General features: G+C 36.8%; 4 protein-coding genes, 1 long non-coding RNA gene and 1 other non-coding gene across 7 annotated transcripts; all 6 read right to left on the reverse strand.

The window, feature by feature from the left end:
- Window positions 1-16,015: 16,015 nt before the first annotated feature.
- LOC117622117 lies at window positions 16,016-17,677 on the reverse strand. The gene is made up of 3 exons (XM_034352667.1): window positions 17,364-17,677; window positions 17,017-17,245; window positions 16,016-16,784 (listed from the first exon to the last, which is right to left on the reverse strand). The coding sequence occupies exons 1-3, from the start codon at window positions 17,586-17,588 to the stop codon at window positions 16,366-16,368; spliced, it is 873 nt and encodes a 290-aa protein (XP_034208558.1). The 5' UTR covers window positions 17,589-17,677; the 3' UTR covers window positions 16,016-16,365.
- A 4,572-nt stretch (window positions 17,678-22,249) lies between these two features.
- Window positions 22,250-24,518, reverse strand: LOC117620598. Its single transcript, XR_004584813.1, has 3 exons — window positions 24,063-24,518; window positions 23,722-23,873; window positions 22,250-22,663 (listed from the first exon to the last, which is right to left on the reverse strand). It is a non-coding gene; the product is annotated as an uncharacterized LOC117620598 (long non-coding RNA).
- Window positions 24,519-26,670: 2,152 nt separating this feature from the next.
- Window positions 26,671-26,741, reverse strand: TRNAG-GCC. Its single transcript has one exon. It is a non-coding gene; the product is annotated as a tRNA-Gly (tRNA).
- Window positions 26,742-27,940: 1,199 nt separating this feature from the next.
- Window positions 27,941-30,145, reverse strand: LOC117622831 (probable L-type lectin-domain containing receptor kinase VII.2). The gene has a single exon (XM_034353610.1). It carries the CDS (start codon window positions 30,137-30,139, stop codon window positions 28,052-28,054), a length of 2,088 nt encoding a protein of 695 aa, XP_034209501.1. The 5' UTR covers window positions 30,140-30,145; the 3' UTR covers window positions 27,941-28,051.
- Window positions 30,146-31,499: 1,354 nt separating this feature from the next.
- LOC117620921 (probable serine/threonine-protein kinase At1g54610) lies at window positions 31,500-37,558 on the reverse strand. Its single transcript, XM_034351176.1, has 8 exons — window positions 36,439-37,558; window positions 35,934-36,218; window positions 35,366-35,683; window positions 34,479-34,706; window positions 34,084-34,184; window positions 33,901-34,009; window positions 32,104-32,577; window positions 31,500-32,001 (listed from the first exon to the last, which is right to left on the reverse strand). The coding sequence occupies exons 1-8, from the start codon at window positions 36,856-36,858 to the stop codon at window positions 31,813-31,815; spliced, it is 2,124 nt and encodes a 707-aa protein (XP_034207067.1). The 5' UTR covers window positions 36,859-37,558; the 3' UTR covers window positions 31,500-31,812.
- Window positions 37,559-53,561: 16,003 nt separating this feature from the next.
- Window positions 53,562-60,552, reverse strand: LOC117623165. Of its 2 annotated transcripts, XM_034354041.1 has the most exons (9): window positions 60,398-60,552; window positions 60,039-60,248; window positions 59,682-59,773; window positions 59,353-59,460; window positions 58,518-58,624; window positions 58,233-58,288; window positions 56,900-57,077; window positions 55,169-55,459; window positions 53,562-54,774 (listed from the first exon to the last, which is right to left on the reverse strand). In XM_034354041.1, exons 2-9 carry the CDS (start codon window positions 60,219-60,221, stop codon window positions 53,918-53,920), a joined length of 1,872 nt encoding a protein of 623 aa, XP_034209932.1. In that variant the 5' UTR covers window positions 60,222-60,248; window positions 60,398-60,552; the 3' UTR covers window positions 53,562-53,917. The 2 variants fall into 2 exon arrangements, with proteins under 2 accessions (XP_034209932.1, XP_034209933.1); XM_034354042.1 differs by lacking the exon at window positions 55,169-55,459 and having other exon boundaries at window positions 60,039-60,552.
- Between the last annotated feature and the right edge of the window lie 11,537 nt (window positions 60,553-72,089).

Below are 72,089 nucleotides of genomic sequence, written 5' to 3' on the forward strand. Positions count from 1 at the left end.
ATGGAACATGGAGGTCCAAAACATTGTAAATGAGGTCCGTAATATTGTAAACCCTTGTATTTACAAGAATAAGGACCACGTTTACTTCTCCAAAGTCTACCTTTACCTTATCATTGTAACAGGGATCCTTGCAATTGTAAATCAGGATATTACAACGCTATGGATAAGGAAGAACCTCAAATTTGTAATCATGGTGCAAAAAATCATAAATGAGAACCCAAATCTTGTAATGTACAAGATTAAGGATCTGCGTTATGAGTTTATGGAGAGCTTACGTCCAAAGCACTGTAATACGAGTCCTTAATGTTATAAACCATTGCATTTACAAGAATAAGTACCAATTTTATATCTCCAAGGTCCACAATTACCTTAACCATGTAATAGAGATCATTTCTATTGTAATTTATGATATTACAAGTTTATGGATACACTTTACAAGTTTATGGAATATGAAGGTCCAAAACATTGTAAAAGAGGTTCTTAATACTGTAAACCCTTGTGATTACAAGAATAAGGAACAAATTTATTCCACCAAGGTCCACTCTTACCCTATTCTTATACAAGTATAAGGACCCAATTTACTTTCCTAATGTCCCAAGTTACCTTAATATTGTACTAGATGTCTTTATCTTTGTAAATTACGATATTACAATATTAATGATGGGTTTTATACTCTTATGGAACACACCTGTTTAACATATAGCAATACAAGACCTTAATATTGTAAATGTTTGTATTTATAAGTATAAGGACCCAATTTACCTTCTGAATGTTCCACTTTACTATTTGTCAATTGCAATTTTGAACTTACTATTTGTCCATTGCATTATTTAGTTTCAATTTCCCACTAACTGTTTGTCAATTGCATACGAGTCCTTACTATTGAAACCCTTTGGTTTACAAGGATAAGGACCTAATTTACTTCTCTAATATCCCACCTTCCCTTTATAAATTTATTTTCTTAATTTTAATATATTTTAAATACATGTTTACAACATATTTAGAAAGGCCAAAAATCACATTTTTTTTTAACCCAAAAAAAACTTATTCACTTTGGGATTACAAAAGCATTATGAATGGGAAGTGAAATCATGTGGAAAACGAAGTCAAAAGTGAAGAAAATAGGCACGCATGATAACTGCACATTTGCAATTTCCAACTTATTGTTTGTCAATTGCATTATTCAGTTTCAATTTCCCACTAACTTTTTGTCAATTACAAGATTACGAATGAGTTTTACAATTTTATGGAACACAGCTATCCAAAACAGAGTAATATGAGACCTTAATATGGTAAACATCCGTGTTTACAAGTATAAAGACCCAATTTACCTTCTGAATGTTCCACTTTACCTTAATATTGTACTACATGTCCTTATTTTTATAAATTATGATATTACACGATTAAGGATTGATTTTATATATAATGGAACATAAATGTCCAACAGTGTAATACGAGTCCTTCCTATTGTAAACCCTTTTGTTTGCAAGGATAAGGACCTAATTTACTTATCTAATGTCCCACCTTCGCTTTATAAATTTATTTTTTTAATTTAATTATAATTTAAATAGATGTTTACAACATATTTACACAGGACAAAAATTGCATTTTTTTAACCCAAAAAAAAAAAAACTTATTCACTTTGGGGTTGGGAAGTGAAATCCTATGGAAAACCAAGCAAAACGACTGTTATGTTTGTCAATTACAAGACTATAATGCAATTACAAGTAACGGTTTGTCAATTGCATTGACAAATCACATATGTTCTCAAAATGTAAGAGGTTACCAATAATATGGCAATATGGATACAATAATTACAAACTAGGACTAACCAATTGGTAATTGGATTCAAAATAACATATTGAAATACCTCTGACATTTCCATTACCAAAATGCAAGGCTACAAATATCATGGAATTTGCATTACAATTAAGAAATTCTACCTAATATTTTTCGAATGAGTCACAAACTTTTCAACATCAACAATATGCCCAACATTAAAGAAGAGAAAGATATTGACATTGATCATATTGTGTTTCTTGTCTGTGAAATAACTCAAATTACAATGGTTTTCTTTTCAGCAAATCAAAAACCCATTTACTTCTGCTTAGTTGCTTCCTGGGCTGCATTAATTTTTGCTTAGTTTTTCTGGTTTTCTTTTCATAACATAATTACTTGATTTCATAGAGGGAAAATTACCCATAGAAATAGCTGGTTTTCTTTGGGCAGATCAATATAGCAAAATGTTATATTACTGGTCTTTGGGAACTCAAGTGTGGACAAGGATAAACTACTATAAAGCTATTAATTTTACCTTTGCAATGGCCACTTCATTACGTTTTAGCAACAGCAACTCGTTTCCACTGTTTTTTTTGTGAACCACGCAAAATGCAGCCACCGAGATTTGAGATCTTCTCAATTTCATCTCCAGAATCAAGTGATTCACATGTAGGGGAAGAGAGGGAGAGATGAAAGAGAGAGTGCTGTTGGTGGGATTGCCTCAGCAGCAGTTCACGATCTTCTTTGCCCTTCTCCCTTTCTGTCATTCTGTTTTTTTTTTCTTGTTTTTTTTTTCTTTTTTTGTTTAATTTTTATTTTATTCACTTTTACCAACATCAACCCTTTTATCAGGTTACCAGTATTCAATAGTGTGAATTTAACCCTCATCTCCACTTACTCATCCAATAGTTGATATTTTGGGCGCATAGATACACCACGCCCATTGTAGAATATTCCGTGTAGATGAAAGTGAATTTAATATAAGTGATGATGACTAGATAAAAAGCCTTCCTCGAAAATCACTAATTTTAATACTCCCCCTTAAAGGGATTTTCTAGAATCCAAGCTGAGCACTAAAGCCTTTGAAAGGACGTTTGGAGAGTGACTTTGTAAAAATATCAGCAATAGTTCTGTCAGCCACGGTTTCCCAAATGAAATGATGCTAGATTTTAATATTCTTCTTCCTTGCATTGATTATAATTTTTAATTGGGAGATTTTGAAAAAGGTTAAAGAAGAGATAAATTTTTTAAAAGAAATTAAAATAGACAAAATTGTCTTTATTTATTTTTAGATTTTTGAAGGAATTTTTTACATTTGTATTTTTTTGGTTTGAAAGTTGAGAGGTTTTTCTGTCTTTCAAGAGTCAGTTTTTTTGTGACTAAAACCTAAATTTTTTTTTTTTTTTTTAAATTGATGATATGCCGTGTTTGAATGAGAAAACAAAAAAAATAATAAACTAAACAGCCCCAAAAAAAGGCCAAAAAAGATAAACAAACAAATCTTATATTTAGAAGAAATTAGCCAATCAAATGCCACCAACAAAATAATTAGCCAAACAAGTGACTTTACTAATCCCATCATTTTGTAGTTCTTCAATTTAAAATCCCATCACTTGGAAATCCCCTCACTTCAAAATCTTATCGCTTTAAAGTCCCCTTACTTCAAAGTCCTTCATCCAAACACATCATTTTACTGCTGATTGATAGCCTTATTGACGAAGACCAAGCAATGATTAAAATTGAAGATCTTGTTTATTTTTTCATTCGACGTTTAGTGGAACTAGCTATATAAAAAATTAGTACAAAGGCAGTGGCGAAACTACATACATGGCTACCATGGGCTACCCATGTAGGTTCTTGAAGAAAAAAAAAAAAACCTATATTGCCCATCAATTTGTTGTTCCCACTTCTAGTTAATGCTCTCGTTTTGTGGATTTTTTGGCAGTTTGCCCACTATTTCTAAGAAGAGATCTTTTTAGAAAATAAAATAAAAAAACTACAACACATTAATAGGGAATATTAAACTTTATTATTTATATTCTTCACTTTGTATTTGTGAAGATTATTTTGCAGATGCCAAGAAATTTTAACGCATTTAAATGTGCAAAGGTCCAATTTAATTCTTATTGTACTAGTTGTTATATATCTTACTATAATAGCCGCAAAATTTGAATTTCCGTTGACTTCTGTGGAAAATTATGACGGAGGTGATTAACACCACCTATCCAGATTGGAAACCTGACACCTCACAAGCCTAACCGAACAAGAATCACGGCCATTGGACCAAAGTGCAAGGCGTGGCGACGCCGTGAGGTTCGTTCGTCGCTAGGAAAAACCCTCAACTTTGATCGACTTCTGCTAGCATAATTCTTGACAGGGGATTCTAAGTTTTTTTCGTCGCCAAAATTTTCTATTCATACCCACCGTCAGTGGCAATGCAGTGGTGATAATGTTTTTAGATCAAGTTGTAGTTCTCAAGGTGCTAAGCACGGTGGTGTGCTCGGATTTGCGATATTCCATTGTTTGACCGACGACGAAAACCCAGCTAATTTTGGATTGTAATGGAGATGATCGGACCATTGGATCGCCTCCAAGTTTTAATATATGGTAGCTAGTATTGCACACTCTGTATGTTTAAACTGATCGAACATTAGACTTTAGATTTTACATTATTGTATTTCAAAGTATGAGGTGAACAATCGTTGTTTGATTGTGCGTGATCATGCAATCTAGGATGATCAGACAATTGGATCGGTCCCAAATTTAGATGGTTGTGATGTTGGGACTATTTAGAATTCATTGGTGATTTCGGATTTTTTGAAAGCTGAGGTTGTGGGTTCGAGGCTAGTTTATGGAGTGTCGGTTGGATGTGTCATAGGACCCAAAGAGTGATTTTTTGGACAATTTGTGTCGTTTATGTTGTTTTGACGTCGACAATGTGTATGTCACAATTTTGGAGGGTTCTGGAAGGAAATTGATCGCTTTTGAACACGGGTTGGTTCGAAGGGCATTTTTATTATTTGTGCGATTAATTTTTAATTTGCGCAAGGTTGAGGATGAGATTGACAATGTGTTGGTCATGACATTTTTGGGAGTTGTCGGTGACTTTAGTGAGTCACGGCGAGGCACGACTCGAGAGACATGTATCATGGTTTATGTGCCAGTGCACGATGAGTTGAGTTGAGCTAGGAGCTCAATCATTGTTGGATTTGTTTCGTAGTTAAGTTGCAAACTTTACTTAGGTTTTGTTGAAGTCTAAGTTTCTCATGAGGTTTGTTTGAGCCAAAGTTGCTCGGTATGGTTTGCAACCGTTGATTCGTTGAGCTTAGCAATATTGTGCAGCTTCGAGAAGAAGTGAGTAAGACCTTCGGATTGTGAATTAAATACAAGTTGTGATATTTACTACTACCTGGATTTGTGGATGTGGTTTTGTGTGTTTGTTATTCATAGTTTATCTGTTTGTGTTTGTTATTCATATATATATATATATAGTTGTGATGTTGTGTGGAAATGTTGGGTGTAGTGTGTTGTGTGGAATTGAAAGGATCCGCCCCGAATTTTCCAAAACCCGAGGAGAATTCTATGGAAATTCCCGACATCACTCCGATGTCGGGCCCACTTCTAAAGCTATACCCTTTTTTTTTTCCAAAATGGAATAAGGGTATGAGACTTTCTACCGAAATTTCGGCAGAGTCTCCCCTGTAAATAGAATATTTCCCAAAATTACAACCTGCACAAAGACACATTTAATATTCCCAACTGGCAGTATGCACATGATACTTTCATGCAATTCACATAAACGGCCTACCAATAATTCTCAACAAACTACCAAATCAATTCATACCTTAAACAAGGCAAACAACATATTCAAATATGAATTACGACTACTAAATTTCAACATACATCATCTAACTTTTTCAATTTCAACATATGAGGTTTTAACCTCCTAACACAATTACATCTATGTCCGCGGCTGCACCTAATAACCTTAGGCTGCCTACGTACCCTCCCTGAGGGATCAAGCCACATGTAGTTCTTCCCTAAAACCCAATTCCACACATAGGCAATACCTTATTTCATTTCACTGAATTTCACATAATCTTCCCATACGCCGGTACTACCAATGCCATGTATGGGGCCTGTCAACACATCGAATAACCTACGCCATGTGCGACCATACCATACTATCACAATATCTCCCTATACGCCGGTACAACCAACGTCACGTATGGGGCCTGTCTCAACGCCGGATAACCTATGCCACACGAGACCTGCACATCATATCACAATATCTCCCCATACGCCGGTACAACCACCGCCACGTATAGGGTCTGTCGACACGCCGGATAACCTACGCCACGTGCGACCTCAACATCATATCATATTATCTCCCCATACGCCGGTACAACCAACGCCACGTATGGAGCCTGTCCGCACGCCCGATAACCTACGCCACGTGGGACCTAACATTCACATGGTGGTACTTGTAGTGTAACCAAAATCCGAGGAGGTATCTAAGGTAGTGAGTATAGCACTTCAAACTGACATTCTAGACTCTTTTTATACCTTTACAAACATATATAAATATATAATTCTAATTCTAATATTGTGTAACCTCAACAACAGTCTAGCACCCGATAATCCTCCTGGAAACGTGAGACTACTCGGGAAGACTCACGGTCAACCAAGGGTCAAACTACCCTAACTCTGGTCAAACGGGCCTACAGGGCCCACGACCTCCAAATTCCGATCCAAAAGTTCCTATGGGTTCTACAAGGTATAGGACACTCGTCCTGCAAGTTTGGTCCACATCGGACAGTCGGATCGCTCACGATGGCACGATGTAACGGTTATTATAAAACATAAACTTTAAATTATTTAATCGGAACATCCGGGCCTCCGATTCACAATCCGTGAATTCCTACACGATCCTAGAAATACCTAGATTAAAATATATTATATTCGAGACCATCCAACGGTCCCAACCTATCAAACCCGGATAACGCGCAATACGCGAAAATTCGTTCGATAGTCAAAGTATTGTGCGTTATCCGGGTTCGATAGTCAAACGAAGTCCGAATTGAGATCCGCGAAATCCTACGCACTCATGACAACTTAAGGATCTCATCGAGACATAGTGCAACTTCACTACCCTCGCCTACGCGCCGCCACAGGCACCGCCACAGGCGCGGGCAGCGCTGGGTACCCAAAGCGATTACGCATCGCCTGAAAATCTCAAAACCGCGGCTTCAAACTCCTACCCTAGGTATAACACCCTATTTGGAGCCACTTTTGTTCTTGGACCTACCCCAACAACTGACCGAAAATGGCCGGAATCGTGATCCCAAAACCGGCCGAATTTCAATTAGAAAATCGAATTGCCTACGCTAAAAATCGATCCAATCCTACCCAACAGGCAGCTAGAGCATGAAGAATGGATGAATTTCCACACCTTGATCGCACGAGAGAGAGAGAGAGAGAGAGAGAGAGAGAGAGAGAGAGAGAAATCTGATTTTTATCAAAATCCCATTTTGAAATAATTACGATTGTGCCACTGGATTTCTTTTGACCATAACTCTCTCGTTACAACTCCGATTCAAGCCCAATACGTCTCTACGAACTCATCTCAGTATGACCTATCCAAAAATACTAGCCACTACCCCAAACACTCTCTGGTTAAGAAAATGACCAAAATGCCCTTATCTCAAGGGTAAATTTGTAATTTCTCTTAAATAATTTAAATAACTTAAATAAGGGGTTTAATTTGGAGTCGGGGTGTTACAGGAACTTTCATTCTTTATTAGTGTAGTGTGGTGTGTAAAACTGCTATCCTATGTAGGTGTAGTGCGTGTGGCTATGTGGTGTTGGCGTAACTTGTGGACTATTGACTTACTTTTCTTACACACCAAGAATTCATATTATCATTGTAATTGATTTACTTTCATTCTTGATTTCCTACTGTTAATAGATTTAGAAATTTCTTATTTACTTGCTCATTCAGGTTTCGTTGTATTCTAAACCCTAGCCTCCACCATAGGGGAGGATGACTCTTCTAATCCTCATGGCGATAGCACCACTGCTTCCTTCTCTCCTTCTCAACCAACCATAGCCGAATTGAGTGCCCAGGTAGCTCAACTAATGAAGATGCAGACTCAGACCTCGAACTCGATCCTAAGTCAGGATCCTACCAAGACGACCCCGAACTCGACTCAAACGATGATCCCGAACTCGAATCAGACGACGACCTTGAACCCGAATCAAATGACGATTCCGACGACGATTACCTATGAAGCTTCCGCTGCACAGATTGCCATAAAGTTGGAAGGCGCCAACTATGCTCTATGGTCCCAAGTTGTTGAGTTGTATATCTCCAGCAAAGACAAATTGGGATATATTAATGGCGATCTTCCACAACCTTATTCGACTGCTCAAACGTTTCCCTGCTGGCGCATCGAGAACTCTATTGTGAAAGGATGGCTCGTCAATTCTCTGGAGCATAGCTTGATTGGAAATTTCATTCATTTTTCGACGGCAAAAGCAGTGTGGGATGCAATTGCCACAACTTACTATGATGGCATTGACACCTCTCAGGTTTATGATCTGAAACAACGAGTCTCCCGTATGTGACACAAGCTGGCAGTCCATTGAAACCTATTATAATACTCTCCAAAGCTTATGGAGAGAGATTGATTTTCGTCGTCCAAATATGATGGAATATGAAAGTGATATCCAGCGCTATAATGATATTCTGCAGGAAGATCGAGTTTACATATTTTGGGATGGCCTTGATGATCGTCCTCATAAGGCTCGAAGTGATGTTCTTCACATGACTCCATTCCCTATTGTTGACTATGTCTGTGGTGAAGATGTTCGACAAGCTGTGATGATGGGTCCCCTTACTCATGCCGGATAGCCGTAGAATTCCTCTACTGCAGCCTAGCTTCAGATCCAATCATATGCTACTGCTGCTGGTGCGTCACCTCCTAAAACCATCCCACATTCCCGTCCTAAGGCTCCGACTGATGGACGTGGTTGCACGCACTGTGGCAACCCCAAACATACCCTCGACACCTGTTTTAAGCTGAATGGTTATCCTGATTGGTGGGAGGACCTCCGCGCTCACAAGCTTAGAGAAACTGCTAGTAGTTCCGACTGTGCTGCTACAGGTAGACCATACTGATAGTCCCGCGCTTTCGGATGTCTCAGGTAACTGCGGTTATGTATTTTATACTTCTGATCTACGAGATACTACTGGTTGGATAATTGATTCTGATGCCACTGATCATATGACCTTCGATCCGAATGATTTTTTGCACACCACTACACCCCGCCACACAAGTATTGCCAATGCGAATGGAGTTACCTATCCTGTGATAGGGGCTGGCACTGTCGTCCTTTCACCTCTCTGTCCCTTTCCAATACTCTACTCGTTCCATCTTTGTCCAATAAATTAATGTATGTGAGCAAGGCAACTGAACAACTAAATTGTTGTGCACTAATTTATCCCAATTTTTGTTTACTACAAGATATTCTCACCAAGGAGATCATTGGGCTTGGTACTAAAATAAGGGGATTGTACTATGTGGATGACTTCAGTATGGGACATGCCAACAGTGTGAAGCATTTGTCTGATGACAAGCATTGACAGATTTGGCTCTGGCACCGACGTTTGGGGCATCCATCTTTTGATTATATGAGACACTTATTGCCCGAGTTATTTTCTTTATTTAAGGACTCAGATTTTAAATGTGACAAGTGTCACAAAGCATCCTATCCTTTAAGTATGAATAAAAGTACTATTCCTTTTGTTTTAATTCATTCTGATGTTTGGGGACCATCACCTATTTCTACTCATTCCTGTATTGGTTGGTTTGTCACATTCGTAGATGATTGTACACGGATGACATGACTTTATTTGATGAAAAATAAGAATGAAGTGTTTTTCCTGTTTTAATCTTTTCACAAACAGATGGAAACACAGTTCAATGCTTGAATATAGATTCTTCCCCCTAACAACGGTGGAGAATTTGTTAATCATGACTTTCAGACTTACTTCCAGACACATGTCATTATTTATGAGACAACTTGACCACAGACACCACAACAAAATGGTGTTGCCGAATGGAAGAATAGTCATCTCCTTGAAATAGCACGTGTTCTTCTCATTGGTGGCCATGTTCCTGACTGGGATGATGCTGTCGTCACTGCTGTCCACCTTATCAACCGCATGCCTTCTTGGGTCTTGAATTTCAAAACTCCATTACAGGTGCTCACACAACACAGGCCTCTGCCCTCTGTTTTGGTGCTTACCCCTCACATTTTTGGTTGTGTGGCCTTCATTCATCTCCACAAAAATCAACGAAGCAAACTTAATCCATGTGCGTTTTGTTGTATTTTTTTTGGGTTATGCCACTCATCAGAAAGGCTACCGATGTTATCACCCTCCTACCATGCGAACCTATATCACTTTGGATGTCACCTTTCTAGAATCAGAGATGTTCTTCTATGACCCAGCATCTAATTCTACTCTTCAGGGGGAGATATGGAGTGAAGAGCCCATTTGGAGCAGCTTGGAAAACAAAGATATTCATCTATGCACGAAGATTTTTCTCGGCCAAGAAACAATAATAGTCGATCGTCCCGAGTCTGTCACGTGCGAATGCCCTTTGCCAAACAACGATCGATCGCCTAACCCTTGCGAAGCTGTTTTTGATTCGAGTCATACTCCGACAGAGAACTCAGAACAACAAGATGAAGACCCCCCTCACTCAACAGTACCAACGGATCAATCTCTTGAGAATATCTTTGAGGCTACTATTCCTACTAGACTTGTGCATTTAGAAGATAAATCTATTGGATATCAATTACCTTTTAGGAAAAATTGTAGGAAGCCACCAAACCGTTATTCACCTGATATTGGCAAGACAACCAAGTATTCAATTGCAAATCATGTATCCACTGAGAAACTGTCTGAACCACTAAAGGCTTTTGTGCATCAGTTGTTTGCTATCCATATTCCAACCAAGGTCTTTGAAGCATTGAAAGATCCTAAGTGGGTCCAAGCTATAAAAGAAAAGATTAAATCCCTTGAGAAATATCAGACTTGGACATTGGAGACTATACCACAAGGAAAAAATACTATTGGATGTAGATGGGTGTTTACTATAAAACACAATGCATATGGATCTATTGAGCGATACAAGGCAAGACTTGTGGCAAAATGGTACACACAAACCTATGGTATAGACTATGAAGAAACCTTTGCATCAGTTGCAAAGTTAAACACCGTCAGAGTCTTATTGTCCCTTGCAGCTAGTTTGGATTGGCCATACACCAATTTGATGTAAAGAATGCTTTTGTACATGGCGAACTCGCAGAGGAGGTGTACATGGACATTCCTCCTGGATATAATACTACTCAGACTGGAACAGTATGCATGTTACGAAAAGCATTGTATGGATTGAAACAATCACCACGTGCATAGTTCGGACGTTTCACCATGGCAATGAAAAACAATGGTTTCATACAGTGCAACTCAGATCATACTCTGTTCTTGAAACATCAGAAAGAGAAGGTAACAACATTAATAATCTATGTTGATGATATGATTATTACTGGGAATGATAAACAGGAAATATCGCAGCTACAAGACTATTTGGCTATTGAGTTTGAGATGAAGGATCTAGGTAGACTCAAGTCTTTCTTGGGAATTAAGGTGGCTCGATCGCAACAAGGCATATTTCTCTCTCAAAGGAAATATGTCTTGGACTTGTTGACAGACACATGAATGCTAGATTGCAAATCTGCGGACACTCCTATTGTTCAGAATCATCATCTTGGAGAATATCGGGATCAAGTTCCAACTAACAAAAATAGATACCATAGGTTAGTGGGAAGATTGATCTATTTGTCACATACTCGACTAGACATTGCTTATGCGGTGAGCGTTATCAGTCAATTTATGCACTCTCCAACTGAAGACCACATGAATGCAGTTCTTCGAATACTTAGATATTTGAAGTCTGCACCTAGAAAAGGACTTATGTTCTCAAAGTATGGTCATCTGAATATTGATGGTTATTCATATGCAGATTGGGCAGGTAATGTAACAGATAGAAAATTCACATCGGGTTACTTCACATTCGTGTGAGGTAATTTGGTAACATGGAGAAGCAAGAAACAGAATGTAGTAGCTTTATCTAGTAAAGAAGCCGAGTTCAGAGGCATGATTAAAGGAATTTGTGAACTTATGTGGTTAAGAAAGTTGCTTACTGAACTTGGGTATAAACCTATATCCACAATGAATTTCTTTTGTGACAACAATGTGCTATAGCCATTGCACATAATCCGGTTCAGCATGATCGTACTAAACATGTTGAGGTGGATCAACACTTTATCAAACAAAAGCTTGAGGCTAAAGTGTTTCGGTTTCCGTTCGTGAAATCCGAGGATCAATTGGCGGATATTTTGACAAAGGCGATTTCCAGTAAAGCATTCCACAATTCACTAGATCAGTTGGGCATTGGCGACATCTATGCACCAATGTGAGGGGGAGTATTGGCGTGACTTGTGGACTATTGACTTACTTTCCTTACACACCAAGAATTTCTATTATAATTGTAATTGATTTACTTTAATTCTTGATTTCCTACTGTAAATAGATTCAAGAATTTATTATTTACTTGCTCATTCAGGTTTCATTGTATTATAAATATGACCTCCTACAAGGAGAAGAAAACACAGAAAATTCCCACAAACAAATATTCTCTCATAGTTTTCATATTTTAGCATGTGGAACTACAGATCTTTCGTGGGGTATAATCGCAGTGTGTAAGTGTTTGGGATGACTTGATTGTCATGAGTACCATGGTAACACAATGATTGTGTGGTGCTAATGAAGATGCATGTTGTTGCGTATTACGTGAGAAATTAGATGTTTATACTGATGTGATTTACTCATACGAGCTGTAAAAGCTTATTGGGTTTGTGTGTGGTGAACTCAGTACACTATTTGACGGTGCTGGGGAACCTGCAGGTAATAGGAACCCTTGAGCAAGTTTGGAGCAAGAGGCTCAGTTGTTGTTGTGTAGATAAAGTGGCTTGAGTGTGGTGTGTTTTGTAAAGACTTCTGTTTTGTGTGACAAGCCCTGGGGAGCAGATTATGTAATATTTTTTAACTTTCAATTTATTAGGTAATTGTGGAATGAAATATTTGACTTAGGAGTGTTGAGTCAATATTGACATTGTGGATTCGGAACAGATTGTCTTGTAGTAAGGAAAAAAACATATATATTCTTCGACTTTTGTTGAAGGTTCCGCGAGCTACGCATGTCAGATTGGTTTGCTTGTGATAACTCGAGGGTTATTTGTGGTTGAGAATTCATGGCGTGACAGTTTGGTATCAGAGAATTTGGTTTTCTCTGATAGAGAGACAAAACCTTTGGTTAGCTCTATGAGAGTGGTAAAGCGGTTGGCTAGAGACGAGTAGTTGGTTAGCTCAGAAGAGCTATTGGTTAGTTTGGTTAGATTTATAGGTTAGCTCTAAATGAGTCGTTGGTTGACTCTGAAAGAGTATTTGGTTGACTACGAGAAAGAGGAATGGTTGATTTAAATTGAGCTTTTGGTTTGCTCAGTTGAGTCATGAGTTGTCTCTGAGAGAGGTCAAGGTTGCAGAGTAATGGATCCTCTAGACAAAAGTTTGAGTAGGTTGGTGAAAACCTTGATTTCATAAGAATGGATCCTCTGATTGTTGTTTTTCTTTTGGAAATGATGTTAAATTAATACTTGTTCTGCCTCAAGTTGGTATGCATGTATTTAATTAACTGTTGTCTTGTCTTCTATGAGGAAATGGACCTCATCAGAGACAGAGACCGAGGCAGGTGTAGTTGTATAGTTTTATCATATAGTTAAAGTATACCAGATGATATCGAATTTTGAAATCAAGGGTTGGTTTGTACTGATGTTGAGAAGAGAAACTTAGGGGGGTGTATCCAATTCTAACTTTTAAAGACTTTTTTTGAGTGAATGACTTTTATAGAGTTGACAAATTCTTAATGACTTTTACATACTTTATAAAATTAAGTGACAAACTTTCATATACTTTTGTTATAGAGTTTTATAGACTTTTAAATACTTATTTTTATATTTTTTTTACAAATAGCATTTATCTTTTATGTTGATTGAACTAGTCGGCATACATTGAACAAAAAATTAAGGAAAAAAACAATTGGATACAATTACATAAAAGCAAAGAATAGTTCTCCTTAACATTAGAAAATGATAAAAATGACAAAGTACATTTGAAAATGTACCATAAGGAAATAATTGGCGCTCAACTAGCCATGATTCAGTTTACAAAAAAGCTTAGCCATGATTTATTTCAATGACGGTGGATAAACCATAATACAAATTCCTTTTGAAAATTCCAATGCTCATTACCGTTGAGTTCCGTTATTATCTTGCATGGCATTTCTCCACATGTCAGAAGCTATACCAACTCTCCATTCATTAGCATTCTCTCGTTGTTGTTCTTGAGTTTCAAAAACTTATTCCACATTATCTCCTTCATTCCCTGGTAATGGGAAGCTCCACATTCGTGCCTTGAGTGGGAACATATGAATTAGGTTGTTTGGGTGATAGATCTTGGAATGTTGCAGCTTCAACTTCATTTGGTATGAATGCATGATTATCATAGTCATAACTCAAGGCACCTTTTAAATTGTGTATATTTTCATAATAGCTTATTGGTAAACTGCATCCAATGCACCTTTTAAATTTTTATTTATCAAATCTAATCACATAGACAAGTAACATATTCTTATCAAAATAAATAAATATTACTCAGTCATCAATAATATTTCATAAACACTCACAAATCAATAGAAATGGTTAGATTACAAAAGAGTCTATATTCCAGCAATTCTCCTAACCTAATATGTGGGATGTAAATATTATATGAAAAAATTATCCACCTAACGAATTATGGGTAAAAGAAACAGTACCTAAAGAATAAATTAATGGGTTTAGGGGCAACAAATTATATAATAAAATATTATAAGCAAACATAGCATATGAGACAATCAATATAATAAAATATTTATATGCAAACACAGCTTTTTTTACTAATAGAATAAATATTCATCAATAATAAACGTGTGGATGAGAAGAGAAGAAAAATATTCAATATTTTTTTACTAACCTGAAGGAAGTGGATGACAATGGAATACCAAAGTGGAGCCCTAACCATGAAGAAAAAAGATCTATCTGCTTGATGCTTGATATAACAAGGGAAGAAAGAATTGGAGACGTTTGGAGACTTTTTGGTTCTATCTTCTCAGCTTCCCAATATTTTTATAAAGTCTGGTGTAAATTAGCAAGACTTTTGGTAGTAAGAATTACCTTTAAAAGTATTGAAAAGTCATTTATTTAACAAAGTTTTTAAAAGTCATTAACATTTTGGATACCTCAAAACTTTTAAATACTCTTTAAAACTCACAATTGAATACAACTAAACTTTTAAAGACTATTTAAAAGTCACAATTGAATACCTTCAGACTTTTAAACTCATTAAAAGTCATTAAAAGTTATAATTGGATACACCCCCCTTAGTTAATTTCTCTTGCAAGCCTTAACTTGTGGGTGGTGGGCTTCAGCCCTTTTGACTCGGAAGTTGTTACTTCTAGAAATGTGAACGTGTTCGTCAGATCAAGCTCAATTTTTCAGTTTAAAAAATAATATTTTTCTCACTTCAATTTCTTGAACATTCATTGAAAAATTCATTAATTTTAAATTTTAATATTCTTGCATTTTAGTCCAAATTGATATTAAACTCACTTAATTCAATTATTTTTACACCAAACCAATTTCATGAAATTCCTAGAAATATTATTCTCTTTATATGATTTTTTGTAGCATTAATCACAACAAAATCTCAATTTTGAGATTATTACCCAAAAAAACAAAAAAGGTTAGATTTTAAGCTAAAAATTTTAGCTAGCCCACCAGTCTTAAATTCTTGATTTCGCCCTTGTACAAGGACAAAGATTGTACAGGGAGCTATCTCATTAGTAGTATAGTGAACATGGTTAAAAACTTCCTCAATGACCTGAGTTAGCCGAAGAGCTGAAATAATCAGGAGAGAATCACTCTCAAAAATAACTTTATTATTTTGTTCAAAGTGACCCCCCATAAAATTATTTCATGACTCCATCCCTCTCTGAAATGCAAGCTTTGTGAATTACATCAACCTCATGTTTTGGTTCTTTTTATTCAATATCACTTATATAAAATAAATAAATACAAAACACCAAAACATGAGGTTTAATGTCGTAAAACAAATAGGAAATAAAACTTTTCATTACAATACAGGCTAACTGAGTTAAACAAAGGGAGGGGATCATTTGAAGTTATTGAACCACCACACCTTTCGAAAAAAACTCAACAGCAATTAACCTCTCTACATATATACTTAGTTAATACCTCGCATCTTTTCACACATGCATATAGATATATAATTTGTTACAATTGGCTAAAGCCTAAGAGAGGCCTAATACCAAAACCGCGTGCAAAACTTTTTCCTTCATCATATCACACAACTTCAACTGCAGTGCAATGCAAGCCAGGCATGGCCTCCAGCAAATCAAAGGTCAGCATGGAAGCCTTTGGCTTGGGCGGCCCGTTTGCAAATCTGACCGGCAAGGACCCTGGCGTGGACCGCTCGAACGTCCCGAACCACTTGGCTTGCATATACTTGTGCTTCCTCCATGGCCCCAAGTGCATTTTCTTCTCCTTCATACATTTTTTGGCTGCGCAGCACAGAATCTTGACCAAGGCTCTTAGTCTTTCGGCTTTCCCAACAAACACTTCGGGCAGCCAGCTGATTAATCTGTTGTAGTTTTCGCTGGCTCTGGCCATCTCAAACTCAGCTCGGAAATTCAGCTCAATCACCACCCTAATCTCCCCTCTCTTTGAACTTGTGTCCAGCACTTCCAAGTAAGTATGCTCTCCTGTTAATTAATCAAAAACCAATTTTATCCCCAAAACAAGCACATAAAAAAAATATGCATTGTGTCCCACACCCACATAAGAAGTTTTTTTATAACTCTGGCAAGGCGGAGTATGTGTCTTTACACCAAAGTTCGAGTCTGGTAAATTAGATTAATTTAAAATAATTTACACTATCGCTTGTGTCAAAATAATAATTTAAAAAGTTGAAATTAAATTGAAAATTGAATATACCTGCTGGGGTACTTGTTGAGCTTCTCCATTTGGACTTGCAAATGACACAATTGTACCCAAAATCTATGAGCCGATTGCATAATTCGTTGCGCAAACAACTCCGGCAACCGCCAAACACAGGCTTCGAGCACACGCAATATTCTGCGGCCGACGAGTTTATGTCCCGTAACGCCTCCTTGGTGGCCTGCCGAATTTTGGTCTCAATGCCACTGCTCTTGCACAATGTTGCCTGCAATTCCAAATACCATATATACATTAAATAAATAAATAAAATGCCAATATTTGCAAAGTAATTATGAAATTAATGGGTTTTGACAATTAGTTTTTAAAAAAAATTAAAAATTCACCTGGAGAAGTTGGTCTTGTTCTTCCCAAAATGCCTTGTTCTCTTCCACACTGAAAGAATTCTCCTCATCCTCATCGGAGCCAGAGGTAATATTCTCTGGCGACACCTCGACTTGCTCGATGAAACCCAAAACCATGTCGGCGAGACTTGCAGCGCTGCCGGGAAATTCCAAAATATCGTCGGAGCTCCGGCGCATCACCGGAAGTCTAGCCATCGCTCCGGCCATATTCTATTTTTAGAATCTCCCTCTCTCTTCTCTCTCTCACTTTGTTGTTTGTGTCGAAAAAACTAGGTAATGCTAATGCACGTGGTCTTGAATGGTTGGGAAATCTGTGGTCCAATTTATAGGTCTATGGTTGGGGCCCACGTGTCCTACGTGGACTAACAAGGCCTCGCGAACATAACATTTTCGTGTCACTGTTACGTCTGTTGGGTCAAGTCTTCGGTGTGTTTCGAGTTTGGACAGCTAGGGTCCACGTCCTCATTGACCAATAACGTTGAAGCAGTTGAGCTCGAGAGTTATCCGAATATTCCATTTATTGCATTTTTCCTCGGTTTTTTTTTTTTTTTAAATAGTAATTATAATAATAGCGTGTTTTTATCGTGATTAAACAAGTAAAACGATGTAAGCTTTATCCTAATCTTTGGAGGTGCTGTGTGGTGGGGACCACTGAGGTTAAAAAAAATCTGCCCGCGGTCAGTGGGCAAAATCAAGCACAAAATACACGTGGCTTTTTCTAAGGATTTGATGGCCATAGGCTTATCCCATTCTAAGTGCGACCCACTGTCTGTCCATAGTTGTGAAATTGTCCCAATATTACATGATTGTGGAACCTTTTATAGGGGGGCATAATGATAATTAGCATAAAAAACACAAAGGTACACTCCCTATTTCTGGAGTTATTTACACTGGAAGTTCTTAAAAATCATGAAAACGTGATTTAGGTTAGTTAATCAAGATAGTACACCTAAATTAGTCTTTGTGTAATTAAAGTAATTTAATTTAGTTTAAATTATCATTTATAACAATAAATAAAAAAGAATCAAAAACAAAATTAACATTCTTTGAGGTTTCAAATTGTACTTACAGAACTTCTACCATTAATTTTCTGTTCAAAACTTACTAACATCATCAACAATATTTCTCCAAATAGCTAGTTTAACGGATAGAAACCAGATTGTACATACACTCCTAAGGTCTAATATTAGAAGTTAATTTTGTTATATGAAAAACAAAATTTGTAGCATAATCAATTTTTAAACTGAAAACTAACCAATTGTATTTTTTGAAAACAGTTTAAAACCTCAGAGATTTTTAGTATGATTAAACCTCATAAGTCTTGTAAAGTCACCCTTTTTTAATAATTAAACTTAAATTTATGGACTAATAAAACGATTAATTTAAAATTTTAAAATACATTTTACACACATTTTTTATGTTTGTTTTGACTTTTGTGTACGCAGTGAGGTCCACCAACGTTGATAATTGCCATGTTGACCAACACTGTCATCTGCGCCATGGCAAAAAGTTTATATATTTAATTCTGTTCTCATCTCCAATGATTTGGTGCAAGGGTAGCATTGTAATTACAGATTCTATTAAACAAAAAGTATTGTGAACAGAAAAGTAGGTACAAATTCAAGTTTGGTGTCAGAAAATCCTTTCCCTTCCTCATGCCGATTTCATTGGGTCAAAATGTGGTTGAATTTTGAGTGGTTTCCCATCTGTAACAAATCATAATACCAAATTATATTGACCAAAACTATACCTGAAATTTAAGAAGTGGGTACAAAAAGAAGCTTCTTGACACAAATCATAATGCCGAGTTTATTGGACAAATATATACCTTAAATTGGAGCTTATTACAACAAGAATTTGTTGTCAACAAGAATGCTACCAACCTTCAAATTACCCACCCAAAAAAAAAAAAAAAAAGTTAAACTACCCAACTAGTTACTCGCTTACCACACAAACAACCCTCAAGCATTCCATTATCGCAGTTATTTACACCAACACTCCTTGAAGTTTTCGGTTTTTTTTTTTTTTTTTTGCACAAAAAATCTTGGGGTTTCAAATATTACACGAACACCCCTTGAGAGGTTTAAATTGTTTTTACAAAACTCCCTTTACATTGAATTTTTTTTTTTTGGTCCAAAGATTGATGATTTTATATATACAAAATTTCTCCAAATGACAAAGTTAACCTTTGAGATTAGATTGCACATATATTCTTTGAAGTTAATTTTGTCATTTGCATAAATTTTTTATATATGAAATCATCAATTTTTGGAAACAATCAATTTCATTATAATTGCAATCCAACTAAACTCAAGTGAGTTTTTTCTTATTTTAAATTTAATAATTGTCGTTCATGATACTTGAACTGAAGACTTCCTCAAATAAAATGCAAACAAGGTGATATTAGACCAAATGATCAACGGTAAAACTAATTAAGCAACATTTGGATATGTAGATTTAGGACGGTTTTGGCTATGGTGGTATTGAGTTTAATTACATTGTTACCCATTAAGGATCACAAGCCTCTAAATTTAAGAAAAACTTAACCGTTTTACTATAATGGTATTTCTTGTTCAAATATTGGAAGGCTCTAAATTAAAACCCCCTACTCTCTTTTTTCTTTTCTTTTTTAGTTGAGAAATTGTAGGATTGCATTCATAATTCAGCCAAAAAAGCCACTAGCCACAAATGATCAATACAAACTAGCCACAAAAGGCCCATTACAATGTCAGAGTGGTTTAACATCAAAATTAAGACAATTTGGTGTGCCCCACAAACGATCACACAGGATTGAAGAAACTCTAGCTTACGCATCCCAACTAAGATTGCAAAACTCATAATAATAAAAAATAGATAAAGCTTGAAAAAACTAATCCATAACAATATAAACAAAATTCTCACAAAGGGGAGATAAAAAGCTCTCACAAAGGAGAGGTGAAAAGCTCTCACAAAAGGAGAGGTGAAAACTACGCATAAAGAAACCGCAAAAATGATGGTGTGGAGGTATGATGTCGAAACATAGGTGGAGATTCGACGCCGAGACGCAGCTGCCTGTGATGGTTGGAGGAAAATCATAACAAAATGAAGACAAATAGGAAAAACCTTTTGTCTCTGAAAATGAGGGGAGAAGAGAGGGAGGAAGAAAAGAGGGGAGAGGAGAGGAAGAATAATGGCTTCCCCCCCTCTCAAAGTGAAAACAGCTCTAAGAGCAACTCCCTACTCTCTTAATAAATTATTTTTCTTGATACAAGCAATATTGGGGGAAGGGGATCCAAATACATGACCTTGAGTGCAAAAGTAACTCTCTTAACCACTTAAACTACCAGCCCTTTCAAATTGTTTTTAATTTAATTGTGAGTATCAAATGTAAATGAATAAATAAAACATTAAAAAAAAGTAGCAGTTTGAATACTTTTCAGCATGAATTGAGATAAAGACACACCATATTTAAATGATTTATGGAAGCATTGCGATGCTACCTTTTCTTTATCAATAGATTGAGAAGATAAATACCTATAGCAAGAACTAGTTGATTCCTCTCAATGCCACTTAAGCTAAAGTTTTAGGCTATCCAAATACAAACTTAAGGTATGATTAAAATATAAAAGGTTGCACCCTATAATTTGTATTAAAATAATGTTATTTCCCAAAGTCCGTCTTCATATTTTAAGGGCCCAAGGCGAGACATCGGAATGGGGTCCTCAACTCTCCACACATCAAAAAAGAAGGATTTTATGAAAACATTTTAAGAGATTTAATGTAATTTCTAAAACCTCAGGAGTTTTGTGAAAACGAGGTTTAGTAGTGAATTTCACTTTCACCTCAATTTCAAGAGACCAAGATTTTTTATTTTTCAGACAATGAGAGGTTTGAAAAAACAATGGGAAAATGTTGTGCCAGATTGGAAAAGGCGTACAAAGGAAACAAAGTTGTATTATTGAATGGTTCATAATATCTGGTAGGTTGTGATCTTGATTAGGATTGATGCCAACAGCCAAGGTCCCTCCTTCATCTGTTTTGGCATATTCTCAAATGGGAATCTTATGTGGCACGAATCAGCCAAGGCCTTTCCTTCATCTGAGTTTTCTCCATCAGGTAAAACCATTACTGTCGTTGTCAGTTGATAGAATGTAAATAATGATCTTCTTCCTTCATTGCAAAAACTGGGTGGTACATAAATTCCCTTTTAATATCCATCTCTTCAAACAAGTTTACAAAATCACAAATATCACACCCAGGTGTGATCTTGTGAACGGTTGATCGGTGTGGAACTTATTGCGAAGCGCACACTAATCAACCATTGTCAATCATTCATGTGCATCTAACCGATGAAAGATGACAACATGCCAGTTAAAAGATGATATGCGTTCAAACGATGGAAACAAATCTCTGTGATGCAAATTAGATCAGTTCTCTTAAAATTTTGAGTATATTATATTTCATGCTGGTAAAAAGTGCGTAGAAACAACTTTCATCAACTTGTTGGCAAAGAGAACTTTGATGTAGATTAATAATATATGAAATGTTAGAAGAAACAAAGATGACAACGGACTGAACAGATACACTTATCCAAAAGATCATATAATTAGTAAAATAAACAGGTACTTATCCAAAGTGTCTTCCTATGACAATTTACAGATTAGTTTTATTCAACTTGTCTAATTATTTAGCAATTAAAAAACAATGAAGTCAAGATTTTTTAGCACTTTTACAGCTTGGAGAACAACTTTACCCTTTTAAAAGAAACAGATACTTTGTCTCCTGTGCCTTCCCATGGGACACACACAAAGCTAAAGCCTACTTGCAGCTCAAAGAGATGATCATATAGATGAAATAAAATATGATATTCTTAACACTCACACCACAAATACAGCCCGGGATTTGCTCAAGAAATAATATATAGCAGAGAAAATCCCAAAAAAGGAAAACCTTAAATTAGATAGATTTAAAGATTTGTTTTACTGGCCATATCATAAGATCCACAAACTCTGACCATCAGTTGAGGATAGACATGAACTATAAAGATCATGCTTTTACTATTCTTCTCCCTAAATATATATACTTTTAACTCTTTATTTACCCTGGTTTGATATTCAAAAAACCTTTCATGTCTTTCTAACAGAAGGTTTTTGGGTGCATAAGTATGCAAACCATGGTAGTGGATTATCCATGCCAGTCGGTAGAGGACGCGAACTGATCATGTTACCGGCGAGTTGATCCCGAATGCTGAATTTTGAATCAAGATACCAGAAAAGACACAGCTGTATATAGTCCATGGAAGCCTGCTGGTACAAAGATAAGAAGTGATTTAAATAAGTTATTGATCAGTGACACAACATAATGAAGAGTAAAAAGTGCAAATGTAAGAATAGATCAAACACCACCACTTGATATTTAAAATAACAATGTTGATTATATTTTACCACTTGAAAGCCAAATGAAAAGATAGCTACAAATTGACAGGCACCACTAGCTTAGTAAACTTATAAAACTTGATGCTAAGCAAGTGGAACAGAGCAGAGAATATTATTGAGGTCCACTCTCATATCTATTCAATAAGGACTGATGATGATGATGAAGAAGAAGTCATGCTGCCCCATTTTATTGATGTTGAAATCATTATAAAGCATACCTTTCACTCTCAGAACACAAAATATCAGACAGGCTTTGTCTTTACATGGCAATTACAGCAAACGGACCACACAGTTTGTAATTGTTTGTGATTATTTCTTTATTTTCATTATGAAAAAAAGCATATGCAACAAAAATTGTAACATATCCAACTGAATCTATTGGAGCAGGTTATGCTAATGTTCTCTAGATGCAGAAAAAAGCTACCTGATAAAGAGAAATCATATATAAACAAGTAGGCCATTAAATTAAACAAACTTTGTTTTTACAAATTATCCATTAAAAAATGCATGCCATCTACTCATTATTTTTTAAGAGACACTTTCAACAAGTTGTTTTATGAAATCATTATAAAAATTGCATGGGAAATAAATTAAGATAATCAGCACTAGACTAATGTTCTTGGCGTGCAAGTTGCGACTGGTTTTATTTCATAACAAAGCTAAGCCTTGGAAACATAGAACAGAACCCAAATTGAAACGTCATGCGAAAGGGGAAGTGATAATAACACAAAAATTTCTTCATTAAAAAAAAAACACACACACACACACACACACACAAAAATTTTGCAACCATGCTTTATACTAATTCCCCTTTGCCAGCCTCCTTCTGTGTCTCTCAATGTTATTGTCAAGCCATATGAAATGGGAAGATAAACTATGGAAAAAATTCTACAACTTGCTTTGTCCTAATTACCACTCGCACTCACCGTCTCTGTCCCTCCGATGTTTTAGCAGTGTTTTTGAAGATGACATGCTTTTTTCGAAAGACATTGAACATATTAGTTGAAGAATGATTCCCTTGTTGTCATCATTCAGTTTTCGATAGTTTTTTTGTCACACAATGCCAATAACTAGCATCCTGACATTAAAAAAGGACTTCAAAAGATTAGGTTATCTATCATCAGGCACCCTTCCTTTGCAAACCGACTTTATAAGGCCATTTTGTACTCAAAACCAAAAGATGATCTCTTATTGAAAATCCCAAGCCAAAGAGAACATTATTTGAATATATAAACGATATCACTACTTGAACAATGAGAAATCATACCCAACAATAAATGGAAAAGTATCTTGCGCTGATAATCTGTTTATGAGAACTTAGCAAGGAGACTGAAACCAAGGACAGCATGCATCATCAATAAACAATGTTACGCATGAAAAGATAAATAATTCAATGGATTGGAAATACTTATCTTCAAAAGGAAGAGTTAGGATAGAATGAAGGTATCCATTGAGAAACTGACTGTGATTGTGAAGACAACACAAAATTTACAAGATGATGGGAGTGTTTATGAGTTGATGATGACAGACTAATCATGTTCTACTTGTAACTATTTGTAAAAAAAAAAAATAATAAGTTAATCAAATAATCCCTTGAAGATAAACCGTTCTTTTCAGATTTTTATTTTTTATTTTTAAGAAACCTCTAAAAAATCCCAAGAAGGCTGAAAAGTAATACTTAATTCCAGTCATGAAATGATGAAGGAAGCTGCAACAATTAAAATACAATTTGGTTACTTGCCAATGAGCCATGGAAGGGTTCTGCACCATTTGCAGTTGTTCTAAGATGTTAGTTGTGCACCATGATTGGATGGTTGTGAAACTACAAAATAAGATCCAATCCACCATCCATTCATGTCCAGCCAATAGCATGAGCCCACAATCAAGTTTCGACATACAGTTTCTGGAAAGTAAACAATTTTCCATTAACTCTTTCGAGAATCAGATTAGCTTGCAAGACTAAGGAACTACACAAAACTACATATAAGAAATAAATGCATTTATTCTCATAAGGTTTGCAATGTAGTCTGCCTGTTGCTTGTTGATTATTCCAACAACAAAGGACTATGCATACACCAGCTTAACATAGTTAACAACGTGAGTTAAGATTCACAAATTGATATCTTCCTATAAACTTAATCAAACATCAAACCATATTCCTTCCTTCACGCTCTTTCGCCAACCACGGTAGGTATTTGACATTATCCAATGTATAAAATGAAAAGACCTGATTTTGATCACAGAGAGTCAATTACTCAATTCCAGAGGACACTTTTCCTATAAGAATTATGTTTTCAAAGAATTCAGGGTTCACTAACTTCAATTGCTGACCGAAAACATGAAACTCCTCAATAATATTAGGTCCCCTCAGGGTAAAAAGTCTCATATGGTTAATAGAAAAAATTATAGTCACTGCAATGTTTGAATCAAATTGGCTGCCTCCTAGTATCCATAAACCCTAAACACAATGTCTTGGATTTCTTAAATGCACTTAAATGGCTGGAAACCTACAAGGTCTGCTCAACAAAAAAAACACATGTACCAATTATATTTTAACTGGCTAGGGTGGGACAAGTTATGGAAAATTAAGCAAATAAGCACAAACCTAGCAGAACATGAATTCAGAAGATTATCAGAAGTCAAAAGGAATAAATTACCAACTACTCTAACAGCTGATAACAATAAGAGACTTACTTTTAATTTATGCCTTGGATTTCTTAAATGCAATTAATAAACCCCGTTCGCCCTCTCTTTCACTGATGAAATATATTTACCACAAAGACTTAAAAGTACCAAACATTCCAAGGTAAAAGTCCTGCATTGCCAGTGAGAGACAATTGAAAAACACTTACAAATGAAGTAATGGATGGCTGATGGATGAATTGATAGGAACTCTGAATCTATACTTAATCAAATTGTTAGAACTTATCCCATTTGGTTGAGCACTTGAGGAAGTGTACAACCATAGCCAAAAAGATAACCTCGAAAAATTTAACAGACACTACGGGGGCAAGACTAAATATGTGTAGAACACTATACTGAAATGTCCATCTTTTCAGATAGTACAGAAGTTAATCAACAATAATTGACAATTAATTAAACACAAAAGTCGACAAGAAACTCTGCAAAAGTGGAGGGAAGATTCCCAACCTTGGTGATATTTGCTCTGTTTTCTTATTCAAAAGTATACACAGAAAAAGATTAAGCAGTCCTTTTGCACAGTTATGTTAAGTTTTTTCCTTTTCCTTAAAACCAAGAGTTCCAGTTATATCACAAAAAATTAAAATTGTTTCATAATTAAATTGACCCTAAACCATGTTCTCCCTCTACATGCTTTCAATTTGTCTTCTTTCTCTTACAGTATAAACGTAAAAGATTTATAAATAATAATAAATAAATAAAATAAAAAGGGAACCTATTTCTTATATAGAAGAACAGAAATTTCCATCCCCTTCTACTGTACTTGTAAAACCCAAGTTCCAAATGAGCCAGCATTTGCAGCAGCCATCAACCCTTTTGCCAACCAATGAAAGCAGTTTCACAGAAATCATTGAACTAAAGAAAGCAAGCAACACATAAACTGCTACATGCAATCAGCCTATTGACAGATAAAACATGACGACCCGCATAAGTTCCAGATTCAGAATGTTGTCTAATTTAAAAGATTTGTACCCTGGAACACAGTTTTGGTTTGGAATCTTACCTCCGAGCTCACCAAAAAGGAAAAACCCATTTCTTCAATGCAGAAATGTGGGGAAAGAAGGATCCCGTGTTTGGTTATGGTTTCTATGTAAAATGGAACAAAACAAAGAAACCTCTGCTGTTTCAGGTTTCGGTCACAATGTCGGGAGAAAAAAAAGGTTGGGAAAAACAAATGCACCAGCCGGGAATCGAACCCGGGTCTGTACCGTGGCAGGGTACTATTCTACCACTAGACCACTGGTGCTTGTTGTTCAACTCCTCTTCCAAACCATATAAGAAGAAATGAGCGTCGAGTTGGTGGGGAATGCTGGCATTTTCCTTTGTTTGGCCAAGGCGATGTTGAGACTCAGGTTTCCATCAATTTCACCTATTGGTGATTGTTACTTGAGGATTTATTTGCGTAAGGATACGCAATGAGTGGAACCTATGAAAAGCTAACTAGTGTCTAGTACCCTTCCTAAGGGTTTTCAACCATAGTTGTTCGTAAACTTATACCCGAGTTTCATTTTGATTCTTCAACTAATTTCCTATTATTTTGATCTTCCAAGTCTCTCATTCTTGCTATCAATAGGGTGTTAGTTGGATTGGTCTCTTCGGTCACATTCTGTCAATTTAAGTAGTAAAAACATCAATTTGAGCACAAGTATCTTCTAAAATGACCCCGTATTAAAAAAAACATATTCTAGAGCTTTTTCAATTGCATTTGTTTGAACTCATTTTTTTGAGTTTCTCTATGATGTAATTGTCTTTGGCTTTCTATTAATGAAATTTTATTCCGACAAAAAAAAAAGAAAAAAAAAGAAAAAAAAAAAAAAAGGACCTATCCAACTCTCTATTACCCATTTCACCCAAATTGGAACCATAATTCACCTATCTATCCCATTTCCCTGAAATTGAAACCATAATTCAAAAAAATTATCTAAGTTAAAAAAAAGGACTTATCGCACTCTCTACTACCCATTTCACCCAATTTGGAACCATAATTCACCTATCTATCCCATTTCCCTGAAATTGAAACCCTAATTCAAAAAAATTCTCTAAGTTAAACATGGCTCTGAAATTGGGCCAAACACTTAAAACTTGGCTCTGATACTATAAAGGAAGTTAAGGTTCCACTCCAAAACCAATTGGCAATGGGAGGAGTAGCCCAACTCTTTATAAACCCAGGCTAGATCCCTTAACATTTCAATGTGGGACAAACACTCTCAACACTTTTAACCGAATGCTTACTGTTGTGCAACTGCTCAAGGTCATGGATTGGAAAGACGCTCTGCATGTATATTCTTCTTTTTCTTTTTATCTCTTTCTTTTCAGAGAACATTTCAAAGAGCTGTGTTTGAGGTGGTTATGAAAACTGCATTTTTACCCTTTGTGTTGTATGTTCATAGAAAATAATATGAACTCAAATCTGCTATAACATGTAACACTACTTGAGCACAAAAATGAACAAATGATTTGTATTAAAAGAATATAAATAGTCCTAATGTTTGTCCGAGCACACAAAAGCAGAACAAACAAATCAAACTATCATTATGATACATGAACTGCAACTAATCATCTACCAACTCTAATTATATCTGATCCAGACAAAGATAATGAAGAAGATAAGGAATTTTTCATGTCTTCAAATGTAGGGTGTCCCTGTCCTCCCATGTTCCAGCGATAAGTAGACCACATTGGAGTTGTTCTAATGTTGTGCAGCAAATGTACATTCATCCCTTCCCCTTCAGATTGATCATCAATGGCATCACTTGCCCCTTCAAGTACTTTCATAACTTGCCTCATTGTTGGCCTTCTATGAGCTTCAGGATATGCACAAAGCAAACCCAAATGAAGCAATCTCTCAACTTCCTCAATGCTATATCCACCTTTAGTCTTCAGCCTCTCATCAAGAGCAAAGGCCAATTTACTCCTCTCCATTAGCCTCCAAACCCAATCAACCAAGCCTGGCTGCCCGGCTTCAATCGGTCTCCGGCCACACACCACCTCCAGTACTAGTATTCCAAAACCAAACACATCAACCTGAGGTGAGGCTCGCCCGGTTCGAACCACTTCTGGTGCCATGTACCCTGCGGTCCCAACGACTTGAGTGGTGGCGGTCATTTCCCCATGTTGGTGCATTCGAGCCAATCCGAAATCCCCCAACCTAGCATTCATATCCTTGTCAAGTAGCACATTGCTTGCCTTGATGTCTCTATGCAAAACCTTAGATTCCCAACCCTCATGTAAATACAATATCCCAGAAGCCACATCCTTCAAGACCTTAATTCTCTCTTCCCAACTCAACATATTGCTCTCAAACAGCCTCTTGTCCAAGCTCCCATTTTCCATGTAATCATAAACCAAGATCAGGCTACCCTTCTCTTTTTTACACCAACCTCTCAATCCTACCAAATTCCTATGCTTCAATCTTCCCAAGCTTGAAACCTCAGCCAAGAACTCTTTCAACCCATGTTCACTCTCATGTGAAATTCTTTTAACTGCAACTTCTACTCCTGCTAAAAGCCCTTTATAGACCTTCCCATTCCCTCCCATCCCAATCACATTTTTCTCTGCAAATCTCTCCGTTGCTTTTCGAATCTCTTCGTAATCAATCCGGTGAGGCCAATAATGCATTTCCCAATCTTCAATTTCCTCCATCTCCTCCCCTTTTTTCCCCTTCCTCCTCTTTCTCCTCACCAAAATCACATACACCAAGACCACACACCAAACCACTAACACACCCCCCGCACTAACCCCCACAATGAACCCTTTTGATCCAAAAGCAGAGTCCCCTGAAGCCACAAACGAAGGCAAATTCTGAGTCACCAAACCGTCACCAATCGAAAAATTTGAATTACTAAAACTCCAAGCCAATATCCTATGGCTCTCAACCAATGCTCCAGTTGCTCCACAAAACCCCACATACATTTCATCCAAAAGAACCCCAGAAAGATCCACAACCTCGCTTATCAACGGCTTCCTAGGCTTTTTCACACCAGCAAGAGCCATGGTGACATTAATTTTTGAATCCAAAAAATCAATCCACACTTGATAATTGACCCCATTGTTAAGCTTCAACTCATTGAAATCCTCATCAAACTCACCACTCCAATACCCTGCAGTGTATGAAGCATTAGATGTAAGTGAGTTCAAGTCCACACCAACATGGTTATCATCAGTATCCTGGAATTCCTGGTTTTTGAACACATCAAATTCAACACCAAAAATATGGTTATTGGGGTCACCATTATTGGTGAAGTTGAAAACACCCAAATGCTGAGCTGAGCTTGCACCGGCTAGACCTGGCAAGGGTAAGAAGACAAAGGCAAAACCATGGCCAGGGAGGAGGTTTTTGAAGGGTGCAAGGGAGAAAATGAAAGAGGTTGAGAAGGGAAGTGGGGTTGAACTTGAAGAGTTGGAGGGTTTTGTGGGGATTTTTTGAGGGTACAAGGCGCGTCCCAAAGAGAAGGTGGTGGTGTCATTTGTGAGGCTGAGAATGGAGGATTGGATTGTGGCGTTTCCATAGAGACTGAGGCTGGTGGAGTTGAAGTTGGTGTTGAAGATGAACTCTGTGGTGCCTGAAACTGAGTTTGAGCTGAGGATTACTATGATTAGTATTCTCCAAGTGTTGAAGAAGACAGAGAGGATTTGAGAAGACATTTGTGAAAGAGGGAGATTTCAGAGAACACTGATTTTTTGTAAGGAAATAAGAACATCGGCTCTAGCCGCCTTTCGTCGAGGGGGTTCAAATCTCATATACTACAGTTTGTATGTTGTGTTGTGGAAACCAACCAAAAAAGAACCTGTATTTCAAAACAAGCTTGTTTCTTGGAAACATGCTTTTGTTTTTGTTTGGAACAACCTTTTTTTTGCTTTTTTTTTTTTTTTTTTGTTTGAAAATCATCATGGTCATGGGGTACTTTTTTTAATTTTACTATGATATTTGAAGGTACCTTAATTGACTTCTTTGGTGAAAAGGTACGTGTAATTGCACTTGTGTCTAGGAAGAGATTTGTGTATTTTTACTAACATATAATTGCTAAATGTATCTTAAAAAGTGGTTTTTGTTTTCGTGTTATTGGCTAGATTTTCTGGAAACAATGGATCAAGTTTGAGATGGTCTTAGTCTCCCAGACAACAGATCATGGTCATAGATTGCAGCCGGCAAATTGTTAATGGGAATATTTGAATTTGAAGGTACCTTTGTTGACTTTCTTGCCCATCGACGGGCTTGCAAACGGAAAATCAAACAAGTTGTGATTTTGACCTTGCAATCAAGAAATGAAGAGTAGTAATGTCCATTCAATCTAGTTGTATTAGAGTTGGGTCAAAATTCAAATCTGCAGATAGGATTTTGATACTTGTTTAGCACTTTATTTGAGGAGAGATAAATTCAAAATATCCAAGTTACGAAGATATGGACAAATATCACATTATGTAGAGACCATCGCACTGCTTTGTTTGTAATTCTTTCATATGCAACAGTTATAAATTTGCTGCTCATCGCACGAGGACAGTCTCTGAACAAAATTTTCTTAGTCAATCTCCCGGCCGGCATGCGGCTATCTGCACTCGAGGATTACCTGCTAGAGAAATGTAATGTTTAAAGATAAAATTGATGAAGATGTCCTCTTTCGGGTGCCCGGTTTACTGTAAACTAATTGTTGGAAATAATATATTCTAAGTATAGATGTCTAGATCCTTCAACACCCTCAAAAAGACTTCAGATCGTATTTGATTCTTTAAAACATGTTATAAACTGTTTCATTCTTTAAAATAATTGTTGGAAAAGTCTTTATTCCGGTTTGAAATGAAGCTATCATTTCAATGTTTTGAAGGTCAACATATTTTGTTTGATTTCTTCTGCAAATGCAAAGAGAGAGCCCTGTTAAAACGAAGGATAACCTTTCACTCTAATGTCAGGAAAAGCAACACATCAAATTAAATAAAGAGAAATTTTGATTTACATTATGAAGAATTTTGTATGTACGAAAAAAAATTGCTACAACAGAATAACAGATTCATTCTGAAATGGCTTCCATTGGACTTATATGTTGGTCAGTATATAGAATATGGTCTAAAGCAAAATCCACTTCTTCAAAATTGGCCATTCAGATCAGATAAGTTATCTACCAAGTAAAATAGTGGAACTAAAGAAAGACTATCTCTTACACATGTGATCACTGTACAGGGAACAATACCATATTGGAGAGGAGCTTGGCTCCTTCTGTGTGTTTGTGTGTGTGTGTGTGTGTTACGAGGTTAACGGGTTCCAGGGATTCAGCTCCATGAAGACCATGAAAAAATATGTTTACTTCCATAGCTTATCCACCTCAATGCCAAGAAGCAAATGTTGGATTTTCTGTCCCTTGCTTCCCAGGTCTATTCTTGTCAAGTCGTGCTCGCCGAGCATGTTCTTGGATCCGACGGTCATGTTCTTTAAGCATCTTATCAACATTGTTCGACGAAACAAGTAAAGGACCAGACACATAAATTTTGTTTCCTTTCGGCCCACGACCATGCTGAAGAATTTTGAAGAATAATTTAGGTTCAGCTAACAAAAACTGAGAATAATTATTTGTGATATGAAATTAGAAAAATTTATTAAGAAAAACAAAACTAACCATATTTGGTTCTTTAATGCAGGCTTTCTCATCTTCCATCTGACGAGACCTAGCAATTCTCTGTGCATAACGCATCCGCTCCTGATTTTTTGTGGATTCCTCCACATCAAATGACCCAGGAACCCCGCCAACTTGTTTTGTTGTTTCTGGCCCTGACGGACCAGGTTTCTCTTGTTGGTCTTCAGACAACGCAGTCCTAGCCAATACTAAACCAGATAATTTTGACAAGTTGGCTCTATTTGAACTCATAAGAGAATCATTACATTCCTTCCCAGACTTGGGCCATCCGGGCCCATGGACTAGTGGTCCCGAAACTGAAGTCCTCTTATTGTGGTGCTCCGATAAATCTTTTCTAGCGTCTTTATCTGTTCGCAAATGTTTAGTTGGATCAACCAGAAAACCAGAAACAGCTTCCTCCCTGTGAGGGTTGAACATTTCACTTCGCATCTTTTGGTTAGAATGGCCTTGTCTTCTCTGTAGTTAGAGAGCAAATGATGTCAGAAAGAACTAAAATGTATGTAAACAGAGAATAGAGACCTCTGTTATCAAAATAAAGACCAGAGAAATTAAAGTTATTTGCAAATATTGGAAGAATAAACCTCCATGGCACTGAACATAGACTAGAGAAACATGAACCGAAAAATTAATTTTTCCTAAAGCATGTCTTAACAAGTTTTATGTAAATGTACATCCAAGCAATTTTGTAAGAACCTTCCGTTAATATGAACACACAATATCGGAATAACAGTTCATAAATTCCTCCTCCTGCAAACAGATATAAGCTACTTGATTTTTAAGTGTATCTAGATGCTCAGTACAAATGGCAATCTAGGCCAGTAGCCCTCCAATGTGATTTACTTAAATACAAGCCTCAGATCCCTAGTTATTTCTGCTAACATCAGATTTGAATTTCAAATGTTGTAAATTTAAAGATCCACAACCCTGAAACAATTGTAAGTTGTAAGTGAAGGATTCACTGCTTGGAAAAATACAAAAGACAAGAAGCCCAAAATAGAGATGATTAAGCCATCAACACATTCACCAAGTCTTTAAGTACAAAATGTAGAAAAATAAGAAGTCCAAGAGTTCAGAAATGAGGGGGCCATGTTCTATTGGCAGTCACCACAAAACTCAGCCTAGCATGGCACAAAAATTAAGAACTCATTTGGTAACAATTCTGTATTTGGTTTTAATTTTTTATCAAAGATGTAGTAAACAGAGAGAATGGTAAGAAGAAGGATAATAGATGTGCGGGATGGAGGACAAAATATATATGAAATGATTCATAAAACGAAAAACAAGAACAATTTTGAATCGGCTTTTCTTAGGTTTTAGTTTTAAGGATTTTCCTTCATTTGTTCATCACATGTCTCCTATCCTATCTGATCTCCCTCTCTCCTCTTCCCATATATTTTCCCTCAACTAAAAGATAAAACTAAAAATCAAACACACAAACACTGTCAAACGGGCCCTAAGTTATCTGACTCATGCGCAAAGTAAAAATACTCAAAACAAAAGTCAAGCCAACCAGCACTGTTGCAAACTGCCATAATTTTTCATCTGAGCAGCTTGAATCAGTAGACAGATAATCTTAGACAGCAGAGTCAAAAGTTCCAATCCGACGCTCAAAATTCCAAAATAAGTTCAAACATCATTTTGCATACAAAATTACGATTTCAATTTTCACCAGAACTTACAAAAAAATCTTTTGGTCTTTGGTAGTTAACTTCAATGTCAAACAAGATCAGACTTTAAACCAAATTGAAACATCAAGATTCAAAATTTATTTGAAGTTACCTGGACTGACGCAATTAACTCAGCATTAGCATTTGTTCCTGAAATTGCTGGAGGTTGTGGTCTCCAGCCCAGGTCTACCTTCTGACCCTTTCCTCCAATTGCTCCTTTCCTAAAAGAAGTGCACAAACAAAGATTAACCTTTGCATCATCTTTGTCCAAAAGAGTATTAAGAATAAGATGTACCTTCTAGCTTCTTCCTCTCGCAATTTGGCATCAATCTCTTTGCTGGGAGGGTACTTGGGTAAACTTGAAGGATCACAGGGAAGAGGCTTTGTGGTGAAGAACTGTAGAAACAAAAATATATTAAAACAATTTCAAGGAAGAGGCTTTTTGTAACTACCAACTAGGAGTAAAATGAAAATTAAAACAAAAACATATATACATATATATAAATTTCCTAAATTTCCAGGGTGAAAACATTGAGTATTACTTAATAAATCCTATATGAATTTAGGAATGCCTGCAAACATTTAGTATACATATATGAATTTAAGAATGCCTGCAAACATTTAGGAATCTCATATATCAGCATTTCGTATTACTTTTGTTGCAGTTTTTACAAAATAAATCCTGCACACCTCACTCTCAAGAGCAATAGCAGCAGTTCCTCGATCAGTAGGATCAACAGAAAGTAAAATTTCCATAAGATGCACCGCAGCAGCAGGAAGGTCCTTAAAAGTCTCTGCCAAGCATCTTCTATAAGGTTGTGGAGGCTTGATCACTGTTGAATTTCGTAAGTGCAATTTACGCCAATACTCCTCAGATGGCGAACCACAGAGCTTGAAAATTTTATGTAATTGTTCAACCTACAACAAGAAAATACAAAATTAATAGACACCATCTGAATATCATACTATTATGATACATTTAATGAAAGACTGATCAAAATATTTCTTTACGTATGTGTTTATGTGTATCTGTCAGAAGACACAAGAAGAAGAAGAGGAAGTTCACTTTAATGTGAAACAGACAGTGAGGAGAAATGTAACTGGAAGAACAAGAATTGTTGCCTATGCCTCACACTAACCCATGGAACATGTCAAACACATGCCACGGACATAAGCTTGCTACCAAATAAACACTAGATATACATCCCTGAGAAACATGAAGACCATAAAATCAACTTAAAGTTTCTGGTGTAGTTAATTCGGGGGTAGGGTGGGGGGATATGAGCATATATGGTCCAATCTGAAACTTCCTGAAATAAGTTGTCATCATATCATAACAATGATTAGTTACGTACGATCAAAGAATTGGGCATAATTAGTCATATACTCAATATCATCTGCAATTTTGAAATAAAAATCAAGAACTCAGAGATCTTTCAGTTCTATTCTCATTTTATAATGATTTAATCTGTAATAATTTTATAAGAATATGAAAGTGTCAAATAATCATTCGATGTGGGCCATAAGGGCATGAAGAATGCATGGATTTCAGGGGGTAAATTTTTTAAATATCTTACCTCTGTTTTTCCAGGCAGGATAGGCTTTCCAGAATACAATTCTCCTAGTATGCAACCCGTACTCCATAAATCCACTGCAACCCCATATTTAGAGGCTCCAAGTAAAAGTTCTGGAGGTCGATACCAAAGAGTCACCACACGGCTTGTCAATGGAACACTGTGATGAGGATCATAAAAGCTTGCCAAGCCAAAGTCCGCAATTTTCAAGATGCCACTGTTGTCAATTAGAAGGTTTGACCCCTTTATGTCACGATGCAAAACACCATGACTATGACAGTGATCAAGTCCACTTAGAAGTTGCTTCATGTAACATTTGACCTAAAATGAAAATTTTAAAATAAAAAAACCCTAGAATTAGATATCAAGTAACAGGCTAAGTAAACCTTAAATTACTTTCTGTGATAATCGATTATACAGGGGCCTCTTTTCCATTCTGTGTTAATAGGCTATTATATTTGAACAGATATATGGTAGAGGGTGCATTAAAATGCTCTATCCACATTTCTCCCTTAAAAGACAGTACCACAAAGATAAGAACTGTAAGAGAACTGTAAAAGCAATAGACTACCTGAGGTTCAGAGAACTTAATGCTTGGGCTTGATCCAAGTCCTGTAAGATCATGTTCCATATATTCAAAAACAAGGTACAAGCTGCTAGATGTCCGTGCTGTGATCAATCCTTGCAACTTTATTATATTAGGATGATCAAGCCTACGCAAGAAAAGGATCTCTCTTGCCATAAACTTGACACTCTCAGGATCAAGATTATCAAATCTGACCTTTTTTAAAGCAACAAATGTATCGTTCAAGACATCACGAGCCTTGTAAACACTACTATAAGTTCCTTGGCCGATCTGAAAGATGGAGATGCCACAACATGCACACAAAAAAAGGCAGGAACTGATAAATACCAACACAAACAAGAGTAATTAATCAAACAATTGAAGTAACTAGCAAAGAATTATCATATCATTTAGAAGACAGACCAATTTTTTTCCAGTTCTTGTAAGTTTATTCCCTACACACTGCAATATTATAAGATACATCTCGTAACAAGTAAAGAATCAGACATACTTTATTTAACTTCTCGAAAGTATCAGCACGCCGTGGTATCCATCCATTGATAGCTTCACCGGCAGCTGCAGAGAGCCAAGCTGGCCATCCTGCGGCAACTTGCTCAGCCACTGTAGCATTCACAATTCTTCTTGAACCCGGATGATCCAGAACAGCAACATCAGCCTTCTCTATCTTCTTACTCTTATTCTGATCATACAATCGCATTGAACCACTGACTTTCTTATCCATCAACATAACTTTCACATCACCACCACCACCCAATTTATCTTTAGTCCAAACCGCCTCCTTTCTTTTTGAAGAATTCAACCGCGAAGCCTTCCTCTCCGAGCGTTGCTTACTCAAACTCGAAGATGATCTTTTTGGTGGGCTTTCCCGGCTATCTTCAACGGCCGAAGGCTTGGAACATATTAAACCCATTTTGCTATATAAACAAAAATACACACCCCCACAAAACCCTCCTTGACAAGCAAAATCTACCACTCGAAAACAATCCAAATCTTCACAAAACCTCCTTCTTTACCCAACTCCATTAGAAAGAATCTAAGGGATAATGAACTATGCTTAACCTTCCCAAAACCTCATCCTTCACATGACAAACATTTGACTCAACTTCACACCTCCAATAAACTTCTATTATTTGAAAAATTCAAATTTACCCAATACAAAATTTGCCAAATTCAACAGGACCCTTAAAGATACGAACTTGCAAAAGAATCTCGATTTATTTTTAGAAAATTTTAAAAAAAAAGTGAGCAAACCCGGAAAATTATAGGCTCTGCTTAGTGCTATGGATTACAACTACACTAAGTGTATGTATGAAAATTTTGGAATAAATGAGACGAATAAATACATAATACCTTGAACAGTGAAAGCCCAGAGAAGCGATTGAGAAATGGATTGACAAAGGCTTGAATTACCTAGAAGGAGACTGGCTTTGTGTGGTTTTGGGTTGATTGTTCAACGCGTATTCAAAAGTTAAATATTTATAATTAAAATTTTAAATAATAGGGGACGGCAATTGCCGGCTATTTTCTCAGTCAACAAAACACACACACACACACGCACAGAGCACAAACACACTCCTCTTCTCTCTCTCTCTCTCTCTCTCTCTCTCTCTCTCTCTCTCTCTCTCTCTCTCCGGAAAAACAGTTGAAGTCGGTTGCGTTCAAGATGCTCAATGGGGGGTGTCTGGCACTTGAATGTTTACATTAACGCGTTTTTATTGAAGTCCGTCCCCGCTTCTTAAAGAATAGCGACCTTCAATAATAAATAAATGAAAGATCATAGTTTCTTTCTTCCTTCTTTTTACCTTGCGATATTTTCATTTTTTTTTTTCAAATTTGGTCTCTATTTTTTTCAAATTTGCTATTACAATCATAAAATTTTAAATTTTAAATTAAAAAAAAAAATGGCCATTTTATTTGATTTAATAAGTGATTTTTTTAAAATTTTAAGAAAACTCCAACCCGTTTGGTAACCGCTAACATGTGAAAAAATCACTTATTGTTAAAAATTAAATGAACCTGTTTTGTGATAATAAATTTATAAAGGGAAAAATCATTTAAAACACACACACACACAAGATCTTTTCATTTCTCTCTCTTATTCTCTCTCTCTCTCTTTCGGAAAAACAGTTGAAGTCGGTTTAATGATGCTATGTGGCAATTATTTTCTGATTATGCATAAAATCAATCCCCCACTTCAAAGAACATTTTTAATAAAAAATTTAAGAAACGCTTTCTTTCTTCCTTCTTTTTACCTTGCGATATTTTCATTTTTTTTTTTCAAATTTGGTCTCTATTTTTTTCAAATTTGCTATTTACAATCATAAGACAATTCAAAATTCTATCAACTTCATTCTATTAATTTGATGTGATTTTGGAAACAACAACTCGTTTGTTTTTCAGAAAAATACTTTCTAGAAATTGCAAAGCCATCTTATAGAGAAATCAAGCTATAAAGAATTTGTTCAGTTTTTTTTTCTTTCTGAAAATCAGTCTAAAACCCACATTGACCATTTTCGGTAATTCTCGAGTGAATTTTATGAAACAAGTTTTTAGTTGTGCATTAGAATAATTCGAGACAAAAAAATACTCATGTTAGGTGCGGTTGGTGACCCCATCTTTGAAAACTTATCTCTCTCATTATAGCTCATGGTTATGTGCAACTTATTCTCTATTATTATAAAGCCAGACCATAATCTATTAATCTATGGTGCCACAGGTATGCTTCACCAAAAAACATTATAACAAAAATGTCCACAAACCAAATATAGTGAGACATCCAATAGTCTACAAAAGGTTATTATTGTATTTTTAAAACAAAGAACAAAAAATTTGCCTCTAACAAAATCACTTTTAAGATTTTTTAAAAAAAAATTAAAGATTAACCTATGAGGGTAGATTGCATACATTTATTGAGGTTGATTTTTTCATTTGCATAAATTTTTTATTTACAAAATCATTAATTTTTGAACGAACAATCAACGAAAAGGATTTTTGTGAAAATAATTTGAAATCTCAAAGGGTGCTCATGTGAGTTTTGAAACCTCAAAAAATTTTGTGAAAACACCAAAAATCTCATAGCGTGTTGATGTAAATAACTCTTATAAACACTAATACTATACATGGAATTTTCTCATTTTCCAATTATCACCAAGATTTCACCATAAAAAGAAAAGCATTAATTATCACCAAGGTTTTGTCTGCTAGCTTGGTTGAATATAATTGGTCATTTAACTTATTGGGACACTTTGAAAAGGAGAACCAAGCAAAAGCATACAAATGAGTCGTATTCTTGACTTAAGTTCACAAATTTCTTGGTTAGAAAATCGAAAGAAAGAAACAAGGAGCAATATCAACTCAACACACACTACTTTCGACTTTGATAGTACGGCCAAAAGAAAATCTTTGCAAGCCTTTGTTGATATCCGAAATTGGATTCAATTTAGAAAGAAGAATTGTGGAGTCTTCAGCAGGATTAGGGGGTTGTGGACCTTTGGAAAGGGAGATCTTCGGTCACAAGGTCATCCTGCAAAAGAAGGATGGAAGAGGCAATCGTCAAGCTTCGGGTACCGGTGTGGTACCTGCCGAAAGCTCTTCGATGCTTAAGTTAGAAAGTGTGGGGTACACAGAAATTTTAACAAAGTAATAGTAAAGGTGAAAAGTAGTTATCTTTTTACCTGGGTACTATTCCTCTTTTATAGAGAAATGAAAGTGGGGGTTTACACAAAATTTCGATGTGGGACTTTGTGCACATCACAGTGGTGGCGACATGTTTCCAAGGCTTAGGTTTTGTAGTTGAGAGCTTCGGCAATCACCTTGGGCAAACAATTGCCACATCTAAGAAAGGTGTCTTTGGTAGCTGAGATCATGATGGTGTCATAAGTGTTCAGGGATTCCTAGAAATGTCTTGCCTTTGGCAGGCTATGGGTATGTCTGCGCGGTGGTCTCCAATGTAGAATGTGCTTGGTTGATTATGGTATAAACAATAGTCCCCCAAGTTGCCAATCAAGAAGTGGCTTCTGGGTTGGGAACTTATAAAATATCGAATAATTAGACCGAGTGTTTCGGCATGGCGGATGCCGTAGGTAGTCCCCCAAGTTTGCAAGCTAGGAGTCGTTTCAACAAGAAAGTAACTCGATTAAGTCATTGAGTGGACGTCGGGCAAGTAGGCAAGCGATCGAACGATCAACACGAAGCCTACCGATTGGTAAGGGTTGCGCGAGTGGCTCAAGGGAATCCCCCGACCCCCCACATGATCAGTAAGCTCCATGCCAATCGTGCAGGGGGTTGTCCAAGTCACACAATAGAATTCCCTCCCCACACGATCGACACAATTGATCAATAGGGGTTGCACGAGTTGCGTCAACAGACTTCCCCCTATAGGATTGGCATGGAGACTACTAATCTGTTGGGGGTTGCTCGAGTCACGCAAGAAACTTCCCCTCACACGATCGGCACTGAGCTTGCCAATCTATAAGAGGTTGCACAAGTCGCGTAAGAGACTACTCCCTACACGACAAACACGGAGCATGCCGATCGGTAGAGGATTGAGCGAGTCGTACAAAGGATTTCTACCCACATGATCGGCATAGAGCCTATCGATCGATAAGAAGTTGCCCGAGTCACGCAAGAGACTTTCCACCACACGATCGGTATGGAGCCTAAAGATCGGTAGGGGATTGAGCTAGTTGTGCAAGAGACTATTGCCCTTTACACGATCGACATGGAGCCTACTAATCTGTTGGGGTTGCTTGAGTTACGTAAGAGACTTCCCCTTACACGATCGGCATAGAGCCTATCGATCGGTAGGGGGTTGCGTCAGTCGCGCAAGAGACTGCCCCCCACACGATGAACACGAAGCTTGCTGATCGGTAGAGGGTTACGCTAGTCACGCAAGGGACTTCTCCCTACACAATCAGCATGGAGCCTATCGATTGATAGGGAGTTGCGCGAGGCGCACAAGAGACTTCCCCTCACACGATCGATAAGGAGCCTGCCGATTAGTAGGGGATTGCGCTAGTCGTGCAAGAGACTACCCCCCAAACAATCGGCACGAAGTCTACATATCAGTAGGGAGTTGCGTGAGTTGTACAAAGGAATTGCCCCTACATGATCAGCATGGAGCCTACCCATCAGTTGGGGGTTCTGCATGTGATGTAGCAATTATTTTTGTGCTTCGTGTCGTAGTCGTATTGGTGTGGCCGAATGTGAATAGACGTCATTGGTGTGGAAACCGAGGCGTTCGTGGGCGCAATTTGTAACACAATAATGAACATGGTGCGTAAGTCGAGGCGTCACTAGTGTGTAAAGGTATAAAAGCTCGTTGATAGGTTGAAGCAAATATACTTGGTGTTTGGAGAGCGATTTTGAGAGAGTGAGTTGGGCGATTTCCGATGAGTGGTCTAGGCTGCAGCGACGATTTTTGACGAAATGGGATCTCTTGATTGGACAACAAAGTCAAAATAAAATGCAAGATGGCGTGACCATTTTCTCGCCAGAGTTGTGTTTCCTCCTTTGAGTTGGAGAAGATTACCTCCTCAAGTCTCAGTTTCTTTTCTCCTTTTCTAAATGGGTTTATTCTTTCCAAAAGCCAAATACTCATTTTTCTCTCTCTGCCGCACCTTATTTTTATTTTCCTCCTTAGTTTGGGTTTTTTTTTGGCATTCCTATTATTCATCTACTTCCTAAATAATTATTGTTTTCTTTATTTTTGGACAATTCCCTTTAACTTGTAAATACTAAACCTTAACCTAAGGTTGGGGGTTCTTTTATTTTCTTTTTCGGAGAGACACAGAGCATAAAGCGGAGAGAGAGTTTTCGTGAAAAGAAGTCGACAACCTAGAGTTGCTATGGTGCAGAGATCAAATCTTCAATTGGTTTTTCTTTTCTATGACATTATTTATCATGGTTTTTTATTAAAGTTGTCACGAACTAATTCTTTTTTGCTAGGCCTATGATGTAGCCTAGCCATGAATACTCAATTTCTCAGTCAATGTTAATTTCAAGTATTTTCTCATGTTGAGTATCTATTACTATGCTTAATGCTTTGAATGTTTGGCCAACATTTAATTGTTTTGATGCTAAATTGACGATAGGGATATCCAATTTGGGGTTACTTCTTGTAATAGATGTCATGGGTTACATGATTAAATAGGGATGTTTGTCATGACTTATGCGGTTATTTTGCAGGTTTTCCAAGGAATTTAATGGGTTCTTATTATCTTAATTCCATTACTAGGGATAGATTGGTTGGTAATAAGAATACTTTTGGTATAACTAGGGATGGAGTATCGAATAAAGTAGGGAAAATCGACTGTCAACATGGAGAATAATTAGGATTAACATGCACTATGCGAAATTTTACTTTACACTACACCACATAGGCATCGACAAATCTAAAAACCCATGCTGTTAGTATTTTAGGCATCGATTTTATAATTAATAAGACTAAAGGGGTATAAAGGTATCAGCACAAATTTTAGGGGTTTTCTACCGATGTCGTTGATTATACTTTAGCATTGATGATATAATTTACTGATGCGTAAAATGTTTTTGAATAATTTTTTTTAAGCTGAACAATTATATCGACGCCAAAACCATGTCAACGCCGCTACAGTGATTTTTTTAACAAAAAATTTTAACTCTCCCTCGCATCCCTCTCTCTTCGCTCTCGCGATACTCACTCTCCTTGTTTCTTTTCCTCCATCAAGTTCTTCTACATCCTCAATCTCTGCCGCCATACTCTTTGTCCTCCATCCATCTCTACCGCCATCTTCTTTTTCTCCGTCTCTACCGCCATCTTCTCCTAAACCCTAAAAATTAGAACCAACAAAACTTAATTTCTGAGCCCCCTTTTGATATCTCCGATTCGATTTGATTCGTATCGAGATCTGAGGACGCGATGGGCCATTTCAACCTCTCACGCTTCATTGTCGCCATTATCCTCTGCGTCATCGTCTCTGTTCCTTTCACTAAAGCATGTCCATCACATCACTATCATAAATGAGCAATACCGGTGGATTGCATATTTGTCAATCTTCATAGGATTGCATATTCGAATGAACTAGTTCAGGTTCTGGTTCTGGTGAAATCTGTAAGCTTGAGGTTTGTTTCCTTCTACTTTATGTCTCTATGTTTGCAGTGTTACTGATGTGAACCTTTTGGTTGGTCAATTTTGTGTTTTGCTTTCTCCAAGATTATGACGATTAGATTGGGGATTTATGTGGATTTGTTTCTGATTGGATTGAAATTTTTTGAAATTTACAGAATTTGATTTACTTGATTTCATGATGGCTTTGCTTTTTGGTTCGTTGAGTTATTACTATGCTGTTTGATCAAAAACTGCAATGCATTTTGTTTTTGTTAAGCATGTATTATGATTGGATTTGGTTTTTAAAAAAAATATTTGAAGTGTATGTATCGAAAATTATAATATTCTAGGTGCATTTTAAGTTGATTTGTTGAGCATCTCTCATCATGGTTGTGCTTTCTAGGTTCCTTATTCATTACAATTGCAACATCTTTATCAGTATAATGCATGAGTTATTCTTCTTTCATAATTTGATTTTGGTTGTGCTTAGAAACTATATTTAAAAGAGATTAGCTCATCATTTGTTTGATGACAGTATTAGTTCTTTTGCTGCAACACAAGTTTAAAAGAGATGGTATTGATGTTCAAATGGGATGTCGGGTTGTTAGTGTCTCTAATAAGGAAATCACAATGAAGGTGAAATCCAAGATAGAGTCTCTGTACAACATGTGTTGGTTGTGTGGTCTACTGGTATTAGGACTCTCTAGTTGAGAGGGACTTAATGAGACAGATTAGGCAGGTTTGTTTCATAACATTTATGCACATACAAAGCCTGAGAAATATAGAATTTACATTTTAGTCAATTGGTCTTTTACATCGAGAGTTTTCCCAATCTGCTTGGACTAATATGGCTGCTATATGGGTCACATGCTTACTCAAGCATAATTTATATTCCGCTCCATGTGTAGGCTGATAAACGTGTTCTATTCACTGATGAATGGTTGTATGTAAAGGGTTGTGAAGATATGTATGCAATTCGTGATTGTGCTTCGTCTTGGAACCAAAGAGCCAAGGTTTGCTGATTTTTCTTTTTCACTTTTGATTCATAATGTTCACCAAATACTGATTTTTATTTATCATTATCATATTATAAGAAGCATTATTCATGCGGGCTGCAAGAAGAATATTTGTATTTATTTTACAAAAAGCACATGTCAATCAGGCCCCCTGCGCCCGTGTGAGGATTTGAACAAATGCTCTTCTGTCAACACCTATTTCTTCCTGATTTGATCATTCTCGGCTTACTTGTTTCTGATTCCAAGGCCTCATGTTGCTCCCTAATTTTCACTCTTACTGAGTTCTCAATAAACCATTCTAGCATCTTACAGGTCACAGGTCCAGAAGTAGCAAGGCTTTCTCCCTATTCTTGGTTTAACTGTTGGCTGTTGTTGATTCATCAACTGTTTTGATCTCTATTTACTCAATTTTCTCCTCTGTTCTTTCCCTATCTTTATCAAAAAGTCTATCATTAGTATTCTTTATGTTGTTAGCCTTTAGGCATGTATCCACATTAGTGGTTTGTTCTCATATTTCAAATGTTACTGTGTCTGTTTCTAAATGTGAAGTATATTTTTTCTGTAATAATCCTAAAAACCTTGTAAGTTGTAACTATCCAACTGCTGATAGTTGATTGTACTTGCAGATTAAAAGTAAGCTTACAAGGAAATAATCATTCAGGGATTTCATGGACATACTGGTTTAAGAGAGTTATGTATTATTAGGTTGCTCTTATTTATGTGCTTACCAGACTAGTGGTCAATGTTTCACAGGTCAAGACTTTTTTTTTTCTCCCTCTTTGTGATGCTTGTTTTTGTTCATGAAAAGAAATAACTCAATTTTTATGGCATGGTTTTGTTACTTTTGAATTTTATTTTATTTTTGGATTAATGAACGCTTTTCATCCATTTCCATATTCTTTTAGAAGTTTTTTGGGTTGAATTTAGATTTGGTATTGTTTTGCTAGTTTGAGTCTAGTGCTGTTTTTTATTCAAAGATTTTGTTTTGTTATTCTTGGGGTTGAAAATTTACCTCATTGACCCTATAATAATTTTGTTTTTGGACTTGTATTCCTTTTTTGTTTGTAATCCGATTATGAAATGTGGATATTATTGCAATGCCTTGTTTTTGGAGTTGTATTCTTTTTTTTGGAGTTGTATTATCGCAATCAGATTATGGAATGTGGATAATATGGAAGTTGAATTTTTTCAATGAACTACTTAATTGATTATAGTCTTCACTTTGGGCTTCAATTTCTTCATATTTTAGAGATCTCTCTTTAGGTTTATTTGGCTTGACTGGAAAGTAATTTATACAGTTTTTCTTAATCTTATATGCTCTTTTCATTTAATTTCAATATTCGAGAAGTGGAAAAAAGAAGGAATTTTACACCCAAACACAATTGGACGAGGTTCGAGATGAATGGTCATGTCATGTGCTAGAGCGGATTTGAGTTTGAACATTATCCTTTTTGTTTCGGTAGTATTTTGCTTATACATGTATGGATGATGGATGGATTTTGGTTTAATGGCAGGAGAACTCATAAGTTTACCTATGTATGTATGTTTTTTGATGTTGCAATGGCAATATATATGAAATGGATGTGATGCCTCTATATTTTGAGACAGAAACCAAGTAAAATGTGATGTGAGACATGAAAATTTCTTACCAGAAGGGTCAATAATATTTGTAGAAAGTCAAACAATTTGTAGGCTTTCCACTTCAACATAAACACAAAAAACGAAGGCATAAACTATAATTTGCTACAACAGTAGCATTTTTTCTGATGTGGTAAGTCATAACACGCATCAGTATAATCAAAATCCTTGATTCTATAACGAGTATTTTGCATCAGTGTTAATATATTCTCTGATGCTGTTAAAGGTTTAGGTATCGGAGGTCAACGCTCTTTTGGCACATAGTAACAACTTACACATCGGAGATTATGTAAATAGCGATGCTGTAAATAATCTTTAGCAACAGATAATATCCAAAGCGTATGACTATATCATACGCATCGGTACCCAATACTTCAGTTCTTAGGTACCTTTAGCAACATATATTATTCATTGCTAAAAGTCAATTTTCACATAGTGATGCTAAGGGAATTGGGTAGAATTGGCTATGGTGAAATCAGAAACTCTAGTGCTCTCACTACTTTATTTTTCTACGCTTGCTTTTATTCATTGTTTTAGTTAATTAATCAATCGAATCTCATCATTCAATTGTTCAAATAAAGTCTTGGGTTAATCACAATCGGTACTTAGTAAATTAAATCACTCTTCGAGGGAAAAACACTTCACTTATCACTATATTACTTGTGCAAATTGTGCACTTGCAATAATATCACATCACCAAGGTTGCGGCACAAGCTTAGTCCTCACTTCCCTAGATAGAGTTGTCCTGGAGTACGTCCTTCGCTTCAACTTCCACACCTCCAACAAATTGGTAGAGTATGAAGCACTCTTAGCTGGCAATCAGCTAGCCAAAGAGATGGAACCTAAACAGATTCAAATATTCAGCGACTCCTAGCTCGTCATTCATCAAGTCAATCAGGACTTCCTTGCCAAGGACACCTCCATGACAACGTACCTTCACTATACCCATCAGCTGCTGAAAACTTTCAGTGCTTATCACATCAGCCAGATCCCACGCTCTGAAAATAGCTATGTTGATGCCTTTGCAAAGTTGGTTCAGTAATATCCACGTGAAACTCCTAAAGACACCCAGCACCCAAGCGCTAGTCATTTGCACTATTGAGCAAAACCCAACGTGGATGGATCCTATATTCCAATTCTTACAAAATCAAACATTGCCTACAGACCCTGCCAAGGCACGACGTGTTCATTACCGTTCTCCTCGATACTTGATCATTAACGGTGCCTTGTACAAACGTGACTTTAGCGTACCCTACCTCTGGTGTCTTACCCCAGATTAAGGCAACTACGTCCTTTGGGAGGTCCATGAAGGCATTTGTGGAAACCACTCTAGTGCTAAATCTCTCTCACCTACAAGATTATCCAGCAATGATATTTCTGTCCCTCTATCCACACCGATGCACAAGCCTTCACCTAGAAATGTGACAAATGTCAAACGTTTGACACCATCCCACAACTCCCTGTCAAACCATTGACATTGATGGTCAACCATGGCCATTTGCCCAATGGGGACTCGACCTCATCGGACCTATACAAGAAGAAGAGGGCCAAGTTTATATGTCATTATTGTTGTGGACTATTTTACCATGTGAGCCAAAGCTAAAGCTCTTGCTACCATCACAACAGCTTGCATTGAGACATTCGTTTGGGAAAACATCATCTGTTGCTTCGGCATACCCTAAGCAATTGTCACAGACAACGGTAGGCAATTTGATAATGCCAAATTTAAGCAATTTTTCTCCAACCTCAAGATCCGTCTTTGCTTCGCCTCTTCGGCCCATCCCTAGTCCAACGACCAGTTAGAAGCTGTGAACAAAATCATTAAAGAAACTCTAGAGACAAAGCTTGACAAAGCCAAGGGTTGTAGACTAGAACTACTCCCAGATGTCCTATGGTCTTACCGCACCACCTTCCGTACTACAAGTTAAACGCCTTTCTCCATTTCCTTTGGTATCGAAGTTGTTATACCGATAGAGATCAACCAGCCCTCCTATCGAACATCCTCATATAAAGTCGAAGCAAACGACGAGCAATTGGCCATGAACTTGGACTTCATGGAAGAGCTTCGTGACCGGGTCAACGTGCGCAACTTTGCCTATAAGCAGCATGTTGACAAATACTATGACCCTCGCATGAAGCCTCATGCCTTCAAACTTGGAGATTAGGTCATGTGTAAGGTTTCGCTAGCCACAAAAAACTCAACCGACGGTACCCTCGGACCAACATGGAAGGTCCCTATAAAGTCATCAAGGTTTGCCACCCCGTAACTTACCAGCTTCGCGGTCCCAACGGCAAACCCCTACCTCATCCATGGAATGCTAATCATCTCAACTACTACCACAAATGAACGAGCCACGATCGTTACCATCATCCCCTATTATCTTATATTTTCCTATGCCTTCAGCACTTTTGTTTTATACTTTACTAAGCTTCGTGTGTATGCGTGCCTTCAGCACTTACCTAATGAAAAAAACATGTCTTCTTTCCACCTACACAAGTGCCTTCGACACATTATTTTGGTACGGCAAATTTGTGCCTTATCACAAAAAATTTGTTATGCACACAATACGCTAGGATAAAATTACCAAAATTACCTTGCCTTATGGCAAGGCAAAATATTCATACACAACATGAGTACCATCGACACTCCATAAAGGAAACAAAGGTTCTGAACAACTAGTCATAATACGAAAATATACATAAAAACAAAGCCTTCACGCTTCGGTAGACTCATCTTAAGTTTCTCTAGCTTTGGCTGTTGGCTCCTGAACATCCGTGGCTACAGGCTCAGAAGCATCGGCAGAAATGACAGTAGGAGGCACATCATCGGCAGGACTGATAGCAGAAGGCACACCGCTAGTGTTGAAGTTGATCTCAAGCATAGGGTTTAACTTTGACAGTGTCTCCGCCCAGACGATCAGCTCTTCCACTAGCGTGTCTAAGATGTAGCTATAAAGCAAATCAGATGCTCGATATGCCTCGACTCTTCAGCCCTGGCAACAACTATCTTCTCGAATTTCTTCCGCTTGGCCTCGGCATACGCTTGCTCGGATGCCACCAACCTCTCCCTCAACTCTTCCACCTCACTCGCCAAGACCGCCTTCTGCAGCACAATAGCATTCTTCTCTCGAATAGCCTCTTGTGCTTCGACAATTTTGCCTTTGGCAATTTCCTCTCGCTTTTTCATCCTCGCTATCTCTTTATCTTCCTTGGCCAGATTAACGTACATCTCACCAAAAGCCTATAAAACAGAACATCATCAATTTTCACAATAAACATATACCACAGACAACTCAAAAGTTCAAATACTTACATAAGCAGACGAAAGGATGGTCTTCTGTGCTGATCAACGAAGAATGATGTCTGCGTCTTAGCCAAGGTTTCCGGGTCACTTTTTACACCTTCCAGGAAGATGTTGACCAAGGGCACCTCTTACCGACGCATGGCAAGACTTACTTATTTCTTCTACCTGCATATCTCGCCAAAGTCTACCTCATTCATGTCTTCGGTGAACACCACCTCTATGTCAAATGGTAGCTTTGGCAGTGCTTGCAAATCAAAGGGTGGAAGCCTCGGCTCGATGCCTATTACACTGTGACGAGCCTTTTCCATAGCCTTTCTCTTCCCGGCAAGGGCATCAGACACCAACCTTTTTCGTCATCTCGGGCCTTTTCCCTACCACCCTTTCTTCATAACCTTTGTCATACTTCTTGGCATGTGCCGCCTTCTCCTTCTCCCTCCCGTTCTCAGCCATCCTTGCTTATCGGCCTCATCAATTTGCACCACCACTTTTGTTGTTCCTTTCACAACACCTGCCACTGCAAAATGCAAACACAGTCAGTCAACTCCAACAATATAAGTACAAAAAATGAAAAACAAAAAATTCTTGCAGCGTGACAACAATAAACAACAAATTCTTAAAATAAAACACACACAAGCGACAAAAGCCATAAAAGTTGCAACCAAAGACCTATCCACTGAAAATGGCTAGGAACATGTTTGGTAACGGTCTTTCCCGGCACATACTCCTAGTCGTCTAAGGCCAGACACCACCAGTTCCTCTGAGACTTTTGTGAAGAAGGCAAGCACCCTATAAAGTAGCCTCTCTCCCCTGCCCTTCGGCAATTTGCTTGCAGCCAGTCGAAGTTTCCTTGTTGCCTAGACATTGAATACAAATGCATGAACTGCTCAAAAGTTGGCCCCCCCAACTTCGCCAACTACCATGAAATATAAAACCCATGAAAAAGAATCCAAAAATTGGTATTATATTGCCTAGGTGCATATCCCAGCTTTGACAACATCATTTTTACCCACAGATGAAGCGACAGTCTCAACCCATGTTTATACATATTCGTGAAAATCAACACACAACCATTTGCAGGATATTTCACCATAGCTGTTGCAGTAGACAACCTCAACCCTACTGAAGGCGGAATACTATAATCGGCCCTCAGCTCTACAATTTCCTCTTCAGTCATCCTATTCTTCTTCGGTAAAGGGACACCCACTTGTACTTCCAACCCTACCGAAGCAGACGCCACAACCACATCAGCTGACCCTAATGGTCCTGCCTCATTGCTTGAGCCCGATCGGCTACTGCTTCTAGTACACTGTAGTTCATCTGCATCTCTCTATAATCCGCCTCATGAGAATCTACTCACTGCTTATCTCTCTCACCCTCACATCCCACCATCCTACTCTCTATCACACCCTCTACAACATGCTCTGATTCGGTACTCTCATCTTCGGAACCAATAGAAAGGCTACGCTCATCACTTTCAGTCTCTTTCCCACCGAAGGCAAAGGGATCCTGACTTTCTTTACCAAAACTCTCAAACATCTACAAACACAAAATAAAGAAAACTATACACATGCGAAAATCAAAAGCGGGATACATAAAAGGGACTAGATGCCTACAAGATTCTTACCCTATGAACGATACTCAATGTTCATACATTCATTCAAAAGGTTCATGAACATAATCAACGAAAGCATACATTTCAATCCAAAACACAAGGGAAAAGAAGCACAAACCTTGTTTTTGCCACCATGCAGAAGGATCAGAAATCGCTCCACCGTAGAATTGTCGCTAGAAATCGCCTCACCAAGAACAAGCAAATCGCTCTGCTGTGCGCACGCCTCGTCGAAAATCTCTCCACCACAAGAATTTTCGCCAGAAATCACCTCCTCTCAATTCTCTAAAACTCATAAGTGTTTAGCCTTCTTTACCTCACGGTACTATTTATAGAAACTCAAGGTGCCGACACCTCAACTTATGCACCGAAACCCTAAAAACAGTTCAAATGGCCACATCGATATTCGTGTGACAAGTGCAACACAGTCACCCTGCCGATCGACAAGGCCAAGGCCGATCCTGCAAGGGGCTCTCGTGACAAGCACGACACAGTCACCATGCCAATCGGCAAGGGGACTCGAGCGACGCGGGTGACACAATCACCTTGCTAATCGGCAAGGCACATAGGGGACTCGCGTGTGGACAGACCCATAGCCTGTCGAAACTAGGATACTTCTCAATTTTCAAAGACACCTTCCTCCGATGTGGCAATTACCTACCAAAGGTGATTGCCGAAGCTCTCAACTACATAACCTAAGCCTTAGACACATGTCGTCATCACGAGAACTTGTACAAAGTCGCACATTGAAACTTTGTGCAAACTCCCACTTTCACTTATCTGAAATATGATATTATATTTTTTTTTAATAAATATCTGAAAATCTTATCTGAAATTTAATGGACATGTGGCAACCGAAAATTTATTTCTAAAATTTTATCCGAAAATGTTATTTAAAATTTTATGTGAGAATTTTATAATAAATAGTGACACGTGGCAACCGAAAATATTATCCGAAAAGCTTATTAAAATTAATGATTTAAGTATTAAAAAAATAGAAAATAAATTAACATGAATAGTGTTTGCCATTGCTCTTATCTTTTGAGGTGGAACCAAAAAAAAGCAAGGCTGTCACTATTCACGTGAATAGTGACACATTGCCCTACTTTTGCCTTGCCCTTGCCCTTCGGGATGGAGGTGCTCTTAGAGCTCCAAGCAATGAGATTGGGAACGAGATATATTACAATAGCCACCTGTTGAAACTCTTTCATCAGCAAAATTCTGCATTGAAGGCTTCGACCTTGACCCCTTGGAAGGTTGATGGGCAACCCCAAAGTGCCTACTAAGTATTCGCTGAAATGCCCCAAAGGGAGGGAAGAGAATTATAGGTTTGATGAATGGGGTCATCGTCTACCTCCAAGGTTGGGATTGGCATGCCCATCTCCAGTTACTAAAGAATTGAAATAGAACAAAGCAAAACACAAAAAAACAAAAAGCAAAATTACGAAGACAGAAAGGACGAGTCTGTTTTCTTCTTTCTCTTTTTTTTTTTTTTTTTTTTTTTTTTTTTTTTTCTGGTCTGAAGGGCTCTGATTTTTTTTTACCTTCGCACAATTTTTTTATTATAATTTTGTTGAAGCTTTAGCTGTGCGTTTTTTTTTTGTTTTATTTCTTGCGATTATATTTGTTTTTTACTTTTAATATGTATAGGTGTTTTTTGGGTTAAAAATCTGCCTAAGGCATTTGTGTACATATATATTTTATATTTTATATATTTTTTTGGGGTCAGAAGCACCTTTTGTGTTTTTGCTTTTTTTTTTTTTGTTGGGAAAGATGCTTTATTAGAACACCATAAGAGTATACAAAGGAGAGGATGAAAACATCTGAAAACCAACCTGAAAGCCAGGAATAAAGGTGAAGTGAAATAGTTCACTTTTGGTACAAAAATTCTCTATAACTCCACAATTTTTTGTTGACGAAACTCTAGTGCAACTTTACAATGGAATAAAGGTTGGAATTCAAATACAGTTAAGAACCCAATCAGTACAATACAATTAAGAGTTTAACAAAGTTATTTCATACAAACTGAACCGCAACCGCTAACCTCAATTAAGAAGTTTTGATTCTGCTTTTGAAATTTGGAACTGCAGCAGTTATGCGGAAATAGAACTGCAAGTCTATACTACTTACTACAGGTGTGGACTGTTTTATCACAGATCTCTTCAGATCTCTATCCTTCCAAAATGACCCTGCATCTCCACACCTATCTACCTCCGTTCACAAGCTTCACAGATCAAATATCAATATCATTAACCTCTGAGACCACATAAAAGTGACCTTACCTACTGAATTTCAAACTTGACAACCAGATAGATATCTTTGAGATTTTCAATAAGCAATATTCATGGCAAATTATTATCTGGTTGTCCTGGTATCTACCTTGTTGAGACCAACTACTATAAGAGGTTGAGGAGATGCAGTCCAAGTTTCAACAAATTCACAAGTGACTATGCACAAGAAAGCAGCAAACAAATAAAACCTATGCATGTTGAGAGAACAATTTGGTACAACAAAGTGTCATCTCATGCGTAATCTATAATTGCTTTAATAGTCCAAATGAATTCCTTAACCAATACTAGAAAATTTCACATTTTAATAAGAAAGGAGAAAACCATAAGCCAGAAGAAAAATATCTACCACTTCCAGCACATGTCAAATGTGTTAAAAGAATTAATATTGAAAAAGTATGATAGAATGAGAGGAGAGGGAATCAACCGAAGAAAAAAAAAAGGAGATTTGATCATCAACAAAAGAAAAAAAAGAAGCTCAAACTGTAAAACAGGGATGAATTCATATAAACAACGAAAATTATAACCTGTTCAGCTATGAGAATCCTTAGAATCGAGCAAAACACCAGCAGATGCTAAGCTTACAATGTCATCCATGTCCTGACATCTAGCAGCCTGCCAAACACTAAAAGGTCATCTTCAACTACAATTTATTTCATGAAACCAGGATATAAATTCCAATAAACATCTCATTGTATAAAACACAATACATCACATAAGTTGAGTTCTTTCAATCAATACAAGAGGATATTTTCAAAAAGAGGATTAACTTTTGGAAAATAGTAAAATCCACCAGCTTTCCTGCATTGATCTACCTCTCACCCTACAACACTAATGTTACTCTGGTTACAACTTTTATAACCCAGATAGTCACAATGTGCACTACGAAAAAATATAAACCAAAATTGCTTCAGTGGCTAATTTATCACCACTGTAACTTAGATTTGAAGCTCATACTGCAAGCCAGCATAGATGGTCACAAAAGCTTCCAAAATCACATCTACCGTAGCTTTGAATAAATCAGTGACTAAATTAATATCCTTAAAGCAGACTTGATGGCAAGTAGTTCTTCTTCCCCAACTCTCTTCCAGACCCCATCTATCATGAGATGGCCACTGACATCTTCTATGGATGAAACATGCTCACTGTCTGATACACAGCCATCCTTTGTTTCCCTCAACTTCTTAACACATTGGTTGTCTAGTAGGTGCAAATCAGAACTAGCTTCTCTCTTGCCACTACACTGGTTCAATTCCCAGTTCTCTTTTCTTCCTATTAATTGAGAAACCTTTTCTGGGACAATATTAAAGTCCAGAACAGGAAGGCAACCAGAAAACCCAACAGCTTGAGGCAACATTCCAATTGGACACGGGTTCCATGATTTTGCCAGAACCCATCTGTTAGTATTTCTGGCATCAGCATCTGTTCTCTTCACTACTTTTTTCTTTATTTTGTGACATTTAATCATCTCTAGCTTCTTTGCTGCTTCACTCATAGATTCGTCTTTCTTCTTAAATACATTATTTGAATGTTTAAGAGAATCACCTTCTTCAGTAACATCCAAATTTGATAAAACTAATGAAGATAGTTTGTTCAGTTTTCCCAATAGGTAGTTGTCCCCTGTCAGTTGAGCAAGATCAATGGCAGAATCCATGAGCTGGTTATTAGCAAAGGCTGATAGAACAAGACATTTACGTAGGAGTTCCATCAGAATTGCTTTCGATATTGTTTTTTCTCCTGAAAAAACTTTGATCTCAGCTACAGAATCTTTTTCAACATGAGGCTTTAATCCTTCAAATTTTTTGACCAGCCACTTAAACAGAGAAGAGAGGTGTTCAACTTGGAGTGTTTCTGCCCTATGGTCTGATGATGTGCAAACCCAACCTAAACAAATCCACAAAAGCAGGAAGGAGGACTTAATATTGATTTTTATTTGGCCTAATTCAGCATCTTTTACTTTAGAGCTTCGTAACCAAATACTTTAGTTGCGACCAAATAGAATATAGGAATTGAAATATGCAATATGGATAGGCACAAGAAATATATCACAGCAGTCAAACTATTTCATGCAAATCCCAAAACTCTCTGAACTCAGAAAATCAGACTGTCTGGTCGTTATTGCAGACTAGACCACTGATCCGTGTCCATTTATAAAAGCAGTCCAGTTGAAACGAAGTAAATATGATTAGATTTCATGCACAGACTCACCATAAGTTCTACCAGTATATATCTGAATACCGAGCAACTAATACAAAGAAAAATCAGGTCATGTGATTACCCGTCTCATATATCACTGCTTCCTGATTCTCAATCATATCAAGAACTGCATTCAGAAGAGCCAGAAGTAACTCTGGTTCCTTATTTGAAAATTTTGTTATCACAAGCTTCCATTCATTCAATGAAATTTGTAGGCTTGGGCTATTTTGGGTGTTTACTGGAAGCTCTGAGGAATCTGAGGAATTTATAGCCTTCAACAAGAACTCCAACAGTACAGAAACAACTTCCGAGGAGAAGGCAGAATACAACCCTACAAGGCTTTTTAATATCTTGGTAAGGTCTTTCTTAGAACCTGAAAAGAAAGTACCTCAATCAACATATAAAACATCCAAGTATTTAAAGACATCATTCAAAAGTTAGCTGAGAGCTTGAGATCCTCTCTATTTGCCCTTCAAATGGACATCTAGTCATGCTTAAGATGAATGTGAGCATACTATAAAAATAAGCGACTTTCTCTGAAACAGTTTTTGAACATTCTAATCAATAATAAGACATGCAATAACATATCCTTCAAACTTTAGAGCACAGCTTGGGCTCCTCCCCATTTTTCTTTCAAATGTTGACAGCTATTCTTTAAAGATAAGTGACTTTCTTTAATACATGCTTTCAAACATTCTAATTATGATTGGCAGTAACAGTGAAAGACCAGGTCCTCTACATTCAGAAGGCAAAGTAAAGGAGCCCAATTCTTAGCTCATTAATGTGATACATTAAGTATATCCTTCACAATGCTTGCAATGACTAATTACTAAAAAGGTAGCCAAGAGGGAACATCAAACAAAGTTTTAAATAGGGGCATTACATCATCCACAACTTAAAAAAGAAAGAGGGGAATAGGTTCAGATACGCAATTCTATTTTTTCAAACTATAAGAGATTCTCAATATGTACTCTGTTCTATGACTAGTACCTATCCAATTCCCTATCACTTATGCCTACTGGAGCAAGTGCCCAGTAAATGCTAATCCAGTGGCAAGACACGTGGTTTCACATATCACGGAGTAAAACACTTTCAAATATAAAAACGAAAAAAGAAATATGTAGGTGCAGCATTAGTTCAAAGAAAATTTGTTAAATCAAATCTAAAACTTGACATATGAAATAAATGTACATGTCTGAATAGAGAGTATACATTGTATGCATGATATATGTAGACAATTAGTTCTTTACAGCACCTTAGCTGTGTAAATGCCTTTTTCTTAGAACACAACATAATTCTGACTCACCCATGTGTTTGCGAGATAGTTTGCTGACCGAAATACATACCATGATAATTTCTATTTCCATTCCATTAAAAAACATATAGAATGTTCTCCAAAAGGTAGCTAAAAGGACAAACTCTAAACATGAATTTAAGCATATAGAAAATTATAGCTTCCTAATTCATTCATATGCAGTAATTTTCTTTCTGCAGAAAATAAATCCGAATATACGGTCCTAGATTACTCCTTGACAAAAGAAAGGGTGTCAAAGTTCTCATGCCAGATACAAAAGAAATATCTCCTAGACATCAAATTTTCAGAAACTTCCAACAAGCATATATTTCATTGTTCGATTATGACACAGTGCAAACCCTACAAAATGTGGCTGCAATTCACATGAAAGTTCTACATGTCATAGATGCAACAGTGTATTGCACTACATGTAAAATCATTGGAAAGTATTATATCTTATAGATCACAAGATTTTAGGCACTATAATCAACATAATGTGAAGAAATAATATTTTCATACCATGTTTTTCTTTGATTTTTGAAGAACGCAAGTGAGGAGTGTTCTTAACTCTTAAGCAGAAGGCAAATTCATGGAATTTCGACATTATCTCAGTTTTGATGCCAGCAGTTTCATTGCCATGAAATGGAATTGCTTTCTTCTGAGGCTCCCAGTAATAGTACTTCAACCAATCAAGGGCCTAAAAACACCAACCATGGATATAGTTTAACTTCCCAAATTTAAATTGAGTCATTGCTTGCAAATATAATTGGTAAATGCATGTTTGTGCAGAACAATAGAGAGAAATAAATAATTCATTGAAGTGTAGCAAAAAATAAAGAAAAAGAGAAGAAAAAAAAATTGCCTTAAATTAAAGCAAAACAAAATATACATAAGAAGCTAGTTGAAGCTGGAGAGATGAATCAACATGAACTTGCAGTTGAGCCATGTTCAATCTAATTATTCCATACAGTGACAAGTTTCATAGTAGTTATCCCATGTTCCAAACCATAAAGGATTAAGATAAATGTGGAGGGCCACTTTTATCCTAAAAAATAACTTGGTAATATTTGCTGATATTCATGAAGTCAGAACCATAAGCGACTAGCTTTAATAGTTTGTTCTCGTAAACTAGTTTAATCTTCTGTATCCATGATCTGAAAGTTCTACCCCATAAACTTGATAACTAGAAACACTTCAAGTTAACAATATCATTTTGTTGGAAGTGAAATGCACAATATGAGCTTGCCAGTCATAAAAGGTATCGGTGTACTTACAAAAGTGTTCATGGATCTGGTTGGGAAAACAGGAAACAAGAATCCGTCCCATCAGAAAATATAGGTTTCTTGCATAATATCTTTGTATGATGTTGTTTTTAGTCTATGCTGTCAGTCTAAAACCAGGAATATCTTCTTTTTGGGAAAAAGTTGTGTGTGTGTGGGGGGGGGAGGGGCAGCATGTGCCTTTCCACAAACAAATAAATTGTTGATAATAATAAACTCTATTATTATATTACATTTATAAAAACTAGGGACTTATGGAGTTTAGAATTTTCCACAAGTTAAATAAATGAATACGTTATATCTTCCATAAATTGTCTCTTGCAGTCAAATGGAAAACCAAAGCCAGTTGTAACAACTTTTAATAATACTCAGAAATCTTTTCAAAAAAACAACCATTCTGTGCAGCACCACAGTCAGTTAACCCAAACACAAACGAAGTCTTAGTGGGAAGCCTATTATAATTATTCATCATCGAATAAACTAGATGTGTTGGACATAAAATCTAGTCATAAAGAGTAAGCATTAGAAGAATCTGATGGAACAAATTTTGAATTACCAAGCATGATGCATACCTTAACTGAAGCACTACGTACAACCTCAAGTGCGGGAAGTTCACGGTGAGATCCCTCTAAAAATTAAGCAATAACCAATTGAAAAAAAGAAAACAAAGATCAATCCAGGGTATCATAAGTGTTCCAAAGTTTACTTGAATACCCAAAGCCCAGCAGAGAGTATTCTTCAGTCGAATGGGCATGGCAGCATGGCTGGTAGTCTAGACTAGGGGAAAGCCCAAAAGCTTAACCACTGAACCAATGAACAAACGATAAATATACAAATTAAAAGTCCGAGTTGCTCACCATGACGAATATCAATCAGTGTGCGTGGAATGCCAATTGCATCAGCAGCCACAGCAATGGAAACCTCTGTTTTCTTCCGTGTCTTCTCAACAACACCATTCACAAGCCTTAATAAATAAATAAAAGACAATGATTGTGAATATGTAGCAGTACATGTGACGCATAGAAACAGGAGGCAAAAAAAAATAATAATAAGCTTAAGCATTCCCCTAAAATTTTGAGAGAAATATATATATCTATATATGAAGTACAATTTTCGTATGGCCAATGAATCACAAACACTTAATTTCTCTGTTGGCTTGAATATATTAAGCACTGAATGCACATATCAAGAAAAATTCCTGACAAGAATTTTGGATGCTTAAGGATTTTCTTCCAAATTACCAGTACTAAGAACATATACATCTATCATGCATCCCTAATATCTTGCTGGAGCTCTTTCTAAGGCCTAAAAAATTTTAGTCAAAACAAAATTTTGATATTGGTGAACAGGTAATCATCACGAAATACAGCACATCATGCAACTACCCTATGCATCTTACAAGTAGTCTACCTCTTGTTCAGCCATTCAAACCAACTCCAAACTACCACACAGAGACACAGAGAGAGAGAGAGAAACAGATAGGCAGACAGACAGACAGAAACAGAGAGACTCTGTGTGTGTTTGTGTTTTGACTGAGCATTATAGTTGATCAAGGACCCTTTTCTACAAATTATTGCACTGTGGTTACAATGGTAGTACTACTAAGCATATACATCCATACAACACAATATGATAGGGGAATCGACAAAAGAACAGAGAGATTTAAGAACCAAAACGAGAAAGGAGCCACACCTCATTATTGCCATACAATATAACATGGCCAGCATTTCGTCTGAAAGTGAAGCATCACTTGATTGATCCCCTCTGCAATTATCCAAAGCATCATTTGACTGGTCCTTTCTATAATTCACAAAACACATACATGAAGTTGTTACCAAAGTAGGACAACTACATCATCTTCGGTTGGAATTTAAAGCGATAAATGACACAAAAATACGAACAGAACCACAAAGCAAAGAACATTTGGCATATCCCCTGCCCCTGCCCCTCACTGGGGAGGAAAAAAAAAGATATAAGAAGTTGATCCAAACATGCTCAGAGAATTTGGCAGTAAAAGGTACCTAAAGTGAGGATCTTTTTGCTGAATTTCAATAATCGATGACGTAACTTCAACTACAACAGGAAGACATCCTCTGCTTCTCCATGCTGATATCTTTAAACAAGTAGTCAGAGATGAAATACATATATACCATTTCCAGAAACCACCAGAAAATTCAATTTAAAGCAGAACCCACTTCAAAAAAATAACTTCCTCCACCGTTTACAAATTATAGGAACAAATAAATAAGATTCAATCATATTCAACAACGTGCTAAGAATTCCATAGTGAGCACGCCGAAAGAGTTTTCTGTTTCTTTCGAGAAAGAGTTCAACAACATGAAATTTCTGATATAGTGCTAAATTTGTTATTTTCTTACTCTTCTTAAAGCGGAGGCCACAGAATTAGGTGAATTCGAAAAGAGAGATTCGTCGACGAAGAGCCACTCGTCCCAGCTCAACCACGGCACTAATTTGTAGCTGTAGGATGATGACGACGACGTTGATATCCCAAGTTGGACATAATCTGTTGATTCTTCCATAAACCCTAAAAGTGCCGCCATCAGAACACGCTTCCACTCGCTTTAGCTCTAGAAACGATTTAATAAAGTAACAATTAATGATAAACCAAATTACACACGAGAAAATTAGCAATCAGAAATGTAATAACGAAACAAAAAATAGTTCTCCCAAGATTAAAATTCAAAAGGTTGTAGTTTTGAGCTCTGAAGTTCTGAACCTAGCAGCCCTTGTTGCCAGAGAGGAAGAGTGAGTGGTCGTTTGGTTTTGGCGGCTAAGCCACAGGTATTGAAATTTCCTTACAATGCTCGAAAGCAGGGGTGGGCAGAGTCTGTTTGGGTGCCATTTTCAAACCAAATTGGACCTATGCATTTTTGAGATTCCGAGAATTTACATTTAGTATCGGTGCGTTTGTGTGCATTTATTAAAATATTAACTATCTGATTAATTTAATAATATTAATTAAGTTGTAAAAATGAACTGTATATGGGAGAATATTGAGCTGCACGTAACATAAATAAGACACAATATTTAACAAGGTTCGGCCATGCCTACGTCCTCGAATAGCAGCAGTGGTAACTTTTCCACTATGTAAAATAATAGGGCTACAACTTTAGTGTTTACAATATATGTGGCTCATGATTTTTCTTTATAGGAGAATTTCTCTCTGCTCTCTTTTTCTCTCCTCTCACTCTTCCTTTCTTTCCTTCTCTTCTTCCTTTTCTTCCTTTCTTTCTTCTCTACCTGGGCTCTCATTTCTTTTCAGATGGTGTGTCATCTTACAATGAAGGGAGGAAGTCCATTTATAGGCAAAAGCCTCTTGGCTTCCCGTGGATGTGCAACTATTTCTTCCAATATGTGGATTCCACTTTTACAACACTTTCATCATCACATTACCCACCTGGACAACAAGTCTTCATTATTTCTAAACGTGTGGGCTCCACTCTAGACTTTACAACACTCCCCTTTGGAGACCACAAGTAACATATTGTTGCCTCAATAAAATCTTGCTAGAAGAAAACCCAGTGAGAAAACTAATGGAAGGAATGAGATTACAGTAATCAGTGTAGCATACTTCTGGATGCTCCTCCTGATGAATATCTCCTATTGATATCTTCATGGCTATCTTTTGGAGTGAAAATCTTTCGGAGTGAGTGGAGGATGTAGCCATCAACAATTCACGTAGTTGAGTAAGTAAATATATTTCCAGTGAGATAGTATCAAATATGCCTCACATCATCCCAAAGTGGTGGTGATGGAGCTGAGCTCTATCTGGAAAATACAATGTCTGGTCTAGTATACTTTCGAAAAATCATTTAAGTGCCTAACGGATAACCCACATAAAAATTCTTCAATACTTCCTTAGTATAAACAAGAATCTTGTTGGCATAATGCTCGATCTTCAGGCCGAGACAATTTTTTGTTTTTTGTTTTGTTTTTTGTTTTGGAACTCTTCAGGAGTTTTTATGTGTTGCAACCATGTCATAATTAATGTACTCACTGAGGCAATTTATACATATTAGAATTGAGTACAAAATTTGTGCTTCAGGCACATGTCCTTCAGGGATTTTGTTTAAGGGATTACACTTTATGATACATTATATAGCTTTATATCCAACTATTTGTTTTTGCTTGTACATCTTTAGGGAATCGCTTCTGACGATATGCTCAGCGCATTTAGTAACCCTTAAAGATAATATGTTGGTCTTCGTAAATGTGCAATAAGAAGGCACGATTGCATCTGTGAACATGGAAAACCTCAACATTCCTGGTTTCTACCAGAAACATTGTATCATATAAAGTGAGTATATTCCTCTTTATTCTGAACACCCAAGTATAACTTTCAGGGTTAACATCTTTTGGGGTTCGTACTATGGGTTTGTTCTTTCACGTTCATTCTCATCTGTAATGTAATTGCCTCTTTCCATTTTTGGCCAATGATATTGTCAACATTTAATAATAGAACGTGGTTTCAATCAACACAGCCCATTGAAGATTGAGTAGCTACTCCAAAATCAAAAATTGTCATTCATCAATTCATGATCCCACCATTCTCATGTGCATGCGCATGCATCAATTATAAGCATTTCTTTGCTTTTGGGTACCCAAGCCACTTTAGGGGCTTTTATTGTCTCTTTCCAAACAGACATCTCTTATAGGATGAATTATGTGAGAATGTGAATCATAACCTCCAATGGAGCGTTATGTTACAGTAGGGCGTGGATATCTCCATTCAAGGAGTTGGAACATTTAGAACCCATATATCTGTCATGCTGCAGGCATGCCACAGGTTAATACACACATGTCAATTAATTGTCCTTCTGGAACTTTAAACCATATAATTTGATACGCAATAGGCGTGCACCATATTAATATTGACATGTTAATAGATTGTCCTTCCGGAACTTCAATCCCTATCATTTGCTACGCAACAGGCGTGCATCATATTGATAACTGCTATTCCTATGTTATGTTCTTATGGGACTTTAATCTATGCAGTGCATTATTAATGTATCCGACTTGCAATCTGTAAAATTTGCATTAATAATTCATGAATACATATCAGAATGATATAAGTCATTCTTCTGGAATGGTCATAATACAAGTCGTTCTTCTGGAACGATCTGTAATGCAAGTCATTCTTCTGGAATGGTCATTTGCATGGCATTCTTCTGGAACGGTCTTATCTCCCCATTTGGTTACCTTTAAGGATGTCGTACAAAATATCATAATAAGAGTGCAAGCATGAAATAACACAAGTATTGCTTACATCCTTAAGTGGGAGAAATTAACTTTGCTAAAATATCATTCAAGCTTGTATCGGCTCAGCAAATATAATGAAACGCTTGATGATCTAGTTATATCCTGGAAAAAATCACAATTATTTTGTTTATGTATAATAAAAAAATCATTATAAAAAATAAAAATAAAAAACCCTTAGTGTTAGCTTCACTACATGGATTTGTTCTTCTGATGAAGGTTCAAGATATGTAAGAAATCAGGGAAGGAAACTAGTGAGACAAACTCTCATTTCTCCTAACCTAGAAGAATTTCAGGAGATTAGAGCATGCGGTCGCCCTTATAGTCCCCTAATCTAGCCGAAACGTGATCAAGGATAGTCTCGCTCATTGAATGGATGATCGAAGATAGTTTCGCTTCTCAAGCACATCGAGCCTCACTGATAGGAAAAACATGTGGATATTGCATCACTAGATATGGAGAAAATTGGATGTATTATGTAAAGAAAATTTCGTTAGTAACATATATGTATACAAATTAGAGGAATAGTTTGATCCGGTAAATCTCAAATTAACCACATAAATTTGTGAGGTTTTCGAGATGCTTTTGAAAAAGTGACTCCGTAAAATCCATAAAGGCAAGAGCGACTTTGACAAAAATAGTCCTTGAAACCCTTAAAGTGCTGACATACATTAATGGAGGCCGCGTGAAGTTTTGAAATCTAGAAAAGAATTGGAAAATATGGGGACCCGAGAAAATATTGGGATTTTGGAAACGTTGCCACATTTCGGTCTATAGATATTGCCTCTGTAAAGCCTGATTGGAATGACTGTGTTTCAACTCAACTTCCTTCCATTTTCTAAAAATTCAACTTTTCTAAGACTTTCTTTGAAACCTTTTAAAATGGCTTCCACTTCTTCTCGCCTAAAACATTACGATTTAAATGTTGCTCCCAAAACAACTCGTGACACCAAAGTCTGGCATTCATCCTTTGTATCTCAAAATCATTATCTCACGATTAATGACTCTGTGATGATGAATAATATGAATACTATCATAGTAGCTAAGAATTTCCTTACTCCTATGGATGAAATACTATTACCATGAGGGTCTGATGAAAAGGCTATTGATGATTCAATGGCTTTTAGCATTCAGAATGCTGCTTCTATTTCTAACATGGCTAATCGTTTCAATGTCATAGCAAATAAGATTCAGGAGCTGAACACTGAAAACTCGTCTCTACGGAGAATGCTTCATGAGTCTCAGACAAGGCTTGACATGCTACAGATTTCCAATGAAAAGATTCTGGAAGACCAAGAGAAGCTTATGGCTAAGCTTAAGAGACGTCATTCTCTTTCTCTGGAGGCTTCCATATCATAATGGAATTTTATAGATTTTACAGAGCCTCCTCCTTCCTTGCAAATGAAAAGAATCTATTTATTGTATACTCCTTTCATGTTATAATAATTGGGCAAATTCTTAAACTTGCACCTGTGGTTTGCACGTCTTTTCAAAATGACGGTTTTGAACCTTGTGCCTTGTAGGTTTAGATAACCACATCAAATCTCTCAAATTACATATTTCAATGCATGTGAGTCTGGAACTTCTGGCCCGGGCTAAACACGACCTCAGAATTTATTTGCCTTTTTCAAATGGGCATGAAATATAAATTGAGTAAAAACCATGATAATATTGCAATATAGTAGTGAAGAGCATTAACTACCATATACCCAAAACTTCATGTTCGAGATTTCTCATATATTTGGATCCATGGGCTTTTGGCCCAGATAATATAATATAACATAATATGTGGGGAGCCTCAATTCATCCTTTGAGGTTTATCCTGATGTTATTCATTTCATGGTGTATTCTTAACAACTGGAATTCAAAAAATATATTTCTTCCTTGATGTGTCGATTGTAATAGAATCGAGCTTTATTAAATTCATCATTTTCTTATGTCAAAGAAATATGTTGTGTACCACAATTTGCAATAATACCTCAAAAGTTGTCCTTTTAATTGTTGGAACTATCAGATTCTCAACACTGTTAGATTTTGAACTTCAGGCCAAAATCACATATTTTCATGGTATGGACATTCAATACTCTTAGATTTTGAACTTTAGGCCAAAATCACATATGGTATGTACATTTTTATAATTTTCTATATATATTTCGGGACTTCAGGCCATTACATAATTATCCATGTTTTGAGGAACTTCTAGCATCTCATTTAATTGCTCATCTATGCGTTTAAAGAACTGTAGGTTCCCTTTTGTATATAGTCACGGTTTACCCAAAATGGTTAATATTTATGCATACGCCACTATTCACGTATATGGTACTATTCATCAAGTCATGAATACATGTCTATTCATGCGTACAGTACATTTACTATTCATGTGTACTGTACTATTAACTGATACGGTACTGTTACATCATCAAGGAACTTTAGGTCTTTATTTACATGTCAAGGATCAAGGATCTTCAGGTCCGATCTCTTGTTTACAAATGTAGTACTGGAGAGATTGCCAGCTCTTATATCATTATCATCATCAAGGATCTTCAAGTCCTGATGTAGTTGTATGATGAGGATCAAGGAACTTCTGGTCCTGATCTCTGTATGCTGTTAAAACTCATCATATCACACAATTAATTCATAAAATAGATTGCTATAATTGCTTGTAAATAAATTGATGATATGGACGATAAACTCGCACCATACTAAAAATAAAAGTAAATGTGCGGTAAAATAAATTCATAAAGTAAATTGCTTGATATATGGACTTTAATTCCGCACCATACTTTAAATAATAAAGTAAATGTGCTTATATGGGCACTAATTCTACTCCATACTTCTAAATAAAAAGTAAAGGCAGTTGTGTGGATGATAAAACTCGCACCGCACTTTTAAATAAATAATGTTATATGAGTAATAAACCTACACCATACAGTAAATAAAGTAAATGCATGGATAAAACCACCACTAAAAATATAGGAGGTGAAACCGTCCATTAAAGCTACAATAATGGAATTACTATATATATATATATATAAAGTAAAGGCAGTTGTTGGTGGGTTCTTATCAACACCATGATGAAATAATATAATATTATTATACTAATATATATAATTAGAAAAGTAGAGAAAATCCTTAGTGCTAGTCTATTAAAGGATATCACGTCTGTCCTCCATACGAAATTACTTTTAACCTGAAACCAATACAGGCTTTCCACCACACCTTTGAATGGTTAGTAATATAAATAATAGTGCAACATATAAAATTATACCTGAGAGCTTCTTGTGCTGATAACGTGCTATAAAATGAACTGCATATACAAGAATATTGAGCTGCACGTAAAGTAAACAAGACACAATATTTAACGAGGTTCAGCCATGCCTACGTCCTCGGAGAGCAGTAGCAGTAACTTTTCCACTACGTAAAATAATAGGGCTACAACTTTAGTATTTACAATATCTGTGGCTCATGATTTTTTTCTCTTGGAGAATTTCTCTCTGCTATCTTTTTCTCTCCTCTCACTCTCCCTTTATTTTCTTCTCTTCCTTTCTTTCCTCTTTGCCTGGGCTCTCATTTCTTCTTAGACGGTATGTCATCTTACAATGAAGGGAGGAAGTCCATTTATAGGCAAAGCCTCTTGGCTTCTCGTGGATGTGCAATCATTTCTTCCAATATGTGGATTCCACTTTTACAACACTTTCATCATCTATTACCCACCCAAGACAACAAGTCTTCATTATTTCTAAACGCGTGGACTCCACTCTAGACTTTACAAAAAATTAATCAACATCAAAATATTTATAGTGTCTTAAAAATCAAATGTTGAGATATCACCCTTTCCTCATCTTTAATGAGCTCAATCTTTCCCTTCCCCTTTCACCTTCCCCTCGTCTCTTATCACAAAGACTCTCATCTCTATGGTTGCCATCTCTTCAGCAGTCCAGCCCCAATACCTCTTGAGTTGCAAATGCAAAAAAAAAAGAAGAAAAACCACGTATGTATTGAATTATAAGGCAAATAAAAGCAAGACCAATTGATAATTTCAATGAATAATATGAAAAAAAAACTAGTGAATTAGGTAAGCATCAATAATGGATGATACATACATATTACTGGACTTGTATACATACATGTAGACTCAATATAAATTAATTATTAATTATCAATATTGTTCTTGGAATTAATCTTTATACTTTATCATCATTCACAAGCGAGAATAGGTTGTGTTGAGGGGATTTATGACAGGACCCAACCCAAATTCCGCTTTGAAATCCGAGCCGGACCCTGTGCGGGTCCAACACCTGGTGGATGTCGGGCACGAATGACCTAATTGCCCTTCCCTACAAAGCACGATAAAATAACAAGGTTGACTCCTACCGAAAAATCAGCAGAGTCTCCCTTGAAAATTGGATTAATACCAAAACATTTACACCTGCCAAACAAGCATATATACATAACCAACTGCCATCATACGTATATATACATTCCAACGGTTACATTCTAATTCTAGGGCAAATTATCAGAGCGACTACTAAGAATTTACAAAGGAGTTAATCCTTTTACAAAACTAAAAGTCCTACATCAAATGGAAAGCGGGGAAGGTGGTAAACGGCCAGGTGGTGGATCCCTGTGCACGCTTACTGCCTGGGGGCTCAAAACATTAAAAAGGGTGAGTGGACCCAAAAACAAAGTTTAGAAAATAGCATATGAACATCCTAACCCCACTGTAAAAACAGTTATACAAACTAAATTATTCTCTTTATTTCTGAAATCAATGCACTTATATAATTATTCATGTATATAAACCAATCATACTCATGGTCAACATTAATTTCTTAAGGCATTGAAAACAGTTTAAAACTACCACCTAGGTGTACCCTTATTTCCGTCAATTCCTTATATCCGTCAATTCCTTGCACCACCATGGGTGACACGTACTCGCAGGTCTCAGTGACACAAGGTCAGTCTGAGCCGCAACTAGCAGGATTCAGGGGACCGTAGTCAGCCTGATCCGCATTACTCACTCCACACGAGTTCGGGTACCATAGAACTCGTGAGACAACTGTCAAGCATGCTGACTAAACCGAAGGCTACCAATAAAATCCGAAGGCAACATTTGTATAGTTGGGTACAAGGTGGTTTAGGAAAATATAAAGTTTCTAAAGAAAATCTGCTAAATAATTGAATTCCTGTAAACTCTAAAACTGTGCAGCAATTTATCTGAAAATCTGATAATTAACTAGAAATTCTTTTCCTATATCCTTTAAAGGAGATTTTCCTCGGCAGCATGCAAAACAAAATATTTAAAAGCGTATAACAGCCTGTAAAACACTAATCTTTGAATAAAACTTATTCAAGATCAAATACTGTAACTGAACTGCTTAAATTCATTTATAAAAACAAAGAGTCCACTCACAGATGGTTCGTACTCGCTGGACCTCTTGAAGGGCCCTCCTGCTGGTCAACTGGTGCCTGGGTGCCTGATTCAATTACCATAATATTTTATTAATACAATACTCAATACAATAGTAATTTAAAAATCCTGACCCCCGGCTCCTAGAAGTACGTGCGTAAAAGCTTTCCTTCCACTTGGAATAGTTTGGTAGTATCTTGGGACTCAAAAAGCGCTAAAGTCCCAAAAAGTCAACCCAGGACCCCATGGGTCCATGACCTCGCAATTATGATCCGAAAGCCTCTAGAAGTTCCAATATACCTAGGACACATGTCCCGAGGGTTTGGTCTCTATCGGACGGTCGGATTGATCACGATTGTACAATCGCACGATTTCTAAACCCTAGCCCTAGGGTTCGCGATTTCGGAGTATCCGGGACTCCGATTCACGATCCGTCCAATCCTACACAATTCTGAAATTGTCTGTTACGATCCAACGGCTCAACCATATTGAACCCAGAAATAGCACAATATGCAACAATCCGTTCAAGGCTCAAACGACATCCAAATTAAGATCCGCGAATTCCTACGTGCTCGTGACAACATAAGGATCTCATCGAGACACAGTGCAACTTCACTACCCTCGCCCACGAGCCGCCACAAGCGCCGGCAGCGCTGGGTGCCCAAAGTGATTACGTATCGCCGAAAAATCTCAAAACCACGGCTCAAGACTCCTACCCTAGGTATAACACCATATTTGGAACCACTTTTGTTCTTGGACCTACCCCAAAAACTGACCGCAAGTGGCCGAAATCGAGATCCCAAAATCGGCCGAACCCTAATTCCAAAATTGAACGACTTAGGCTAAAAATCGGTGTTATCTTACCCAACCATCAGCTAGAGCATGGAAAATAGGTAGGAATCCATACCTTACTCGTCAAATTTGGAGGAGAAATTAGGGAGAACGAGCGGTTACAAAATCTGTGAAAACTGGCTCGTTTTCGACGGAATCCGGCGGCCGGTGAGCTGCTCGCTACTGGAGCGGGCTGAGGCGTGACGGCCAGGTCGGGCCGGTCAGATCGGTACCGATGCCATGGCCTGTGGTGGTCGGAACCGGTGGCTGCACAAAAACTGGACGGAGGGGCGTTTGCGCTCGAGAGAGAGAGAGAGAGAGAGAGAGAGAGAGAGAGAGAGAGAGAGAGAAGAGAGAGAATGAGGTTTTAAAATCTGATTTTCCAAATACCGTTTTGCCCCTCAGAGTATTTTAACCGTATTTCCTTAGTTAAAGCTCCGATTCGAGCCCACTTCGTGTCTACGAACTCATTTCGTCGTGCTTTACGCAACGGTGTGTGTGAAAGTATCAAATCCCTTCTAGGTCAAAAAGTCAACTTTTTTTAAATAAATTATTCCAAAGGCAAAATTGTATTTCCTCTTAATAAATTACTTATTAAATATTAATTAAGGTTTGGGTTATTACAATTTAGGGCTCTCACATCCCTCATACTAGGTCCTGATTATGTTGGTTACTTTGACAAGCACGAGGGTTCTCCAATGGTTTCACTTTTGCAGTATGTAAACACTATGATTTTTAAGAGATGGCAGCCATGGCAATGTAGGAGTTTGGGAAGAGGGTTTGTGATAGTAGAGATGTAAGAGGGTGGAAGGGGTGATACGGTACAACATTTGATTTTTTTTTTTTTTTTTTTGAGGTCCTTTCCTATTGAAAGGGGCGATAGCATATTAAACTCACACACACAACACGGATGCTAGGACTCGAATGGTCAAGATTTTAGAAAATGCACACAAATGCACCAATGCTAAATGTAGAGGCTCGGGATCCTGCACTTTTGATTCAGTTTAACCAATTTTCGAGTTGAAAATATAAAAAAAATATGAAGATATGGAGGAGAGAGAAATAGGAAGAAAAGAAAAGGAAGTGGATGGATAAATAGAAAAGAAATAGAAAAAATATATATATGAAAAATTGAGAAAGACAGAAGCTCAACAAGAAGAGGTATAATTCATCGAAAAGAAAAAGAAGTTGGGCTAGAGTTGTTATTTAAGAAATGTGGATATGAAATGGGCTAAAATATTTTGATATTACTTAGAGGTATTAATGTGATTTGAATATTAATTAGGCCTTACTAATTTTGGATATAAATGAATAAATAAACTTAACATAACTGACCCGATTCGATTTAGACTAGTTTTTGTTAACTATTAATATCATTGTATACAGTTAGTGAGCTAGGTGTGCAAGGCACGTGAGTCGTTAGTAGCGTATGTGTAGGGGTGTAAGTTGGATTGGAAAATCCGATTCCGACCAATTCCAGTCCGAAATTTTCCAAAAAAATCCAACTTCGATATCAGAAAATACCAAAATCCGATTTTTCCGATAAAATTCGAATTGGAATCAGAATGTATCTGTAAATTTTGAAAATTTTGAAATTCCTAACTACTCTGAACTCATTCCAATCCGATTTTTTATGAAAAATTCCGAAATTTTAATTATAATTACATTGTTTTTTGTTTATAGGTCTTATATATGTTTTATTTCAGTACTCATATATTCATATGCTAAACATCGGAGTATATTAATTTAAGACTATTGGAAAGAAAAAAAATCTTTATTTTTCTCTAAAAAAAATTATTGTTTTTCTCTAAAAAAAAATATGTAATTTTTTCCAATAGATTAATTTTAACATAGGAGTATATTAATTTAAGACTATTGGCAAAAAATATATAGTCTTGTTCGGGTCAAAGGTGTAAAATTAAATGACATGGTTCAAAGGGTAACAATTCCATGGTCACATAATAAGGATAAATGCCCTTATCAAAAAAAATAATAAGGGTAAATGCCATGGTTACACACTAGATTAATAGTTGATCCAATAAAATTGATCATGGTTCAAAGGGTAACATTAAATCATACACTAGATTAATAGTTGATCCAATAAAATTGATAATGGTTCAAAGGGTAATAACTAGCGTCATGGTATATTATTTAACACGTCGTTTTTATTAATTTACCGACGTGGATTTATGTACAATTTTTATTAATATACGTCGGTTTTACCGACGTTGATTGTACAATTTAAACGGCGGTTTTTTGTAAGGACCGCCGTTGGTTTTAAAAATTTATTCTATAAATTTGTCGCTTTCATTCATTTTGGGTTTACATTTAGGGTTCCAGGTTCTTACTCTCTCAGAGACACTGTCTCTCACATCTCAAAGACAATAATTTGGATGTCTTTCTCAAAGAGAAATTGAGCTTACTCGCATCAAATCTATGTCCACAAGAAGAAGCTTGCAACTAGCCTTCTCACTTCCTTGATCAAGCCTGATATAGGACACTTAGTGCTTCTGAATACTCCTTGCTTTCCATCAAAAGAGATGCAAGCCTGGCCTCCACTCGCTGTCGAAGGAAAGTTCGCTTCTCAGGGAAATCTGAAGATCAGATGTGCCGGAATGAAGAAATCTGAAAATCAAAGAAATTTAAAATGAAGGAAATTAATGTTCTGGAATATGTAAATTTTCTTTTTTGGATGACAGATTTAAAAAAAATAAGAGTATAAAAACAACGACTGTTTTTGAATTACTGTTGACGTTTTTCGTCGTCTTAAGTAAGACTAAGACGACGTAATATATTTGTTGAGCGACGTTGATTTGTTTTTTAAACGTCGTTAGGTATAATATAACCGTCGTTGAAAATTGTCTCTCTGATTGCAAATTTGCAACGACGTTAGGTATAATATTTGTAGATA

The sequence above is a fragment of the Prunus dulcis genome, chromosome 3, assembly GCF_902201215.1.
Source record: "Prunus dulcis chromosome 3, ALMONDv2, whole genome shotgun sequence".
Taxonomy (NCBI): Eukaryota; Viridiplantae; Streptophyta; class Magnoliopsida; order Rosales; family Rosaceae; genus Prunus; species Prunus dulcis.

Excerpts from the sequence above, each read along its gene's own strand:
- LOC117622117 (XM_034352667.1), bottom strand. The coding sequence starts at position 17,588 with ATGGCCGGAGCGATGGCTAGACTTCCGGTGATGCGCCGGAGCTCCGAC. Across the intron at positions 17,246-17,363 it reads AACAAGACCAACTTCTCCAG|GCAACATTGTGCAAGAGCAG; the intron begins GTGAATTTTTAA and ends TTGGAATTGCAG. Across the intron at positions 16,785-17,016 it reads CTCAACAAGTACCCCAGCAG|GAGAGCATACTTACTTGGAA; the intron begins GTATATTCAATT and ends ATTAATTAACAG.
- LOC117622831 (XM_034353610.1), bottom strand. The coding sequence starts at position 30,139 with ATGTCTTCTCAAATCCTCTCTGTCTTCTTCAACACTTGGAGAATACTA.
- LOC117620921 (XM_034351176.1), bottom strand. The coding sequence starts at position 36,858 with ATGGGTTTAATATGTTCCAAGCCTTCGGCCGTTGAAGATAGCCGGGAA. Across the intron at positions 34,185-34,478 it reads CTATTGCTCTTGAGAGTGAG|TTCTTCACCACAAAGCCTCT; the intron begins GTGTGCAGGATT and ends TTGTTTCTACAG. Across the intron at positions 32,002-32,103 it reads GCATTAAAGAACCAAATATG|CATGGTCGTGGGCCGAAAGG; the intron begins GTTAGTTTTGTT and ends AAAATTCTTCAG.
- LOC117623165 (XM_034354041.1), bottom strand. The coding sequence starts at position 60,221 with ATGGCGGCACTTTTAGGGTTTATGGAAGAATCAACAGATTATGTCCAA. Across the intron at positions 58,625-59,352 it reads TATTGTATGGCAATAATGAG|GCTTGTGAATGGTGTTGTTG; the intron begins GTGTGGCTCCTT and ends TTATTTATTAAG. Across the intron at positions 57,078-58,232 it reads TACGTAGTGCTTCAGTTAAG|GCCCTTGATTGGTTGAAGTA; the intron begins GTATGCATCATG and ends TGGTGTTTTTAG.